Genomic DNA, 72,089 nt, shown 5'->3' with positions numbered 1-72,089 from the left:
AGGTATCGCATCTCGTTTCCAAGGTGGGGTGTTGGAGGAGTCACTGTATGGGTATTCTCATGGCCCAATTGCCTGGAGGCTGAGGTAAATCTGAGGACACTCCCTCTGTTCCTCCTGGTGACTCCCCAGATTAACCTCAGCTTTAGGCCCAACAGGAGCTGTACGGTGACTCTCTGAGTTTAGTTTAATTTCTGTTAGATATTTTTAACCTAGTTTTTTTCCCATTGACTTACTGGCTTCAGACTTTTGGCCTTTAGCTGATTTTTCTGCAAATTTCGTCTTTTTTTTTTTTTTTGGCATCAATGGCCTCCTCCTGCCTCCTCCTGCTGCGCCCGGTCCTGCCTGAAGCACTAGCCATGCTCTCTGCGGGCTTGCAGGCCATGATCCACCAGCTCCTGGTGGAGGGAAGGCCTCCAGACCTCGTGCACCATAGCTGTTTTAAAACAGCAAGGAAAAAAGGCTCCAGGAGGACTGCCGACCATAGAGAGGGAGGAAGGAGCAGCCCCGCCAGATCTTCCTTAAGCAATCGGGCCACGTATCGGCGGTCACCATTTTGGACTTGTGGGCGCATGTGCGAAGCAGGGAGGAATCCTAGCCAGTCGCCATTTTGCCTCAGCACCAATCGGTGGCGGCAGCAGCAGCAGCAGCAGCAGTGGAAGATTTCCTTGGGCCGCAACTCTGCCAGCGATCCAAGGAGATTTTAGCCCAGATCGGTGCCCAGGTCTCTTTTGGCCCACGAATCAGCAGGTGAGGAAGAGCTCAACAGATCCAAAGGAGTGTCGGATCTGTGAGCAGAGAGACCACTGCTGAGAGAGAGAGGAGGTAGAGAGAGAGTGAGAAATCACCTAATCATGAGTACTGCGATTGCGGAGGCCACCTGGAGCAAGGGAGCGGTTGCCCCAAGCACTCCAGGGGGTGCAGACCCAGGAGAGGAAACCTCTGGAGAGGTAGGCCCTCAGTCTAGGGGGGGGATCACTTCATAGGAAGTGCTCCTCCAAGTCATCCAGGAGGGACAGGCCCAGGCAGGAGGCCCCCTGAACCAGAGCGGCTGAGCGAGGAATAGAGAGACCATCAGCCCCTCCCCAGCCAGGTCGCATTCTTCTCGCAGGCCCCCTTCCCTAGCTGAGGAGCCTGGTTCTCCAGGTCCAGGAGAGATTCCAGGGAGGGTAGCCCTTTCTCTCGCCCCTTGTCACCTCCCACTCACACACAGAGAGAGGGAATCCCTTTGGGCGCAGGGCTGAGCCACCCAGACTGCGGCTGGCTCCCTCATTCTCTGGATCCAGGCACAATAGGGAGCCTCCAGCCTATCCAGAGCTCCCTGAGAGTTTCCAGCTTGTGTTAGCCAAGGCCATCACAGATGGCATCTCTTTGGGCATGCAGCACCAGTTGGGCATGCAGCACCAGAGCTGGGCACTGGTCTACTCGGGGGAACCCTCGAGAACACACAGCCCATCCTGAGGTCTCAGTTTCCAGGGACATCAGGGAATACTCACCCTCCTCTGCCAGCGAGGGTTCAGAATCTGAGGGGGAGGTACAGAAAGATGTGGGGTTTTCAGATGATGAGGAGGCCACAGCCCCAGAGGCACCTAGTTTTGCTGGCCTATTCCCTCCAACTCAATTCAGTTCCTTACTGCATAAGGCCAAAGCCACCGCCAAGTAGGCCATGCCCACTCATTCACATGCCTCTCCATCTAGCCACAGCCACAGAACCAGTAGTAAAAATTTTAGAATCCACCACCTGGCGGATAAAGCATATGTTCAATGATTTCCACAATGTTAACATCATGTAGTCTGTTGGTTGTCAAGAGAAAGGTTTGTAGGGCAGGGCCTGTTGTGGAACAGCCCCTCTATGTGGCAACATTTAAGTAATTGGTCATACAGAATGACATCTTAACCCAATTTAATCGAATGTGCAGATACTCCAAGAAAGTTCTGAAAATAATCTTACTCTGTGCAAGTTTGGGCTTTAAAATTTATAACCAGCCCTTGAATTATACAAAGAAATATGCTGGGAGGCAATGCAGCTCTTATAACAGTGGTTTAACATAGGGAAACTGAGTTGAATGCATCACAAAAAGACTGCAAAGCTGAATGCTTTGATTATTTTGAGTTTCACATCCTAAATCCTCTGGTGGTCCATTTTTAGGAGTTTTCCCCCCTCTCCCTCCCCCAATTCCCATCATTGGAATCCCCCCCAAAATTGCCACCATTTCAGTAAGTGTGGCTTGAGAGGTAATGTGAATGAATGTGAATCCCCACTCACTCCACCACCTGCTCGCTGCTTGCCTTAACTGCCCAATCACCTCCCACATCACCCACCCACTTGCTCTGCCCACCCTGTCTAACTCCCTCCAATCCCACCCTACATATGTTGCTTTCACAATGCTGCCCATGTGTACCCGGTGCAAAGAACAGGGCAGAGACAGCAGTGATGGGACTTCTTCAGGCCTTCTTTTCAAACTGTATTTTTGTTTGATGTCAGCTCAAGAAGCCTCCAGCTTCCTATTTGGCATGAAAATCCTCCAGCTACCACATTTTTGCCAATTGGAACTGAACTCGCATTGAACAAGAGCGATGGCTGCAGTCTTCTTTTGCTGAAAACTACTGAAAACTATAGGCCAAAAAAGAGAGCTGAAAAAGTCTTGTTGCTGCTCTGTTCTTCACGCCAGCCATACACGTGCACCCTATTGCCTTCCTGTGTGTGACCAGGACAACAGCCTACTGTGCCAGAGGGATGGTGTTACAATGGAGTTTCTTGGAAGGGAAACAGACTGCAGTGTCCCTTTAAGGTATTTTGATGCAAAGGAAGGGGGAACCATAAAGGGACAGGCTGCAGGTGGTTCTGTGGGCATAGCTGAGTGAGCATGACTTGTTGGAGGGTCATGTGATTGAGTCACCATGGCCAACTCAATGTCACTCACAGCAGGGTGCCCCCCCCACCTTTAGAAACTGAAAGGTGGTAGTAAAAATATGTGAAAACACTATGAAATAATGAAAATGAAATGTAATAACTATGAGTAATAATGTTATGTTTATTTGTATTAAAATGTATGATAAGCAAGTATCACACCATTCACGGATTGGAAAATGTAAAAAGTATAAAACATTTAAAAACTTTATGGAAAAAAGATACTTTAAAGAGAAGAAAAGAGAAGACAAGACAAGACTAGTTGAAAGGGATCTTGGAGTTCTCCTAGTCCAAGCTCCCACTCGGACAGGAAACCCTATACCACTTCAGACAAATGGTTGTCCAATCTCTTCTTAAAAACTTCCATTGTTGTAGCATTCACAACTTCTGGAGACAAGTTGTTCCACTGATTCATTGTTCTAAAAGTCATGTAATTCTTCTTACTTCTAGGTTGCCCTGCTGTCAGCAATGGACTATTGCAATTTGCTCTGAATGGAGCTTCCCTTGAATCCTTCTTATAATCTTCTAATTGGACTGAAGCCTCAATTCAGTTGCTTTAGGTGTCACCAAAAATGACTCAGGACAGTTGATAGCCTTTGCTTTTCTTCCTATAATTTGCCCTCAAACCAGAGGTGGGTTGCCCCTGGTTTAGCCTGCTTCAGCTGAACAATTTTCATTCAACTGCATATGCGCAAGCAACACGTGGCGGGCGCATGTGCAAAGTGAACCGGTACCAACCGACACAGGGATCCATCCCTGCCTCAAACATATTGGAATGCAGCAGTTATCTAATTGATTGGTGGCTCGGACATGATAATGTGTCCTGTCACCTACCTGTTTCTTTATCATTAACAATTTAGGAGATGAGAAAATATTGGCTTAGTTTTACTATAGGAGGCAATGAGACAGAAGTCAGCATGGAGGGTTGAGGAAGCAGGGCGGCAGATGCAGGAGGATCCAGATCTGACAACACAGCAGAGAGACATATTATTGATTTTAAGAGATGCTGGGGACATTGGGACCCTGAAATTCTTGGACATGCAAAACATTCTCCATCATAATATAATGAGATCCCTATACTATTTTGACACAAATACGGTCCTTTTTCACTAATTATGGAGCAAATATATATAAAGTAGTTTAGGGAAATGGGGATGTTATGAACAAAACAGAGGGGGTAAACTCTGTAAATATTGTAGTTAAAATAGATATAAGGTTTCTGTGCTGTTATTGCGGATACCTGGTATTTAGTCATTCCACATGGAATACAGGTTTTAATTCCAAAATGATCAGAATAAATCTACATGCAAAATCATTTCTGAATAAATATTAAAACTGCTGTAGGAGATTCTCACAATAACTCAGGGAATGGGAGAACACGGGTATCTAGCTTTGCAGGACATATTTGAATTCACAATATTGACATTAATATTTCTGTTTCTTCTGTTTCCTCACTCAATAAGCCAAACTCAGGTTGCTAAATGTAGGGTATGGCATTCCTCACCAAGAGTTCACAGTTATTCACAGTCGGCAGATTTCATGTAGGGAGGTATTTTTCTTTGTCTGTTGTCAGTGGTAATAAACTGTACTTTAATTAACTTCCACTTGAACCTGACTTATCTGAGACGTTAGTATTCCTTCCTTATTTTTACTCTTCCCTACTTATATTTCATACTTGGTTGGGCCAAACATACAGAAAACATATCTGGCACTTTTTGCATAATAATTCCATCTAACCAGGCAAAGGAGAACTGCCTGGGAGAGTTACTTTCGGTGAGAAGCAGATAGTGAATTCAAGCAGTAACCTTAATTTTGGGTCCAGGTGACTGCCTGCAGAAAGCTATGAAGTTTTCTTATCAAGATTTTCATTAGTTGCTTTCCACTGTCTTCTTGCTAGAGTCAGAGGACTATGCCTAGTCCAAAGTCAATCACATCATTAATGGCTAAGGATAAACTAGAATCATGGTCTCTCCATTTCACAGTTTACTTATTTTCCTTTTTGGTTATATTAATAAATAACTGAATACAATGAATATATACTCTGTCCCCCTATTTTCCAATGGATGCCAATGTTTTATTATTTTTACAATTTCAGTTTTCATATTAAATAATTAATTTTGTATGAAATGATTTGAACATGTGGACCTGTGAACAAAAATATTTAAATGTAGATGTTTGTCGCAATTCTACTGCTATTCACATAATTTGCTATTTGGAAATGTCTGTTATCAACATCTAAAAAACCTAATGGATAGTTGAATTTCACAAATATATTAGATAATTTCTACCCATGCCTCCCTGAAAATAAGACATGTTCTTTATTTCATTTGACCCTCAAAATAAGCACTTGGCTTTATTTTTGTGGAGGTCCAATGGTGGGTTTCAGCCGGTTAGCAATGGCTCAGGAGAACCGGTTTGTGAAATTTACCAATCTGATGAGAGGTGGTTGGACCGGTGGACCCAGAGTTAACTTCCAGAATGACTGCCCCAGCCTCTTTGCTCCCTCGCTATGGCCAACCTGTTGCAGCTCGCTCACTCCACTATCCGTCCACACTAAATTAGCCCAAACTGGCGCTCAATGATTGGCTGGAGTCCAGCCAAGCAGTGAGCAGGCTGGAGGCGACATATTTAAAATTGTGACATCTATGCCCAACATTCCTCTTTTTTTCATTCCTGAGCAGCTGTCACTTTGAGCTTGCTGATCAGTTTTCCCTTCACTTTGATTCACCTTTCAGCAGCTTGCTGCTTCCCTCAGGTAAGCAAATAAACATGAGAGTCTAACTGTCATGGCTTTTGCAAAATCCACAAGCTGGAGTACACCATGTGGCTGAAAGCGGGTGGGTGGTCGTGGTGGCAGGCTACATTTCGCGAGGGAAAGCCTTCAGGTCTTCTCTAGTGAAAGCCGCAAGCTGACATGTGCCACGTGGTTGAAAGCAGGTGGGCAGCAGTGTTGGGCTAACTTTTGTGTGGAAAGGCATTCAAGACTTCCCTAGTGAAAGCTGTGAGCTGGCATATGCCATGCAGTCAAAAGCGGGTGGACCGCGGCGGCAGTTTAGCTTTTATGGCTTTTGAGAAAGCTGTGAGCTGGTTTACACCACATGGCCAGTAGCGGATTTGCAGCAAGAGCAGTCATGCTTTCACGGCTTTCATGAAAGTTGCGAGATGACATATGCCATGCGGCCGAAAGCGGGTGGGCAGTGGCGGTGGCTGCAGTCTATCTTTCATGGCTTTAGTTAGGGAAGGCCTGAAGGTCTTCACTCGTGAAAGCTAACCCGATGCCGCCCACCTGTTTTCAGCCATGTGGGCAGGTCTTCTCTCATGATAGCCATGAGCTGGTATATGCCACGCATCCGAAAGCCTCCCACCCCTCCTCTCCAGCCTTGCCTGACTGGCTAAGCTTGCAGGTGACATGCCTAGCTAACTGACAACCCTTTTCCCTCCAGTTTGGTAACCTGTCCTTAACTACTAAGACTAAATACTTCCAGCTATCTTTATCAAGGCTAAACCTTTCCATTTCATTTATTTCTCTTGAAGGGGCAAGATATGATCTCTTTCACTTATTTTTTTTCTTTTATTCATCTCCCAACATTTCTCAAAAATAATGAGCAAGGTCGCGCAGTGCTTAGAGTGCAGTACTGCAGCCACTTCAGCTGACTGCTAGTTGCAGTTCGGCGGTTCAAATCTCACTGGCTCAAGGTTGACTCAGCCTTCCATCCTTCCGAGGTGGGTGAAATGAGGACCCAGATTGTTGTTGGGGGCAATATGCTGATTCTGTAAACCACTTAGAGAGGGCTGAAAGCCCTATGAAGCAGTATATAAGTCTAACTGCTATTGCTATAATGCATAAAGGGCATCAAGGTGGCACAGTGGTTAAAGTGCAGTACTTCAGGATTCTTCTGCTGCCTGCGGGCTGCCTGCAATTTAGTATTCAAATCTTACCAGTCTCAAGGTCATCTCAGTCTTCCATCCATCTGAACAGGGTAAAATGAGACCCAAATTGTTGGGGCAATATACTGACTCTGTAAACTGCTTAGAGAATGCTGTAAAGCACTGTAAAGTGGTGTATAAGTCTAACTAGCTATTGCTATCACCTGGCCCCAGAGATTTAAATGGATTAAGAATATAAAATCATTCCCATATCATTGTTCTATTAATTTCAAGAAAGAGGATTGACTCTTCAAGACACAAGCATTCTCTTCAGAGGACATATTCACCTAATTCGAACCAGTTTGGGTCAACTGTTCGGGGAAATTTGGCTTCGTCTGCCAAACTGGTAGTGACTACTGGCTGGCCCTGCCCCCTTCCCAGTTGCTACTTGCTCACCTTGCCCTCTCTACTTCTACTTATCTAGCTGCACTTCTGCATATTTCTCCGCACCACTGATGGCAAAGGTAAGTCCGTAGGTAACGGGACAGGCATGGACAGGAAAGGGCAAGCTGGCAGAGGGTTGATATCTACAGCAGATGCACTGATGCCCATGGGGGGGGAAGGATGCAGGAGATTGCAGCAACAAAGACTTTCCCATGTGTTTTCCCAAACCAGCCTGGCCTTCAAGGGAAGCACACAGGAGATCCTAGCTGCAGTTTATTCATGAGCACCATTGCCCAGGAGAGGCAGGGAGAAAGGCCAGTGGTGCTCCTGAGTAAACTGCAGATTAGAGACACCCATCAGATTGCTCGCTTTCTTGCTCAACTGCTCACCGCTCAGACCTACCACCTCTTGCCTTGGCACATCAAAGAGGCTAACCAGTAGTGAGCATAGACCTCTTGAACTTCAGGAAGCAGCTGCCAGCAATGCCCTCAGGCAAAGATGCTGTGAACAGGGAGGTTTGATCTCTCCTTAGGAGCCACAAACCTCTTTGTCATCCACCAAGGATCCTCCCAACTCACTTCTCCTCCTCACGAGAAGTGCTCACAAGTGACAAGAGATATGTTGTCTTTGGGGAAACTGCGGCATTGCTCTCATCTGGTCTTCAGTATATGGTTCATCAGCCTCTGGACATTAAGCTCCCACCACCCAGCACCACAGAAGGTTCTAAGGTTCCCCCCCAGGATGGACAGAGAGAGAGAGAAAGGGAAGGAGGGAGGGAGAGAAAGGGAGGGAAGGAAAGAGGGAGAGACAAGAGACACAGAGACTGTGTGGGGGGAGAGAATGCGGAAGGGACAGAAAAAGAGAAGAGACACAGAGACAAGAGATAAAGAGAGAGAGAACATAGAGAGAGAAAGAGAGAGGGAAGAGAGAGGTGAGAGAGAGAGAGGAGTGGGAAGAGATGAGAGATAGAAACCAAGATAAAATGAAACAGAAAGGGATGAGAGAGATGAAAATGAGCGAAATAGTGAGGAAAGAGAAAGAGATAAGAAATAAATGAGAGAAAAAGAGATGAGATGAGAGAGAGAGAGAGAGAAAGAGATAAGAGTGAGAAGGATAAAGAGAGAGATGAGAGAGGGAATAAAGAGAGAGATAGAGAAATAACCCTGTTTAAAAGAAAATAGAAAAATTGCTCTTTGAGTGTTTAAGGTTGTAGACCACTGCATTAGAGAAAAACCATGGCCATTAAGTAAACCTTGCGGTCATTAAATGAACAACTATGGTTGTTAAACTACCCCTTTTTCCTCAATGGGAATTTATAACTGGAAACTAGAAGGAATTGTTGGAAAAACCTCAGAAATAGAAAATCTCAGTCACATGACTGTGTGGGATGTTGTTACTACTCAAATGTGTGTGTGTGTGTGTGTCTGTCTGTCTGTCTGTCTGTCAAAACTCCAAAAATAGATCAACTAGCTCTGGGGAGGTCAGTCATAAATTATTACACTTGCTAAGCAAGTTGAGGACCACTTGTATTTGGTTTGCCTTAAGGGTTCAGAGCTCTGTATGGAGTCTGATGTCCTTTGACCATTTGGGGGATTGCCAAAGGTCCAGATGGTGGAATCCTCATAGGGTGGGGCTAGGATTGTGATCACCTAGCCATACCCACCCAATCACATGGCCACCTAATCAAATCCACCAGTCACATGGGAGGTCATAAAATATATGTTTAGCTTTACTATAGGAGGCAGTGAGGAAGCAGGCAGCTGGGAGGGAGGCAAGGAAGTAGGAAGGAAGGTCAGGGAGGATCCAGAGCTGACAGCACAACAGGGAGGGAGGTTAATGATTGAAAAAGATGTTGGGGACATTGGACCCTGGAATTCTAAGCACACAAAAGTTCTCCCTCATAGTACACTGAAATCCCTATACTACATTGACATAAATATGGTGCTTTTTCTCTCCACTAATTATATATCAGAATAAATAAAGTAGAAAAGGGAAATTGGGATGTTATGAACAGATAAAATAGACGTAAGGTTTGATGCTGTTATTACTGATACCTGCTATTTAGTCATTCCACATGGAATACAGGTTTTAATTCCAAAATGATCAGAATAAATATGAATGCAAAATCCTTTCTAGCTATATTATAACAAAACTGCTGCAAGAAAGTCTCGCAATAATTCAAGGAATGATAGAACACACGAAACAATCTTTGAAGGACATATTTGAATTCACAATATTGATATTAATATTTCTGTTGCTTCTGTTTCCTCACACAGTAAGCCAAACTCGGGTTGCTAAATGTAGGGTATGGCATTCCTCACCAAGAGTTCACAGATATTCACAGTCAGGAGATTTCATCTATGGAGGTATCATTTCCTTGTCTATCGTCAGTGGTAAAAAAATGGACTTCAATCAACTTCCACTCGAACCTGACTTATCTGAGACGTTCGTATTCCTTCTTTATATTTTCTCTTCCCTTCTTATATTTCATACTTGGTAAAACAAACTTCTTACACAATTATGCCATTAAACCAGGCAAAGGGGAACAGTCTGGAATAGTTGTCTTCTGTGAGAAGCAGTTAGTGAATCCAAGCAGTGACTTATTTTTTTTCCCCCTGAAAGGAACTTTGAATCCAGTTGACTGCCTACTTAAATCCTTGAAATTTTCTTAGCAAGATTTTCACTAGTTGCTTCCCAGTGTATTCTTGCTAGTGCCAAAAGAGTATGACTAGCTCAAAGTCAACTACTTGATTCATGCCTAATAATACACTAAAATCATGGTCTCCCTATTTCAAAGTTCTGCAAACACCACATCAAACTGGTTCTCTGAATATATATGCTTGAGATTACTGTCAATTTATTTGCCTTCTGAAGGAAGTTAATATATACTTTGTCCCCCTCTTATTTTCCCAAGTGATGCCAATGTTTTCTTATATTTACAATGTCTGTTTTGAAATTAAATGATTAATTTAGTATGAAATGGTTTTAATTGTGGACTTGTGAACAAACATATTTAGATGCAGATCTTGTCATGATTCTATTGCTATTCACAAAATTTCCAATGGGATGAGATGCCTTGATGTGTTTAGATGAACATTTTGCATTTATCAAATACATTTTGACAATATTGTAAGAAATTGACTGCGTGCATTATTTTCATTTAAAATTTCCCTCCCCAAATACCTTAGCTTAGAAAGGCAGTTTGTGAGAGTCTCACTTAATGTTCCCAAAATGATACTTTTGCATTTTTTACCCTTATAATTTGAGTGGTAATAAAGAAAAAATGTTGTTGAAGCAAACCTGGGCTACCCCACTACGCTTACTGGGAGAGATAATTGGTCAAACGTTAGGAAATTAAAGAGAATATTTGTAGCTCAGATTTCAAATGTGGGTTGCTTGTTGCTCTCTAAACTTGCTTATTTTCTTGCAGACAATTTGTTTCTCAAGCATCTGAGTAATATGTACAAAAGAGCAAGCAAGCTCAGAAAGTTCAAATACCAAAACATTTGGAAATTTTATTCTTAAATACACTGGATATTGAAGAACAATGATCTTTTTAATCAATATCCAACAATTCTTTAATGAACCAAAAAATGTTATAATGAAAAATACTAATAAAATACGACATAATACAATTATGAACTCTCAAATGCTGAAAACATTTAATGATTTTTTTTCAGAATAGTGACAGAGAATTACCAGCAAATCTTAGCTTTGGCCTTTGCTGTAAAGGAAATCAATGACAACCCTAGGATGTTAGTAAACATTACACTAGGATTCAATATTTATGACAGCTATTTAAGTTCCAAATGGACCTATCATGCTGCAATACAATTTCTCTCTTTGAAAAACAACCTTGTGCCCAACTATAAATGTGGCATCCAGGATACTCTCTTGGCAGTAACTGAAGATCTGAGTTCTGAACGCTCCTATCAGAAACCCAATATTTTGGGCATCTACAAGATTCCACAGGTGGGATATTTCTATGTAGAGAAGGAGATAGAAAATGCATGAGAGATTTTTCATGCCTACAGATTTTCCTCATAGATGCTATTGACAGAAGAGGAAGATGTCATAGAAGAGGATGGGGAAATGATTTTATTCTTGCCCAATCAAATTGATCTCTAAGAGTTTAAAGTCCGTTAGAGGTCTAAATGTATATGGTGTACGGCCCATCAAAGCCAAATTCTCAGCATTTGAGGAATGTTCAAAAAGGTAGTTCTTGATTTTTATGTAATTTCATTACCAGTTACGTGACAACTATGTGACATTTCATTGCTGATCATCAATGTTTGGAAGAGGTGAAATAACATACAGACTGAAATATATTTTAATGATCTGCAACTGCATTCCTAATTAATACTTTAAAATGGTAAAATGCAGTGATTTCTAATCCCAGAAATAGATGTTTTACTTTGCTTTCTTTTATTTTGCTTTGCTTTACTATATCTAGGATACTTCTACCCTAGTAGAAAGATATTTTGCTCAAAATCACTAACTGCTATTTTATTTCAAAATAGGAATGAATTTCATTTTTTCCACTTAAAAAGTGATTTGTTAAAATTTGTAAATTTTATATGAATAGTAATATTAACATTGGAAGTGTTAAATAGAAGTGTTAGACAAGATTCAGAAATAAAAGGTATGGAAATCAAAAGAGAAAAAATACAAATTACAGGATTTTGCAGATGACCTGGTGTTCATTCTAGAAGAAGCATTGGAAACTGGCTCCAGGCTAATGGAATAAATAGAGGAATTTGGAAAAGTGGCAGGACTGAAAATAAATAAATAAAGAAGAAATAAAAATATAGTTTCAGGTAGTTAAGAAAGTAAAATATTTGGGAATTTACTTAACAGCCTGAGGTAAAACAATTAAAAAAAATAAATATACAATCTTAATACGAAAAATAAAAGTGGACTTGGAGAATTGAAAAAAAACTTCCAGCTGTTAAAACTAAGAAGAATAGCAACTATAAAAATAAATGTCCTGCCAAAGCTATTCTTTCTGCTTCAAACCATTCTTGTCAAACTAGATGATGCATTTGATGAACTAAATGCAACAATTTTGAAATATATCTGGCAAGGAAGAAGAGTAAGAATAAGACTGATAATGGTCCAGGAATCCAAAACAATGGATTGGGAGCTTTATTACCAGGCCTTGGCACTGACTTAGGTGAATAATTGATAAATCCCAGAAATAGAAGATGGCTACAGTTGGAGGGACATGATCTTCAATAGGGATGGCATGCCTTTTTGTGGCATGGAATTAATAAAATATATAGATACTTTCATTATGAAAGGAATGCTCTACTTCTAATATAAGAAAAAGGTAAAGCAAAGAATTATATGAAAATACCAGCCTGGCTTTCCACAATGGAAGCACTGATACATCCAAATGTTGTAAATTTGGAAAAAAAAAAGTAACGTATAAAGATATTTTAAATGAGAAATGGGAACTTAAAATCGAACAGGAATGACAAAATTAAGGGGTTGACGTTGAATGGTGGCCACAATACAATTGAGATACGAAAAGATGTAAAGACATATTATCACTATAAGGAGCCAACAACACTTAGCAATAGCAATAGCAGTTAGACTTATATATTGCTTCATAGGGCTTTCAGCCCTCTCTAAGCAATTTACAGAGTCAGCATATTGCCCCCAACAATCTGGGTCCTCATTTCACCCACCTCGGAAGGATGGAAGGCAAAAGTGAAAGAAACCATGCTACCATAGGCAAAAAAAATTGAATACAGTAGAGAACTAGATAAATGGGAAAAATTTGGGATAGAAATTATAAATTGACAATGGCAACCACCTACAAGGGAAATCTGTATAAAAATTTTATAGGTGGCATCTGCCTCCAGCAAGGCTAGCAAAGATGTTTAAAGCCATGTCCACCAAATGTTGGAAATGCAAGCAGATATAGGGTTCATATTCCCATAAGTGGGGGAAATGCTCAATTTATCATCAGGGAAGAGGATATTGTATGGCATCCTGGATTTAACCATGTAAATAACATCTTACTATCACATATAGAATGACTTCAGCTACTTGATTTTGTTTTTTTACGGATCCTCATGCCATTAATATCAGTGAACTAAGTTTGAAATACAATCTCTTCCTTGCAGGGTTCCAATCTCAGTTCTTCCAGATAATGTTTGTGTTCTTGATCAGAGTTCTCTGGATTTCGCTCAAGGTTCCACCTGTTGAAGAAACCGAAGAAAAGGCTTCAGAAAATTGAATAAATTTTTCTTAAGTTCTTCCTTGGTCAATATTGGCCATAAATAATATGATATATTATACAATACTAAGTTGGAGATGCTAATAATATTTTACTGGGTATTTTGAGAAAAGATTATCGTTCTCTCAAAAGATTGACACTTTTTCCTTATAGTAATCTCAGCTAAAGCAATTATTAAATGTTAAGGAATATTTTATTTTATCTGAAATAATGTTCTAGTAAGATACATTCTACTAACAACTTGAAAATGTTACTATTCTATACCTAAGCATTAATATTTCTGAGACCAAATCTTTGAGGATGATTCTCTTCATCTTGTCTTGCCAACAGACACAACCTATCTCTGTGTGTAATGCCAATTGTCAGCCTGGCTATCAGAAAGAAACAAAGGAGGGAGAACTATTTTGTTGCTACAATTGTGTGCCTTGTCCAAAAGGGTGGATTTCTAACAAAATGGGTGAGTTGGTAGCTAAAATAAAAGATCAAACAACAACTACAAGAAAGGGCTGTGACATGTTTTTCTATAGCTGTTTCCTACTTTTCTTGTAATATGAATAACCACTGTCTATACAGAGTCCTACATGTGTGTTGAGGAAATGAGATGTAAAACCTGTCAGAATTGTTCCTGTCAGGTCACTTAGGAAAGAAAGACCCTTGACTCCATTGTTTTAGTAAGGCTAGAATTAAGTTTTCCACATGAAAGATTATATGCTTTCCCCCTTATTCCAGCCCTCTCACCAAGACTAGTTTGTCTTCAGCCAATGAAGAGACACACAGGGTCTTTTTGAGAATCAGTGAGATTTTTGAGGCAATCCACCATCCATTCTCAGGTTGCAGGGCCTTTGAGTATTGGCAAAAAGTGTGGTTCCATTTTTCCCTGGCTTTCCTCAAGTTGTCATCACCTCTCCACATTTTCCATGTCATCACTGCATATGTTTATTGTCCATTTGCCCCCCCCCCCCACCCACACAGTGATCCCTCCACCCAGGATGCCCACAAAGTGTGAAGCCAAATATGGCAGAAATGACAGTGCCAAAGAGTTTTTTAACATGTTTGGGCCATCTCTAAATTAGGATAATTAGAGAATGATTTATATTAACTGGTAATGTTAGTTCCAGAGATGTTTTCTCCACCTAGATTGAAGCAAAATGGGGGAGCTTTGATCAGCAAACTTTCATCCACCTTCAGTTTGTATCCCACTTTTGCATCTCCTGGAACCATACTGCCCAGGATGCATCACTCATTCTTTTCATTCTGCTTGGCCACTTGATATCGTTCACAATATTATTCATGAACATCATCATTTGCTTTGTTGTCCGTGTACTTTAGAATAGTTTCTTTTTAAAAAAGAAAAAGTGACTCAGCACTGTATGCAACAATTTATAGGCTTTAATGTGAAGTCAGAGCAACCAGAAACAACTTGTCACATCACTAGATACATTATTATGTTTTTTCTTTTAATTTGACGACCTTTTGCAGATATAGACAATTGTTTCAAATGTCCACCAGACCAACATGCGAACAAGCAACAGAATGGATGCATTCCAAAGGTCATTAGCTATTTGTCCTATGAAGAACCTCTGGTTATGAGCATAGCTACTTGTACAGTCTTGTTGTCTGCTACTACTGTTCAGATTTTGAAGACATTTTGGAAGCATCACAACACTCACATTGTGAAAGCAAATAATCGAGACCTTTCTTACATTCTTCTCATCTCACTTTTGCTCTGTTTTCTTTGCTCATTGCTGTTCCTTGGCAGACCACTAACAATAACATGTCTCATCCGCCAAACTACCTTTGGGGTCATTTTCACCATGGCAGTTTCTTGTGTGTTGGCAAAAACCCTTATTGTAGTTCTGGCTTTCATGGCCACAAAGCCAGGATCCCAGATGAAGAAGTGGACAGGGAAATGACTGGCCAGCTTAATTGTTGTTTCTTGCACTTTTCCTCAAGTAGGCATCTGTGTTGTGTGGCTTGCAACATTCCCTCCTTTCCCAGATAGTGATATGCTTTTGATAAGTGAAGAAGTTGTCCTTCAGTGTAATGAGTCATCACCCATCATGTTCTATCTTGTTTTGAGTTACCTGGGATTACTAGCCATTGCCAGCTTCACTGTAGCCTTCTTTGCCCGGAAGTTGCCAGACACTTTTAATGAAGCCAAATTCATCACTTTCAGCATGTTGGTGTTTTGCAGTGTGTGGCTGACTTTTGTTCCAACTTACCTGAGCACCAAAGGAAAATACATGGTCACTGTGGAGATCTTCCCCATCTTAACCTCTAGTGCTGGATTGCTGGGGTGCATCTTTGCTCCCAAATGCTACATTATTCTGTTGAGACCTGAGCTGAACAAAAGAGAGCATTTAATCAGCAAAAAAACCCAGAAGATGTCAAATTTGCAGTGGCAGCATCCTCAATAGTACCAGAAGAGGGTTGGAGTGACATTTTAGTGACATAGCTTTGTATAAGCTCTCTCTCTCTCTCTCTCTCTCTCTCTCTCTCTCTCTCTCTCTCTCTCTCTCTCTCTCTCTTCCTCAACTTATCTGTCTCCCTCTCTCCATGTGTATGTATTTCTCTCTGTTTTCTCTCTGCCAATTCCTTCCTTCCTTCCTTCCTTCCTTCCTTCCTTCCTTCCTTCCTTCCTTTCATTTTACATGTTGTGTATTTTATATACAGTGCTCATTTTCTGGAACCCACATATAGTGGCCATAATCTGACATCAAAATCAACAAAATCCCTTTCAAAGTGTAACATAATTTTAAAGCAGTATACTGAATGTCCAACAAAGTGGAGCATCCCTGGGAAAAAGCAGAAGCACAATCCATATACACTTTGCCTGTTATATATGAAAGACATGAGCTCAAATCAAATAATAACTAAAAAAATAAAGATCTGAAAGCTTCCGGTTACAGCCTCTGCGAGAACAGCTTGAAAATGGCAGTCTCGAGTGAGACCCACAAAATTCAGGTGGTAACTGCTGCCGGGAAACCCTTCAGGGTCGTATCCACCCAGAAAGGGAGGTGAAGGAAGGTGGAACATTTTGCTGACCATGAGAAATCTGCAAATTCCTCATTTAGTCTGAAGCAAGCTCACCAGAATGTCAGCAGGCAGAACTGCCATTGCTGGCAGTCAAGAAAGATGAGACAATGGGGAACCAAGATTGTGCAGAAGCAGTGTAATGACAGAGCATTGAAACTGGGTGAGATAATTACAACTTTTACCATAATGGCTTGCAGTAACAAAAGCTTAGCTTAAATTAGCTGCACACAAAACACCCAGAGAAAAAGAAAAAAGAACCAGAACAGAAAAAGTGGAAAAGAAACTATAAAATCAGAAAAAAGGGGGGTGGGACTCAAATATTTTGAAAGTGACTTCAATGAGAAATTATTTGTTATTTGCTTATTTGCATTTTTATATTTTTACATTTTTTAGACTTACAGACAATCAGCTGTCTTAAACAGACTATTATTGGGTTTCAGAATAAGAGAGGCATCTATGGTTGAAAGAAAAGTATTGCCACACTAATATAGAAATATTCAAGGGAAGTTAACCTAATACATACAAAGATTAATACAGAGAATAGAAGCAGCAACCTCTGGAGAATGGCCTGACCTTGACTCTATTGTGAGAAGAAGACTGGGAAAATCTGAGAACATTTAATGGTCTTTCTTTATCCCCTTTAAGACTTATAAAATAATTAATTTGAAAACAGTGAAAATAGAAATGAGAAGAAAGAAGACCCCCAGTTTATCACAGTACCAAGAGAAAAGATAAAAACCTTGCTAAACCAACAACAAAAGACATTGGTATTTAAATAATGCAACAAAAAGAAATAAAAGGCACTCAGAAGAAAAAGATTAGTAGATACAAAAAATTTAAAATGAGGTATCAGAACTCAAGAGAGAGATATATAAGGTTGACCAAAAAAATCAATAATGATCGAATTCTAGAAAGATTCAGGGATGATGGATAATGAGAATATATATTAATAAAATGGGAAAATACCATAAGCCCAATAAATCAGATTAGTAGATGGTAACCTAAAATGTATGTAATTAATTTTAAAAGTTTTTTAAAATATATTGTAATCCCATGATGGATTGAATATTGTTAATAATTGTTGATATTAGTAATTCCACACATTTGGAACATTGAAACTGAGTGATTTTCATAATATTGAAGGACAATACCTAGGAAGGCATAATAAATATCAGGCACAAATATATGTTATTTATGTTTAAATAAATTAATGGGGAAACATGAAAGGAATATGAAATGAGATAAATATTGTTCAAGTTAGAAGAAAAGAATTTCACATACTATTTGTATAATTATTGTTAATTTTGTCTAAAAAAGATTTTACCCTGTCAATGCAATGCCCACAAACTATGTATGATTAGAACTAGAAAATAAAATAAAAATAAAGATATATTGGAAACTGCAGTGCGATGTTAACATCCTTTAGTATTTATTATTTATTGCTTTCTACTAGGTCAGCATTCTAGTTGTGCTATAGTTGATATATACTCAACTGAAAAAAGTAATATGGTTTATTAGGCCACATGTTCCTGTTCTATTGTTTTCTTGTTGCAACATAGAATCGTTTCAGTTTGTTAGGAATATTTTCTTAAAAAGACAAAATCAGCAATTAATATCCTTTTGTGTGGGGATGTGTGCAGATCACAGAGGTATGGGAGTTAATATAGTTGACATGTATATAAAGCTTTAATATTTCTGGCCAAATAACAACAAGCCATGTTTCCTAGAAGGAATTGAATCATTCAACTTTGCAGCCCAGGGATGGGAGATAGGAAAAAATGCAGGTGTTAATGCAGGTGCCTGTGTTTATAAATCAGGTGGACCAGTGGGGTGGGAGAGAGAACAATGGGAAGGAAAAGGTGTGAGATAGAAAAAAACGCAGGTGGGGGCACTGGATTGTGCAAGCAGGGCACGTGGGAAGGAGGAAAGTTCACCCAATTCTGGCTCAGGACAGGGGCGGAGGAGGAACTAGCTGCAACCGCAACAACATCCTTTTTTTGTTCTATTGTAACTTTACAAATGAGGAAAGAGGCTCGCTGGTAACTGTAACCATTTTAATATAACAAGTAACATTGTAACAATAACAAAAGAGTAGACCGCACAGGCTTGTTGCTCTGCGCGGTAGATAGGGACGTCTGAACAGTAGACAGGGATGTCAGAACAGTAGACCGGTAGCTTCCGCGGCTATGAAGTAGATCGGGTAGCCGTTGGAAATAATCTGCCTTTTATACTCGGCTGACTCGCGCTTGACAGCTCGGCAACTGACAGGCGCGTCTGATTGGCTAAGACGCGCCTGGCTGCTACCGAGCTGTCATTCGCAAGTGCGAGGACTTGCGAAGGCTATATAACACTTCTTCCCTCCCAGCTGCACGCATGCTTTAGACTTGCGCACGCGTAATCATCGAGATACGCTGGAGAACGGCGGACACACCCCAACTGCCGCAATTGTATTGCAGGCGGATCTCCTGAAGGATGTCCCTGTCTGAGCTCCTCCCTTCGGGGAGTAGAGCTCCAGGTGACATTGGAAGGCCCTGGATTTGTGACTGGATGACTTCTATTGTGCGGTAAGCTGGGCGAAGGGGGCGCGGCCAAGGATGGCAGTGGATTGCAATTAGGCCGGTAGGCGGCCTGAGAGTGGGGCGGGTTGGGTCTAAATTGACCTACACTAACTGGGTGGGGAATTGCGAGTGCGGCCTGAGGAACAGTGGCTGCAACATCAGGATTCTGTACCCTTGATGGGAGGTTAGGCTGGCCTGAGTTTGGGAAGGCTGGAGGATTCAGAACATTGGAGCGAAGTTGCGGGTTCAGGGCTGGCTGAGCGGCGCCTATGTCAGACCCTTGCATGTCGGCTTGAGAAGGAATTTCGGATGTCTGTCGTTGCCTTAGCTGATCCAAGTGCCTCCTCCAGATGGTTCCATCGGGTATTCTTGCCCTGTAGGAAACGGGTCCTGTTACTTCTGTTATGATGGCAGGGACCCATCTAGTCTCCCCTCCATAATTCCGAGCCCAAACCAAATCCCCAGGGTTGAAAGATCGGGAGGGAGTTGGAGGCCCCAGGTTGCCAGACTGAATTCCTGAATAGATGGGATGCAATCTATCCAGGGTGGTCCGCAGGCACCTGCCCATCAGCAGCTCCGCGGGGCTTTTCTGTGTCAGGGGGCAAGGTGTGGAGTGCTGTGCCAATAAGTACGCATCCACCCTTGCCTGCCAGTCCTCTCGGTTCAAACGACCCAAAGCCTCCTTGGCCGATCGAACCGCCCTTTCCGCCCGGCCATTGCTGGCCGGATGGTAAGGGGCAACCAGCGCGTGGCGGACTCCTTGCTCGGCCAGGAAGGTCTGGAAAGTTGTGGAAGTGAATTGCAGGCCGTTGTCGGAGACTACTGTGTCCGGCAACCCATGGGTTGCGAACAAACGTCGCAAGGCTCACACAGTACTGTCAGATGTGGTGGAGTGCATGAGCAATACTTCCACCCATCGAGAGTACACGTCCACAACTATGAAGAAGACTTGTCCGTGGAAAGGACCCGCAAAATCTACGTGAATTCTTGACCATGGTCGATGGGGCATTTCCCATTCCTGGGAGGGAGAGGAAGGGGGAGATGGCCAGGACTGCTGGCAGGTTTCGCATTTGGCGACCCAGGCTTCGATTTCCGCATCTAATCCTGGCCACCAAACGAAACTGCGAGCTAGAGCTTTCATTCGGCTTATTCCAGGGTGGTTTTCATGAAGACGCTGTAAGATTTGTTGCCAGAGGACCGATGGGATGACCACACGGTCACCCCACAACAGGCAGCCTGAATGAAGTGACTGCTCTATTTGTCTAGATTTAAATGGACTGAATTGTGGAGGTAGGGAAGCGGAAGGCCATCCTCTCAGGACCCAATTCATCAACTGTGATAGTACTGGGTCAGACCGAGAGTGAGCGGCCACATCAGTTGCAGTCAGGGGCAATTCCAACTGTGCAATAGCCAGGACAGAACGGCAAGGGACCGGTTAGACTTCCTTGTCCGGAAGTGGGCAGCGACTAAGGGCATCTGCATGCCCTAGTTGCTTGCCTGGGCGGTAGCACAGGGCATACAAGTACGCTGCTAAGAACTCCGTCCAGTGGGTCATCCTTAGGGACAGGATAGGAGGGGTCGGCCTATCGTAAGGGTAGAGTAAAATGCCACCCATGTAGATAATCGTGGAACTTTTTAACCCCTGACACTGCAGCCAGAGCCTCCTTGTCTATCTGGCTGTAGTTCCTCTCAGCAGAGGACAGTGTCCGGGAGTAAAAAGCTATGGGAGCTTCTGAGCCATTTGGGAGGATGTGGCTCAGAACAGCCCCCAAGCCCACGAGGGAGGCATCATACGCCAGAGTCAGGGGCATCTTGTCGCTGTATTGCACTAAGACTGCCTCTGACGTCAGCAGGGATTTGACAGCCGCGAACGCATGTGCTTTGCAGCTGCCCCATTGCCAGGCCGCGGATTGGTTGAGCAACCGATGCAGCAGCTCGGCTAGTGATGCCTTGTGGGGAATGAATGGCGCGTAGAAATTCAAAAGCCCCAGGAACGATTGCAGCTGCGCCTTTGAAGTAGGAGTGGGAGCATTCCTGATGGCTGCTAGTTTTGAAGAGGTGGGGTGTATTCCCTGGGCATCAATTGTGAAGCCCAGGAAATCCACTTGTGGCACAGCAAAGAAACACTTGCTGCGTTTTAATTTTAGTCCCGCGCCCCTGAAACGGTCGAGGACCTTCCGTAAGACTTTGATGAGGTCTGAGCGGCTGTTTGCAGCAATCAGGACGTCATCAAAGTACGGGACAACACCAGGGAGCCCATGGAGCAATCGCTCCATGAGGCTCTGGAAGATCCCCGGGGCAACGGAAACGCCGAATTGAAGGCGGCGACAACGGAAAGCCCCCCGGTGGGTGACGATGGTTTGGGCAGCCGCCGCATCGTCATCCACAGGAAGCTGCTGGTAGGCCTGCGCCATATCCAGTTTGGCGAAAATACGGCCCTGCCCCAATGAATGGAGCAGGTGCTGTACTACAGGGACTGGATAGGGGTTTGCCTGGAGGCCAAGGTTGATCGTCGACTTATAGTCGGCGCAGATCCTAATGGAGCCACCGGCCTTCACCGGAATCACTATGGGGGTTTCCCAACGTGAGTGGTCGATGGGCTCCAGTATGCCCTGCACCACGAGCTTATCAAGCTCGGCCTCAACCTTTGGCGTCAAGGCAAAAGGCACCCTGCGGGCCTTCAGTCTGATTGGGGCAACCTGGGGATCCAAGTTAAGGGGAATGGGGCTGCCCTTGTAATGGCCTAGCTGGCCATCAAATATGTTAGCGTAGTCTGATAAGACTGCTGCCACATAGGAAGGGGGTATGTCCGCTGTAAAATGGATTCCCTGCAGGGATAGCCCCAATGGGGCAAACCACTCTAAACCTAAAATGGAAGGTAAAGGTTTAAGCACAATTAAGGCTGGTAATACAGCAGCGTGAGTGCCATAGGCAACCCTCAAATTGTAAGCACCCAGAATAGGAATATGAGAGCCTTGGTAATCTTTCAGGATGGTGTCAGGGGGAGACAGGTGGCCACGTTTGACATTAGGGCACAAAGTGGAAAATTTGTCCCAAGATAAGAGAGATTTTGAAGATCCAGAGTCAACCTCCATCTTGCAAGGAGTTCCTTCAATCTGCAAGGTAATGTTAATTTTGTCCGTACCCTCTGAGGTTAGATTGACCGTAATCTCTGGAAGAGGAGAGGATGCTTGACTGATGTTGTAGCATTCATCTTGGCGCTGTGGAGGCTTGCGGGGCTGAGAGTTCTTCGGCGGTGGAGGTGGTCCATAAGGAGGAGGTGGTCCATAAGGAGCGGCAGGAACAGGCAGGGAGGCTCGGCAGACCTGGGCGAGGTGACCCTTCTTCCCGCAGCGGCGGCAAACCGCTGCCTTGAAGGGACAGGTAGAACAGGAATGCACGCCGCCACAGCCTAGGCAAACGGAGGAATTTGCAGGAGGCCGGCTGATAGCTTGTGCTTGCTGAGGCTGCTGCCGGCGTGGAATCGCACCCAGCCTGTCCACTTGAAATTGTCTTAGATGGTCTGGCAGAGGAGCTAATTCGTCGATGAGATTAGTTATGTATGAGGGCTGTTGAAGAGGAGGTGGCTCAAGGGCTGTTGAGGCGTGAGCGTTGTGAGTGGCGGGTAAACTGCCGCTAATGGTCATCTGGGAGAGGTAGCGTTCGATCTCTGATGAAGAGGAATCGGCTAGCTCAGCGGCTCAAGCTTCGTCAATTGCGTACACAAGGGCGACTTTAGGTTTCCCTAATAACCTTCACCTTAAGAAAATGTCCTTAAGCCCACATACGAACTGCTCCGCCAGATTCGCTTCTAAGTTGTGGAACTCACATTGTGCCGCAGTGACTCGCAAAGCCTGCAGGAACTGATTTACCATTTCTGCGGGCTTCTGCACTCACCTGCGGTACGCGAAACGCCTGGCGATTTGCGAGGGGGTCGGGGCATAATAAGCTTGCAGGCCATCTGTTAACTCTTGCCAGGAGAGGTCGTATACTGCTCTTGGGGCGGCAAAAGATCTTGCAGTGGTGAACATCTCCGGCCCACAAGCTGTCAAAAAGAACCCGCACTTCCTCGCTTGCGAGTATCCTTGGCGATTGTTTGCAATTAAGAAGCACTCGAATCTCTCGAGAAATGCTTCCCATGTCTCCCCGCCAACCCCAAAAGGGGCAAAAATTGGCATGCCAGCCATTAAGTTATATATAGCGCTGTATGAAAAATCGCAGAGAACTTGAACGTTGAAACGGTTGTAACGTCGCTTGTCTTCTGGTTACAGATTTCCCCAGTCCTCGTCGCCAGTATTGTAACTTTACAAATGAGGAAAGAGGCTCGCTGGTAACTGTAACCACTTTAATATAACAAGTAATGTTATAACAATAACAAAAGAGTAGACCAGACAGGCTTGTTGCTGTGCGCGGTAGATAGGGACATCTGAACAGTAGACAGGGATGTCAGAACAGTAGACCGGTAGCTTCCGCGGCTATGAAGTAGATCGGGTAGCCGTTGGAAATAATCTGCCTTTTATACTCGGCTGACTCGCGCTTGACAGCTCGGCAACTGACAGGCGCGTCTGATTGGCTAAGACACGCCTGGCTGCTACCGAGCTGTCATTTGCAAGTGCGAGGACTTGCAAAGGCTATATAACATGTTCCATTTTCATGCCTTTGGGTCAAGGGAAGCTAGCCCTGTGCAGCATTCTGGCTCTCTGCTCCACAGACTGCCCGGGTTCTGCTTGGCTGGGCACCTCCCAATTCTCAACTTACCCATTGCAGGAATTTGATGAAGGCGAGTGGCTCCTCTGCTTCACCCGAAGGCACAAAAACAGAATGCAAAAGGGGGAATCTGGGGCAGTGGGTGGGTGCCATAACCCTCTGCATGCAGCTGAGGGGAGCTGTTGGTAGCCAAGGTATGAGCCCCGCAGCTTTCCCCATCCCTTGCCATGCTGCGCCTGCCAATTTTTCACCCCTCAGCTTAGACGTGCCATGGAGAGGTGAGGAGAAGCACAGAGAGCATTTCAATCAAAAAGCAGAGACAACAAACAGCCGCAAAAACCAGCAAAAGCTCAGCCTGATGAAGGCGAACAAAAGAAGAGGTACCTGCTCAAAAAGGAGAGGTGGTGTTTGAATCGGCTGGGGCATAGTGGAGGCTACCTTGAACTTCTGGAGGAAAGAGATAATATAAATCTAATAAAGAAATATTTAGTACTTTGTGTTGTTAGGATTGCTGCAGGATCTGTTGATACAAACTAGATTTGTCTTTCTGCGGTCCTTTGGGCCACAGTATTACAACCACAGGGCACAAGCGCAAACATGGAATCTGGCTCTGTGATTTCCCATGGCCCCTTCTGCACCTGGAGGTGTTTTGGGTGGTTGCAGCCAGTTCCTCCTCCCCCCCACTTGTCCGAAGCCAGAATTGGCTGAACTTTCTCCCCTCCCTCCTGCTCTATTTCACATTTCAGCATCTCCATCTACATTTTTTCTATCTCACACTCTTTCCTAGATATAGTTGTCTCCCACCCCCACTTGCCCTCTGATTTATAAACACAGGCATGGCCTCCAGGCTGCAAAGTTGAATGCTTCGATTCTTTTGACTAACACATCCTAAATCCTCCAGCGGTCTATATTTGGGAGTTTCCCCCTCTCTCCCCCCCCCCAATTCCCATCATTGGAATCCCCCCCAAAATTGCCACCATTTCGGTAAGTGTGGCTTGCTGGGTAATGTGAATGAGTGTCCGTGAGTGATGTCAAGTTGGCCATGACCACTCATTCACATGCCCCCCACCTAGCCGCAGCCACAGAATTAGTAGTAAAAAAATTAGAATCAGTATCTTAATGCTTGGCAAACAAAGCATATTTTCAAGGATTTCCACAATGTTAAGACCATTCAGCCTGTTGATTGTCAAGAGGAAAGTTTTATAGGACAGGGGCTGTTGTGGAAAAGCTCCTCTATGTGGCAACATTTAGGTAAATGGTCATACAGAATTCCCTCTTAACCCAATTTAATCAAATGTGCAGATACTCCAAGAAAGTTCTGAAAATAACCTTGCTCTGTGCTAGTTTGGGCTTTAAAATTGATAACCAGCCCTTGAATTATGTAAAGAGATAAGCTGGGAGGCAATGCAGCTGTTACATCAGTGGTTTAACATGAGAGATGAGTTGAATGCATCACAAAAAGTTGGCAACTGGACCAAAGTGATAATTTAACATTTTTTATTTATTTTTGGCCTAGATGATCACCAAAATGAAAAATAACATGCAAAGTTTGGTCCAATTGCCATGATTTTAACCTTTTTCGATACAGAGAAGAGTCCCAATCACAATTATTTAAACATTTACAGTACATCTATTCATGTTCTTTCCAATCTTCCAATCCCTGTGATTCTACTGTTAATACGCATAGTTACATTAAGGTATATTATTTTATTATCTAATAGCCCATTATTTAATTTTACCATTTTACTGCTAATCATATTTTTATACATATATAATAAAAACATCATTACATCTCTAATTTTCTAATTAATTCTTAATTCTTATTCATAAATCTACTATTTCACTGTTCATATCTGTTTATAATAGAATATTATCCTAATGTCTGTCACAATACATAAAAATAATTATTCAGCCTATATATAATATTAATACACATGTTTTTATTGACATATATTTTCCTTTCTCTCTTTTTTCTTTAACCATCATCTCTTCCCCGCATCTAAACTTTTAGTCTTATTCTTTTGGCTTGCCTTCCATATTCTTCTCTTTTACTCCATCTACTTCTAGATCTATATTCAGACTGTGCAAACTAAGTTTTTCTCCCTCTTTTACCCTTTCCCACTGTCTAATTTTATAGCTATGTTTTCTAGCCCACATCTCATTTCCAGAGGAGGTATTCAGTCGATTCTGACCATTTTGGGCAAACTGCTCAAGAAGCCTGCAGCTTCCTTTTCGGCATGAGAATCCTCCAGCTACCACATTTTTGCCAACTGGAACTGAACTGGCAGTGGTGGCTGAAGGCTTCTCACATTGAACAAGAGTGATGACTGCAGTCTTCTTTTGCTGAAAACTACAGGCTACAAAAGAGAACTGAAAAAGTCTTGTTGCTGCTCTGTTCTTCACGCCAGCCATACACATGCACCCTATTGCCTTCCTTTGTGTGGCCACACCCTATTGCTAGACCTGGCCAGGAGAACAGCCTACTGTGGCAGAGGGATGGTGTCACAGTGGAGTTACTTGGCAACAAATTGTGATGAAAAAACTGAGGATGTTCATCAAATACAAAATAAGAAGATGGAAAGTCAAAAAATTGAAATGGAAAATGGAGATAAAGAGTTTGAGTTGTGGATATTCATGGCAATTGGTTTATTTCTGAGGGAGGAAAGAATGGAATATTTGAAGAGGAATTAAATGGAGAGAAAATTTATTTCAAAGGACAGGACATAGAAGGAGAAGAAAGCATTAAAGAACTTAAAGAACTTATGCACTATGAAATACTATTTGCAAAATATTTGATAACACTGCTGAGAATTAAAGACAAGCTGATAAAGGAAACAAAAGGAGGGCATCAACATTATATGAGAGATACTACAAACAAAAAGGTGCAAAGATCATTTCCTACAAACTTGTTTAAAAAGATGTTTGGAGAATTGGATCCACAAATGGCAGTAGATATAAGATTGTTTTGTTATTGGAGAGATACAGGTTGATAGATGGAAGAGTATAATTCAAAATTAGCTAAACTTAGTTAAATCCAGTGGTAATAGGTATAGTTAAATAAAAATTGATAATGATAGTAATGTATACAACGTTGAGCTGTTATGATAAGTAATAATTGGATAGGAGAAGGGAAGGTTAGCAATATTTTTGGACTATATATAAAGATTATTAATAACAATAATAATTATAATATAAAAACAAAACTAGATACAGATAAATTTTAACTAATAGGGGGAAAATGTTATGATATAGGATATAGTTAAATAAAGAAAGGATAATGATAATAAATTATATACATGGGGGATTAGAAAAATTTGGTATTAAATATTATGGATGTTTAGCTAAAATAGGATATAAGGATTTAATGTTAATGGAGGATTTTACAAATAAGTAAATGAAAATGCCAGTATGTGGTTATGTATTGAATCTTGGTATATTTAAGGATGAAGGATGTTAAAATAACTATAGTTAAATAAAAGTGGAGGTATGATGATGTTAATATAATAAATATTTGAGTTAAGATATTTGAATTAATATGAATTATATTTGAGGATGGTGGAAGAGATGCACAAAAACCTTTTGTAACCAGCTGATACACTTTCTACAATATGTAAAGAAGGAAGAGTTGTTTGTGATGATGTTTTTTGTGTGTTTTTTGTTTTTTTTTATTATGATTTTTTTTTATTTTAACACACACAAAAATCATCCTTCATTACATCTTGTAGAAAGCATGTCGATTGGTTACAGATAACCTTCATGCATTTCTTCAACAGTCATTACTTATAGTTCATATTATATTATATAAATCAAAAATCTTTGTACATCTTACTATCAATGTATCACAATTCCCATTTCACTACCATTATTTGAACATGTTTTTACCTCAAATCATTCATACTTTTTTTTATTAATTTTTTTTTTATTTTGTTACTTAAACAACACATGCCCACACCAGTGGGAAAAGAAAAAATCAAAAAGTCAAAAACACAGAGAAGACAAAAAGAACAAAAAACAAGGCGGGGGGGGGGGGGAAGGAAAAACAAAAGAAGAAAAAAGAAAGAAAACACAGGTATATATTATAAAAAAAGTATATCAGCTGGTTATAACATGTTTTGGTGCATCTCTTCCATTAATTCATATTAATTCATATATCTTAACTCAAATGTTTACCATATTGACATCATTATACCTCCACTCCATAATATTTAGTACCAAAAATTCCATCTTCCATGCATATAGTTTATTATCATTCTCCCTTCTTTATGTAATTATATTGTATATCGTAACATTTTCCCCATATTAGTTAACATCTAACTGTATATAGTTTTATTTTATTTTTAATAGTGATAATTATTGTGATTAACAACCTTTGTATATGGTCCAAAAATATTTCCAACCTTCCCTTCTCATATCCAATTATTATTTATCATATCAACTCCACATTATATACATTACTATCAATATCAATTATTATTCAGCTATGTCTATTACAAATAAGAATAATTAGGTTTAGCTAATTTTGAATTGTATTCTTCCATCTATCAGCCTGTGTCTCTCCAATAACAAAGCCTCCTTAATCCAATTACCATTCGTGGATCAAATTCTGCAAACGTCTTTATAAGCAAGTCCAAACAGGAATATCTTCGCACCTTTTTGCTTATGATGCCTCTTGTATAATGTCCTAGGCATTGTCCTACGCTTGTTGCACTTTTCAGCTTGTCTTTAATTCTCAGTGGTGGTATCGGAAATTTTGCAAATGATGTTTCATAAAGTATAAATTCTTTAATGCTTCTCATTCCTCCTGCGCTCTGTCTTTTGAAATAAATCTTCTATATGGCTGCCCCCCTTCAAACGTTGCATCTCTTTCTCTCTCCGAAGTAATCCAGATGCCCGAGGTGTCAGCAAGTTGAGAATCTTTAAACCAGATGCCCGGAATGTCAGCAAATTGAGAAACTTCATTTCTAACAATCTTCATTTGTATTTCAGGAATATTCAAACATTCAACATTCTCACTTTTTTCTTCATATTTTGATGTTAAAACCAACAAATAGTCCAGCTTTTTTTCAAATCTATCATACGTATCAGACAACTTTTGTAAGGCGGGGAAAATCATTTGAAATGAATCATTTGAAGCTTGTATAGACGCCATGTTGTGATGCAGCTAGAAGCTTTAAGATATTTGCAAGTAAGAACACGCTGGGAGCTTTGCAATCTTATCTGATCTTAGACCAACACAGCCAAGCAATAAAAGTGTCAAATTGTGGAAGAAAGCAGGGCTTAGAGGTGAGAAGACGGAGTTTCAGGCTACTCCTGAAATTCCCCTATTCCAAAGGAATTTTGTACGGGTCATCGGACCCTAGCTGTCCTGGAGAAGACAGTGAAAGGTGAGGGGAGATCCAGTGTCCTCACAGACGTTCGCAAAGTCTCTGGGGGGGCTTGGAATTAACCCCTCCTGCCAACTCCTTTCTGGATTAGCTGTATGCTAACGGAAACTGCAGGTTGCCCCTAAGAATGGTGTAAGTGGATTCAACTGGTAAGCTGATTTTATTACTCAAAGAGAGACGGTCCGCACTAAAATTTAAGCTAATTGAAACCAAAGAACAGAAGAATCTAGCAGCGAATTGGTTTTTTTTAAATGGGTTTATGGCCGGTGGTTACCCTATTTCTTAAACGCTTTAAGGAATTCTTCAACATTCCTCCCTGACTCTTTCTAAGTGGGTTGTAAAACCAACCTACTACTAATTGGCCCTTCATGATCTGACACTTTTATTGCTTGGCTGTGTTGGTCTAAGATCAGATAAGATCGCACAGCTCCCAGCGTGTTTTCTGGACCTTTAGCAATCTCCCAATGGGTCAAAGGACATCAGACTCCATATACAGCTCTGAATCCTTAAGGCAAACCAAATACAAGTGGTCCTCACCTAATGGCCAGTTGCTTAGCAAGTGTAATAATTTATGACTGACCTCGCCAGAGCTAGTTGATCTGTTTTTGGAGTTTTGACAGACAGACAGACAGACAGACAGACAAACACACACACACACACACACACACATTTGAGCAGCAACAACATCCCACACAGTCATGTGACTGAGATTTTCTATTTCTGAGGTTTTTCCAACAATTCCTTCTAGTTTCCAGTTATAAATTTCCATTGGGGAAAAAGGGGTAGTTTAACAACCACAGTTGTTCATTTAATGACCGCAAGGTTTACTTAATGGCCATGGTTTTTCTCTAATGCAGTGGTCTACAAACTTAAACATTCAAAGAGCAATTTTTCTATTTTCTTTTAAACAGGGTTATCTCTCTATCTTTCTCTTTATTCCCTCTCTCATCTCTCTCTTAATCCTTCTCACTCTTATCTCTTTCTCTCTCTCTCTCTCATCTCATCTCTTTTTCTCTCATTTATTTCTTATCTCTTTGTCTTTCCTCATTATTTTGCTCATTTTCATCTCTCTCGTCCCTTTCTGTTTCATTTTATCTTGGTTTCTATCTCTCATCTCTTCCCACTCCTCTCTCTCTCTCACCTCTCTCTTCCCTCTCTCTTTCTTTCTCTCTCTATGTTCTCTCTCTCTTTATCTCTTGTCTCTGTGTCTCTTCTCTTTTTCTGTCCCTTCCACATTCTCTCCCCCCACACACTCTCTGTGTCTCTTGTCTCTCCCTCTTTCCGTCCCTCCCTTTCTCTCCCTCCCTCCTTCCCTTTCTCTCTCTCTCTGTCCATCCTGGGGGGGAACCTTAGAACCTTCTGTGGTGCTGGGTGGTGGGAGCTTAATGTCCAGAGGCTGATGAACCATATACTGAAGACCAGATGAGAGCAATGCCGCAGTTTCCCCAAAGACAACATATCTCTTGTCACTTGTGAGCACTTCTCGTGAGGAGGAGAAGTGAGTTGGGAGGATCCTTGGTGGATGACAAAGAGGTTTGTGGCTCCTAAGGAGAGATCAAACCTCCCTGTTCACAGCATCTTTGCCTGAGGGCATTGCTGGCAGCTGCTTCCTGAAGTTCAAGAGGTCTATGCTCACTGCTGCTTAGCCTCTTTGATGTGCCAAGGCAAGAGGTGGTAGGTCTGAGTGGTGAGCAGTTGAGCAAGAAAGCGAGCAATCTGATGGGTGTCTCTAATCTGCAGTTTACTCAGGAGCACCACTGGCCTTTCTCCCTGCCTCTCCTGGGCAATGGTGCTCATGAATAAACTGCAGCTAGGATCTCCTGTGTGCTTCCCTTGCAGGCCAGGCTGGTTTGGGAAAACACATGGGAAAGTCTTTGTTGCTGCAATCTCTGCAGCAATCTCCTGCATCCTTTCCCCCCCCCCATGGGCATCATCAGGACCGTTACCCCGCCCGAATATTGAATGTATGGTGTTGATTTTATTATATGTTGTCGTCTTAATGTCGTATTCCCCCTCCCTTGGTTTACTGTGAGCCGCCCTGAGTCCCCTCAGGGAAAAGGGCGGCCTACAAATTTCAATAAAACCTATAAAAACCTATAAACCATCAGTGCATCTGCTGTAGATATCAACCCTCTGCCAGCTTGCCCTTTCCTGTCCATGCCTGTCCCGTTACCTACGGACTTACCTTTGCCATCAGTGGTGCGGAGAAATATGCAGAAGTGCAGCTAGATAAGTAGAGGTAGAGAGGGCAAGGTGAGCAAGTAGCAACTGGGAAGGGGGCAGGGCCAGCCAGTAGTCACTACCAGTTTGGCAGACGAAGCCAAATTTCCCCGAACAGTTGACCCAAACTGGTTCGAATTAGGTGAATATGTCCTCTGAAGAGAATGCTTGTGTCTTGAAGAGTCAATCCTCATTCTTGAAATTAATAGAACAATGATATGGGAATGATTTTATATTCTTAATCCATTTAAATCTCTGGGGCCAGGTGATAGCAATAGCTAGTTAGACTTATACACCACTTTACAGTGCTTTACAGCATTCTCTAAGCAGTTTACAGAGTCAGTATATTGCCCCAACAATTTGGGTCTCATTTTACCCTGTTCAGATGGATGGAAGACTGAGATGACCTTGAGACTGGTAAGATTTGAATACTAAATTGCAGGCAGCCCGCAGGCAGCAGAAGAATCCTGAAGTACTGCACTTTAACCACTGTGCCACCTTGATGCCCTTTATGCATTATAGCAATAGCAGTTAGACTTATATACTGCTTCATAGGGCTTTCAGCCCTCTCTAAGTGGTTTACAGAATCAGCATATTGCCCCCAACAACAATCTGGGTCCTCATTTCACCCACCTCGGAAGGATGGAAGGCTGAGTCAACCTTGAGCCAGTGAGATTTGAACCGCCGAACTGCAACTAGCAGTCAGCTGAAGTGGCTGCAGTACTGCACTCTAAGCACTGCGCGACCTTGCTCATTATTTTTGAGAAATGTTGGGAGATGAATAAAAGAAAAAAAATAAGTGAAAGAGATCATATCTTGCCCCTTCAAGAGAAATAAATGAAATGGAAAGGTTTAGCCTTGATAAAGATAGCTGGAAGTATTTAGTCTTAGTAGTTAAGGACAGGTTACCAAACTGGAGGGAAAAGGGTTGTCAGTTAGCTAGGCATGTCACCTGCAAGCTTAGCCAGCCAGGCAAGGCTGGAGAGGAGGGGTGGGAGGCTTTCGGATGCGTGGCATATACCAGCTCATGGCTATCATGAGAGAAGACCTGCCCACATGGCTGAAAACAGGTGGGCGGCATCGGGTTAGCTTTCACGAGTGAAGACCTTCAGGCCTTCCCTAACTAAAGCCATGAAAGATAGACTGCAGCCACCGCCACTGCCCACCCGCTTTCGGCCGCATGGCATATGTCATCTCGCAACTTTCATGAAAGCCGTGAAAGCATGACTGCTCTTGCTGCAAATCCGCTACTGGCCATGTGGTGTAAACCAGCTCACAGCTTTCTCAAAAGCCATAAAAGCTAAACTGCCGCCGCGGTCCACCCGCTTTTGACTGCATGGCATATGCCAGCTCACAGCTTTCACTAGGGAAGTCTTGAATGCCTTTCCTCACAAAAGCTAGCCCAACGCTGCTGCCCACCTGCTTTCAACCACGTGGCACATGTCAGCTTGCGGCTTTCACTAGAGAAGACCTGAAGGCTTTCCCTCGCGAAATGTAGCCTGCCACCATGACCACCCACCCGCTTTCAGCCACATGGTGTACTCCAGCTTGTGGATTTTGCAAAAGCCATGACAGTTAGACTCCCGCCCTTTCATGTTTATTTGCTTACCTGAGGGAAGCAGCAAGCTGCTGAAAGGTGAATCAAAGTGAAGGGAAAACTGATCAGCAAGCTCAAAGTGACAGCTGCTCAGGAATGAAAAAAAGAGGAATGTTGGGCATAGATGTCACACTTTTAAATAGGTCGCCTCCAGCCTGCTCACTGCTTGGCTGGACTCCAGCCAATCATTGAGCGGCAGTTTGGGCTAGTTTAGTGTGGACGGATAGTGGAGTGAGCGAGCTGCAACAGGTTGGCCATAGCGAGGGAGCAAAGAGGCTGGGGCAGTCATTCTGGAAGTTACTTTCGGGTCCACCGGTCCAACCACCTCTCATCAGATTGGTAAATTTCACAAACCGGTTCTCCTGAGCCATTGCTAACCAGCTGAAACCCACCATTGGACCTCCCCAAAAATAAAGCCAAGTGCTTATTTTGAGGATCAAATGAAATAAAAAACATGTCTTATTTTCAGGGAGGCATGGGTAGAAATTATCTAATATATTTGTGAAATTCAACTATCCATTAGGTTTTTTAGATGTGGATAACAGACATTTCCAAATAGCAAATTATGTGAATAGCAGTAGAATTGCGACAAACATCTACATTTAAATATTTTTGTTCACAGGTCCACATGTTCAAATCATTTCATACAAAATTAATTATTTAATATGAAAACTGAAATTGTAAAAATAATAAAACATTGGCATCCATTGGAAAATAGGGGGACAGAGTATATATTCATTGTATTCAGTTATTTATTAATATAACAAAAAAGGAAAATAAGTAAACTGTGAAATGGAGAGACCATGATTCTAGTTTATCCTTAGCCATTAATGATGTGATTGACTTTGGACTAGGCATAGTCCTCTGACTCTAGCAAGAAGACAGTGGAAAGCAACTAATGAAAATCTTGATAAGAAAACTTCATAGCTTTCTGCAGGCAGTCACCTGGACCCAAAATTAAGGTTACTGCTTGAATTCACTATCTGCTTCTCACAGAAAGTAACTCTCCCAGGCAGTTCTCCTTTGCCTGGTTAGATGGAATTATTATGCAAAAAGTGCCAGATATGTTTTCTGTATGTTTGGCCCAACCAAGTATGAAATATAAGTAGGGAAGAGTAAAAATAAGGAAGGAATACTAACGTCTCAGATAAGTCAGGTTCAAGTGGAAGTTAATTAAAGTACAGTTTATTACCACTGACAACAGACAAAGAAAAATACCTCCCTACATGAAATCTGCCGACTGTGAATAACTGTGAACTCTTGGTGAGGAATGCCATACCCTACATTTAGCAACCTGAGTTTGGCTTACTGAGTGAGGAAACAGAAGAAACAGAAATATTAATGTCAATATTGTGAATTCAAATATGTCCTGCAAAGCTAGATACCCGTGTGCTCCCATTCCCTGAGTTATTGTGAGAATCTCCTACAGCAGTTTTAATATTTATTCAGAAATGATTTTGCATGTAGATTTATTCTGATCATTTTGGAATTAAAACCTGTATTCCATGTGGAATGACTAAATACCAGGTATCCGCAATAACAGCACAGAAACCTTATATCTATTTTAACTACAATATTTACAGTTTGCCCCCTCTGCTTTCTTCATAACATCCCCATTTCCCTAAACTACTTTATATATATTTGCTCCATAATTAGTGAAAAAGGACCGTATTCGTGTCAAAATAGTAAAGGGATCTCATTATATTATGATGCAGAATGTTTTGCATGTCCAAGAATTTCAGGGTCCCAATGTCCCCAGCATCTCTTAAAATCAATAATATGTCTCTCTGCTGTGTTGTCAGATCTGGATCCTCCTGCATCTGCCGCCCTGCTTCCTCAACCCTCCATGCTGACTTCTGTCTCATTGCCTCCTATAGTAAAACTAAGCCAATATTTTCTCATCTCCTAAATTGTTAATGATAAAGAAACAGGTAGGTGACAGGACACATTATCCTGTCCGGGCCACCAATCAATTAGATAACTGTTGCATTCCAATATGTTTGAGGCAGGGATGGATCCCTGTGTCGGTTGGTACCGGTTCACTTTGCACATGTGCCCGCCACGTGTTGCTTGAATGAAAATTGTTCAGCTGAACCAGGCTAAACCAGGGGCAACCCACCTCTGGTTTGAGGGCAAATTATAGGAAGAAAAGCAAAGGCTATCAACTGTCCTGAGTCATTTTTGGTGACACCTAAAGCAACTGAATTGAGGCTTCAGTCCAATTAGAAGATTATAAGAAGGATTCAAGGGAAGCCCCATTCAGAGCAAATTGCAATAGTCCATTGCTGACAGCAGGGCAACCTAGAAGTAAGAAGAATTACATGACTTTTAGAACAATGAATCAGTGGAACAACTTGTCTCCAGAAGTTGTGAATGCTACAACAATGGAAGTTTTTAAGAAGAGATTGGACAACCATTTGTCTGAAGTGGTATAGGGTTTCCTGTCCGAGTGGGAGCTTGGACTAGGAGAACTCCAAGATCCCTTTCAACTAGTCTTGTCTTGTCTTCTCTTTTCTTCTCTTTAAAGTATCTTTTTTCCATAAAGCTTTTAAATGTTTTATACTTTTTAAATTTTGCAATCCGTGAATGGTGTGATACTTGCTTATCATACATTTTAATACAAATAAACATAACATTATTACTCATAGTTATTACATTTCATTTTCATTATTTCATAGTGTTTACACATACTTTTTACTACCACCTTTCAGTTTCTAAAGGTGGGGGGGCACCCTGCTGTGAGTGACATTGAGTTGGCCATGGTGACTCAATCACATGACCCTCCAACAAGTCATGCTCACTCAGCTATGCCCACAGAACCACCTGCAGCCTGTCCCTTTATGGTTCCCCCTCCCCTTGCATCAAAATACCTTAAAGGGACACTGCAGTCTGTTTCCCTTCCAAGAAACTCCATTGTAACGCCATCCCTCTGGCACAGTAGGCTGTTGTCCTGGTCACACACAGGAAGGCAATAGGGTGCACGTGTATGGCTGGCGTGAAGAACAGAGCAGCAACAAGACTTTTTCAGCTCTCTTTTTTGGCCTATAGTTTTCAGTAGTTTTCAGCAAAAGAAGACTGCAGCCATCGCTCTTGTTCAATGCGAGTTCAGTTCCAGTTGGCAAAAATGTGGTAGCTGGAGGATTTTCATGCCAAATAGGAAGCTGGAGGCTTCTTGAGCTGACATCAAACAAAAAGACAGTTTGAAAAGAAGGCCTGAAGAAGTCCCATCACTGCTGTCTCTGCCCTGTTCTTTGCACCGGGTACACATGGGCAGCATTGTGAAAGCAACATATGTAGGGTGGGATTGGAGGGGGTTAGACAGGGTGGGCAGAACAAGTGGGTGGGTGATGTGGGAGGTGATTGGGCAGTTAAGGCAAGCAGCGAGCAGGTGGTGGAGTGAGTGGGGATTCACATTCATTCACATTACCTCTCAAGCCACACTTACTGAAATGGTGGCAATTTTGGGGGGGATTCCAATGATGGGAATTGGGGGGGGGAGAGGGGGGGAAACTCCTAAAAATGGACCACCAGAGGATTTAGGATGTGAAACTCAAAATAATCAAAGCATTCAGCTTTGCAGTCTTTTTGTGATGCATTCAACTCAGTTTCCCTATTTTAAACCACTGTTATAAGAGCTGCATTGCCTCCCAGCATATCTCTTTGTATAATTCAAGGGCTGGTTATAAATTTTAAAGACCAATCTTGCACAGAGTAAGATTATTTTCAGAACTTTCTTGGAGTATCTGCACATTCGATTAAATTGGGTGAAGATGTCATTCTGTATGACCAATTACTTAAATGTTGCCACATAGAGGGGCTGTTCCACAACAGGCCCTGCCCTACAAACCTTCCTCTTGACAACCAACAGGCTACATGATGTTAACATTGTGGAAATCATTGAACATATGCTTTATCCGCCAGATGGTGGATTCTAAAATTTTTACTACTGGTTCTGTGGCTGTGGCTAGATGGAGAGGCATGTGAATGAGTGGGCATGGCCTACTTGGCGGTGGCTTTGGCCTTATGCAGTAAGGAACTGAATTGAGTCGGAGTAAATAGGCCAGCGAAACTAGGTGCCTCTGGGGCTGTGGCCTCCTCATCATCTGAAAACCCCACATCTTTCTGCACCTCCCCCTCAGATTCTGAACCCTCGCTGGCAGAGGAGGGTGAGGATTCCCTGGTGTCCCTGGAAACTGAGACCTCAGGATGGGCTGTGTGTTCTCGAGGGTTCCCCCGAGTAGACCAGTGCCCAGCTCTGGTGCTGCATGCCCAACTGGTGCTGCATGCCCAAAGAGATGCCATCTGTGATGGCCTTGGCTAACACAAGCTGGAAACTCTCAGGGAGCTCTGGATAGGCTGGAGGCTTCCTATTGTGCCTGGATCCAGAGAATGAGGGAGCCAGCCACAGTCTGGGTGGCTCAGCCATGCGCCCAAAGGGATCCCCTCTCTCTCTGGGCGAGTAGGAGGGCGACAAGGGGCGAGAAAAAGGGCTACCCTCCCTGGAATCTCTCCCTGGACCTGGAGAACCAGGCTCCTCAGCTAGGAAAGGGGGCCTGCGAGGAGAATGCGACCTGGCTGGGGAGGGGCTGATGGTCTCTCTATTCCTCCTCTCAGCCGCTCTGGTTCAGGGGGCCTCCTGCCTGGGCCTGTCCCTCCTGGATGACTTGGAGGAGCACTTCCTATGAAGTGATCTCCCCCTAGACCGAGGGCCTACCTCTCCAGAGGTTTCCTCTCCTGGGTCTGCACCCCCTGGAGTGCTTGGGGCAACCGCTCCCTTGCTCCAGATGGCCTCCGCCATCGCAGTACTCATGATTAGGTGATTTCTCACTCTCTCTCTACCTCCTCTCTCTCTCAGCAGTGGTCTCTCTGCTCACAGATCCGGCACTCCTTCAGATCTGCTTAGCTCTTCCTCACCCGCTGATTCGTGGGCCAAAAGAGACCTGGGCACTGATCTGGGCTAAAATCTCCTTGGATCACTGGCAGAGTTGGGGCCCAAGTAAATCTTCCACTGCTGCTGCTGCTGCTGCTGCTGCCGCCACCGATTGGTGCTGAGGCAAAATGGCGACTGGCTAGGATTCCTCCCTGCCTCGCACATGCGCCCACAAGTCCAAAATGGTGACCGCCGATACGTGGCCCGATTGCTTAAGGAAGATCTGGCGGGGCCGCTCCTTCCTCCCTCTCTATGGTCGGCAGTCCTCCTGGAGACTTTTTTCCTTGCTGTTTTAAAACAGCTATGGTGCACGAGGTCTGGAGGCCTTCCCTCCACCAGGAGCTGGTGGATCATGGCCTGCAAGCCCGCAGAGAGCATGGCTAGTGCTTCAGGCAGGACCGGGCGCAGCAGGAGGTGGCAGGAGATCCATTGATGCCCCCAAAAAAAGATGAAATTTGCAGAAAAATCAGCTAAAGGCCAAAGGCCTGAAGCCAGTAAGTCAATGGGAAAAAAACTAGGTTAAAAATATCTAACAGAAATTAAACTAAACTCAGAGAGTCACCGTACAGCTCCTGTTGGGCCGAAGGCTGAGGTTAATCTGGGGAGTCACCAGGAGGAACAGAGGGAGTGTCCTCAGATTTACCTCAGCCTCCAGGCAATTGGGCCAGGGACGTGCAGTCACTAGAGGCAAGGGAGGCGGAGCCTCACCACTCTCCTCAGGAAAAGAAAAGAAATTTAAATATTTTTTTTAAAATAATTAAAGCCAAGATAGTTGCTACCAGATTCCAGGTCACAGTGGCTTGGTGTCTGCATAGTGTTAACCAAAGCAGGAGGCGAGAGAACTCGGGGCCTCTTTTCCATAAGGAATTTTTCGCCTTCTAAAAGTTAAGAAAGAGTTAAAAGGCAAAGAAGTTCAGATGGAAAAGAGGCACTAATTCTCCCGCCTCCTGATCTGGAAGCAGCGAATCATGTCTTCTTGAGCACGCTTACGTTGGGCAGGTTATTTCGGAGGGCGCACTTCAGAGGAGAGAGGAGTGGGGGAGAAGGAGGAGGCTCGCTCTTCACCCCTCCCCAACCTTCCCAGGGTCCAGATTCCCTTCGCTGCAAGCCTTGCTGTCTCTTGCATCCCAAAGGTGGGTGGGTGTGGGAGCTTTGGTGGCCCCAATTCTTCTCTGGGGGGCAGGGGGTGTCTCCTGGGGCTGCTGGCTAGATAGACTCCCGAGGAGCGACTCCTTCCCTCCTAGTCCCCCTGTGGGTGGCTGGAAATGTCCGCGCATTTCAGCCAGCCACAAAACGCTTAGCTGGGGGTTTCCTTACAAGAGCCAGATGGGAGAAGCCCTCGCTTCTTTCTTGTGGAGACGGGCACTTTGCATCATGGGAGCTGCCAAGCGCCTTTACTGCAGACCTGGAAAAAAACTAGGTTAAAAATATCTAACAGAAACTAAACTCAGAGAGTCACCGTACAGCTCCTGTTGGGCCGAAAGCTGAGGTTAATCTGGGGAATCACCAGGAGGAACAGAGGGAGTGTCCTCAGATTTACCTCAGCCTCCAGGCAATTGGGCCATGAGAATACCCATACAGTGACTCCTCCCACACCCCACCTTGGAAACGAGATGCGATACCTCCTTATTTGCACACTCATATTGTTATGGAAAACTGGCCATTATTTCCTGTAGTGATGGGAATTGTGTGCTATTGGGCTGTGACAAGTACCTTTGGAAAAGTAGCAGCTTTTCAGCCAAACAGGATCAGATAGCTCTGGTATCAATTGTCCCTTTTTTGCCAAGAATAATCTGATTTCCTCCCTAAGAGAGTAGAAGCTCTGCAGTGCAGATCTCGACTGAGCCATTTTACTTTATTGTGATACACAAGATCTCCGTATTCAGCCTGGATGTTGAGTAGAAACTGCTGAAACTGGCTGTGGCACAGGACTTTGGAGTGAATATAATTAATAGCCTTCATCACCAGTTTTATAACATGGTCATATTTCAGATGTTTGGAACAGAGAACTTGTTAATGAATAATACAGTGAAGTTTTGTAGCTTTGCCTCTTCTTCACTGACTTTATTATAGACTAGGGTTGATCCTCTTCACTCGCCAGCCATGGCAGTTGCTCCATCTGTAATAATCCCAGTGACTTTATTCCATGGTAGTTTCATGTAATCTAAAATGCAACAAACAGAAACAAATAAATCTGTTCTTCTTGTTTGGTCTTTAAGGCTCTGGAGGTCAAGTAGCTCTTCACTCACATTCATGTCATTGTCCACTCCTCTAAAAAAAAATCAATAACTCGGTGGTGTCAGATGCATCCATGCTTTCATCACAGGCTAACAAAAAAAGTCAAACTTCACTCCTTTTGCCTCTAACTGCCTAATATCAGATTAAACATCTGCAATTCTCTGTACCACAGTGTTACTAGCCAGGCATTTACATTGGCAAACTCTTGCTTCTTCTCAAGGCAAATTTTCTCCATAATTTTTATCACACAGTCTTTAATAAATTCATCCTCGATAAAAAGTTTGCCGTGCTTGGCAATCAGCATTACGACCTCATAGCTCGCCATTGTGACACCTTCATTTGACTCATGGGCTCTTGTGAAAAAGTGCTGCTGTGCTGTTAAAGCAGCTGCTAGTTCCTTCAATTTTTCACTATGTTAGTTCCCAATTTTTGTAGTTAGCATGTTTCATCTGGTAATGCCTCTTGATATTAAATTCCTTGAAAATAGCCACAGTCTCCTGGCAAATTAGGCAGACACAGTTGTTTCATATTTCAATGAAAAAAATACTCAAATTTCCACTTGTCCTGGAAGCGGCAGCCCTCACTCTCAACTTTTCATTTTTTAGTTACAGTTGCCATTTTAGAAATAGGCACACAAGTCTTGTGTCACAAGAGTCAAGCAACGAGACTGCTGACTCACGTCTACTTCCATCTTCTGGTGAAATATAACCACCAGCCTTGAAGGTAGTGCTCAGCCATCTGTGGATGGGCAGCAGAGGACAGCTGGGAAACAGTACTGGTCCAAATGATATCTTGAAGGCAGTGATGTGTGATGAGGTTTATGGCTGGTGAGGCACTAACACAGTGGTGGGTTTCAAATTTTTTTAGACTTGTGGACATCAACTCCCAGAATTCCACAGCCAGGCATGCTCAGTTACGATTTAAAGCGACAGCATTTGTTTTTCTCCTTTGCAAAATAAGTTTCCTTCTTTCTTTTTCTTCTCCCTTCCCCTCCTTCCTACCTCTCTCCCTCCCTCCCTCCCTCTCAAACACGCACACACACACAAGTTGGATTAGACTATCTCTCCTACCCCCTTCCCGCTCTCAGTCAAACAAACTCTCTCTCAAACACACACACACACACACACACACACACACACACACACAAAGTTGGATTGGAGGGAGACCACAGGAGGAGGCAGGAAGCCAGTCAAAGAGCCATACTGGAGCACACACACTTTCCCCCAGCCCCAGAAGGATTCAGCCCACCTTCACTGATTACAGGTTTGAAAAGGCAACGTGGCTCTGCCTGCAATCAAACTACACTTGGGGAGAGAGAGCACAAGTGAGCCAGAGTCCTTCCCTCCAGCCTTTGCCCAAAGCCCTGCACCAGGAGGATGAAGTTTGAATTCTTCCCCCTCCCTCTGACCCACACGTACCTTTTCCAGCTGTTTCAGAGAGGATTTCAACTCTGCTCTTGCCTGTCATCATGAAAAGAAAAAAATGTAAAAAGAAAAAAGCAAGAGCTAAGGTCAGGCTGAGCTAGTTGCTACCAGAGTCACCATGGATGACTCTGCTTAACTATTTAAAAAAGCCTCTAAAAAGCAACCTCTACAGGAGGAGGCATGAGAACGATGTGCTTCACCTACGTCAGGAATTTTTAGACTTTTAACCCTTGCTTAACTCTGCTTGAGTGTTCATAAAATGCCTAAAGTCAGACTAGATGAGGCACGTTGTTCTCCTGCCTCCTCCTATAGAGGGTGCTTTTTAGAGGCTTTTTTAAACAGTTAAGCAGAGTCATCCATGGTGACTCTGGTAGCAACTAGCTCAGCCTGACCTCAGCTCTTGCCTTTTTCCTTTTACATTTTTTTTCTTTTTATGATGACAGTAGTGAGGCTCTGACTTCCCTGACTGCACATACCTGCTTAAAGGAGTCAGATCCAGTGAAGGGGGAAGTCAGGCTAGATAAATATTTGAGAACCAGAACAACCAGCTGAAAATTTTGTATCAGAAGATGGGTTAAAGATATTGGCATTAATATTGCCACACTCTCATATTTATACATTGCCCATGTAATTTAATTTAAAATCTTTATTATTATCTTATCTATACTATCTCTGTATGAATTAGAAGGGATGGAGGGAGGGAGGGAGGGAGGAAGGAAGGAAGAAAGGAAGGAAGGAAAGGAAGGAAGAAAGAAAGAAGAAAGAAAGAAAGAAAGAAAGAAAGAAAGAAAGAAAGAAAGAAAGAAAGAAAGAAAGAAAGAAAGGCACTTCCAGAAATTTAATCAACTGACTCTCTATAGGCCTTAGAAACCCACAAACATTGATTTGTGGGTATATGTGCAATATATTGATATATTGCATCCCTTGTTCTTCCTTCATTTTTTCCACTAATTAGATATGTATAACAAATGAAGAAAATAAGAGAATTAAGGACTTTTATGGACAAAAAGGAAAAAGATGGGAACAATTCCCATAACATTGCTGTTGTTAATATGAACATTATTACTGATACCTGCTATTTAGCCATATCAAAGGACACAAGATTTTCAATCTAAAGGGACCAGAATAATTATAATTGCAAAATTCTTCCTGAGGTTGTAGTGACCTATAATAAAACTATAAAGTGTAGTAATCAGATATTCTCATGATAATTCAAGAAATGGAGGAAAGAAAAAGGAATGCAACTTTGCAAGGTGGATTTGATTTTAGTATGTTGATACTAATATTGCTGCTTTTTCTGTTTCCTCTCACAGTGAGCCAAACTCATTTTGCTAAATGTAGGGTATGGCAATTCCCACCAAGAGTTCACAGGTATTCACAATCAGGAGATTTCCTATACGGAGGTATTGTTTTATTGACCAGCTTCAATAACAGGCAAATTGTCTTCAACCAAATTCCTCCTGAACCTGACCTATCTGAAATGTTGGTATTCTTATTTTTGCTTGTCCCCTGCTTATATTTTATATTTAGTAGGATCCAACATATAGGAAATATATCTAGCTATGACTATACAGCATTCCCCTTCCCTGCAGTCTGGAAAAAGGGAGCCGCTGGGGATAAAAATATGCTTTACAAAAAAGATTCTGCATTCAAGCTGTGACCTGTTTCTTTGGAAGGCAATTTTAACAACTCAAGCAAAATTTGTTTTTTTAAAAAACTTTTTTTTAAAAAAAACTTTTTAAAAAATAAAATACCACTATATAAAATTTTTCAAGGAGTGATCTTTGTAAATCTGGTTTGGAATGTTATTGTTGGTATTATGATTGTGATATATGTAAACTGTCAATTCAAATTAACATTAAGGATTAGAGAAAGTCCTAACATCTTACTGCGACATAACTTTCCCTTTACTGTACCCTTTTCTCACAGACTTTAGTAGTAAGTGGTTACATTAACTGACCATCATCACTAGAAGGTATAATATTTGATTCACATGTAATCCCCCAAATATGTCATTACTGTAAGGAAGCTCACTAAGGCAGTCATTTATATTCTCACTTCCATTCCACAAGAATGCATAGAAAGTTCTCTTTTCCTCACTTCATTTGTACTCGGATCTTTAAAAGGTGTCTGTTTTTCCATTTAATTAAATTAGTCACACTGCTCAGATAAAGATGGTCTCTTATCAGGAAAGGTTCAGTTTCAAGTATTACACAAAAAAAGAAAGAGTGCCTTCTTTATCAAAATCTTACAGTATTTTGATAAACAAGAAAAAGCTTACTCTAAAACACTATAATGCTGACACTATAATAATAAAGACAAAGTCTGTTGCATGCTGACACATGAATATATTATGAAATCTTTTTGCAGTGTAGTGACAGAGAATTATCAACACATCTTAGCTTTGGCCTTTGCTGTAAAGGAAATCAATGACAACCCTAGAATGCTACCCAACATTACATTGGGGTTCAATATTTTTGACAACTATTTGACTTCCAAGTGGACCTATCATGCTGCATTACAATTTCTCTCTTCAAAAAATGATCTTGTACCCAACTACAAGTGTGGCATCCAAGGTACTCTATTGGCAGTTACTGAGGATCTGACCTCTGAACGTTCCTATCTGAAACCCAATGTTTTGGGTATCTACAAAATTCCACAGGTAGGATGCAAATATGTAGAGAATAAGGTAGAAACTGTGTTAAAGATTTAATGCTAAGAAATACTAACAATTATGAAGGATAATAAACTTTAGAATATGTTTCCAATAATTAGGGGAGGATGAAGATGAGTATTAGGATGAGAAGAAGAAGAAGAAGAAGAAGAAGAAGAAGAAGAAGAAGAAGAAGAAGAAGAAGAAGAAGAAGAAGAAGAAGATAGATGATAGATGATACAAGATAGAAGATAGAAGATAGAAGATAGAAGATAGAAGATAGAAGATAGAAGAAAGAAGAAAGAATATAAATGAATGCAGTAAAAGCTGAAGCCCCCAAGTCATCTACAGGGTTTCTGAACTCAATCACAATTAGAGGAGAAAGAGAAACTCTATCTACATACTGTATATCATATGTCTCCATCATGCCATAGCCACCAGCTTTGTTTTATATTAAAGATACTCCTATGTTATGGATTGAAATACTCTATTAGCTCAAAACTATCTTTTTCTGAGTGAAAACAGGAATTATTTCATTGTTGTTTTTTTTACTTAAAACAATCCACTAAAATTTAGAAATTGGAAACTAAGATATCATATACTATTAAACTGCAATGATTGGAACAACTGAAAAAGTATTCAATCAGAAAAAGATCTGGATTGTTTAAGTAGTAAAATTCCATTATTTTTGAAAAACATTTTTTATCTCTGTCTTTTCAGTTCATTTATGGCTCTGGAATGGTGGTAACAGAAAAGAACAATCTGCTTTACTATTATCAGATGATTCCAAATGTACTTTTTCAGTACAGAGGAATTATGAAATTACTCCAGCATTTCAACTGGAATTGGATTGCATTCTTTATTGCCAATGGGATGCATTTAGAGGGTGTCACAAATGTCATCATTCCAGAATTTTCAAAAAATGGTATCTGTACTGCAGAGGTATTTACATTTATCTTATGTTCTGATGTAAACTTCAGAAAATGTGCAGCAAAATTTTATTATCAAGTCATGAACAGCAAAGCCAATGTACTGGTTTTCAGTGGAGACATGGCATCCACAATCTTCTTAAGATGGTTGTTATCTTCTGTAGTTCAACGCATGATCAAGATCTCATCAGGAAAACCTAAAGGCCATGTTTGGGTTCTGACTGCTGGGATGGAGTTAAAGAGCATCAGTGGACATACTGATTGGCATATATTAGAATTCCATGGTACTTTTTCCTTTACAACTCAGTCCAATGAAATCCAAGGATTCCAGCAATTTATCCAGGACAGAAATCCTTTGAATTCAAAAGGGGATGGTTTCATCAGAGATTTCTGGGCTAAGGCCTTTGACTGTCCATTCAAGGACTCTAGGTTTCATCATAAGAATGGGGATGCCTGCACAGGGATGGAAAAGCTAGAGAACCTCCCTGAGCATGTCTTTCCAATGAGGATCTCTAGTGAAAGCTATAGCATTTACAATGCTGTTCATGCTGTGGCTCATGCCTTACATGCCATCTGTCTATCAGTTTCTAGATATAAGTCAATGGACAAAAGAGAGAAAATGAATCAGCAGCTCTGGCAGGTATGGTAATTAATTTCAATAGAGTTAATGTTTTAAATACTTTTGCTGTTGGTTTTAGCCAGATTTCAAGATTCATTAATTCTTTGAACCCAAAAAATTATTAAAAATCTGCAGTTGTGTCCTTGTGTGTCTTATGTTGGTTCATTCCACTCTTTCATATAAATTTAGAGAGGTTTTTAGAGAGGTTTTATTTGCATTTGTAGGCCGCCCTTTTCCCTGAGGGGACTCAGGGCGGCTCACAGAAAACCAGGGAGGGGGGAATACAACATTGAGACAACAACATATAATAAAATAGTAAACAACATGCATACATCATTCGGGCGGGGTAGCGATCCTTATCCCCAGGCCTGACGGGCGAGCCAGTTCTTCAAGGCTATGCGGAAGGCTTGGACGGTGGAGAGGGTACGAATCTCCACGGGGAGCTCGTTCCAAAGGGTCGGGGCTACTGCTGAGAAGGCCCTCCTCCTTGTAGTTGCCAGCCGACATTGGCTGGCCGATGGGATACGGAGGAGGCCTAGTCTATGAGATCTTATAGGTCGTAGGGAGGTAATCGGCAGAAGGCGGTCTCTCAGGTATCCAGATCCACTGCCATGTAGGGCTTTATGGGTGATTAATAGCACCTTGAAGCGCATCCGGAGATCGACAGGTAGCCAGCGCAGCTCGCGGAGGATAGGTGTTATGCGGGTGAATCGGGGTGCACCCGCAATCACTCGCGCGGCTGCGTTCTGCACTAACTGAAGTCGCCGGATGCTCCTCAAGGGCAGCCCCATGTAGAGCACATTGCAGTATTCCAGCCTAGAGGTCACAAGGGCCCGAGTGACTGTTGTGAGGGCCTCCCGATTCAGGTAGGGTCGCAACTGGCGCACCAGGCGTACCTGGGCGAATGCCCCCCTGGTCACAGCCGTTAAATGGTGGTCGAATGACAGCTGTGGATCCAGGAGGACTCCCAAGTTGCGGACCCTCTCTGAGGGGTGTAAAATTTGACCCCCCAGCCTGAGTGTTGGAATATTGGCCAAATCTTTGGGAGGAAAACACAACAGCCACTCGGTCTTTTCTGGGTTGAGCACAAGCTTGTTAATCCTCATCCAGTCCATGACGGCCTCAAGACCCCGGCCCATCACGTCAACCGCTTCATTGATTTGGCACGGGGCGGACAGATACAGTTGAGTATCGTCCGCATATTGATGGTATCTAATCCCGTGCCTGCGGATGATCTCTCCCAGCGGTTTCATGTAGATGTTAAATAGTAGGGGGGATAAGACCGAACCCTGCGGCACCCCATAATTTAGGGGCCTTGGGGACGATCTCTGCCCTCCCACTAACACCGACTGCGACCTGTCCGAGAGGTAGGAGGAGAACCACCGTAACACGGTGCCTCCCACTCCCACCTCCCGCAGTCGTCGCAGAAGGATACCATGGTCGATGGTATCGAAAGCCGCTGAGAGGTCAAGGAGAACCAGGATGGAGGAGTGTCCTTCATCTCTGGCCCTCCAGAGATCATCCATCAATGCGACCAAAGCGGTTTCTGTGCTGTAACCGGGTCTGAAGCCTGACTGGAAGGGGTCTAGATAGTTTGCTTCCTCCAAGGACCGTTGGAGCTGGAAGGCCACCACCTTCTCAACAACCTTCCCCAGAAAGGGGAGGTTGGAGACCGGGCGATAGCTGTTAAGAACAGCTGGATCCAAAGATGGTTTCTTCAGGAGGGGTCTCACCACCGCCGCTTTCAGTGCGGCGGGGAAGTTCCCCTCCCGAAGGGAGGCGGTTACAACCGCCTGGATCCAGCCTCGTGTCACCTCACTGCAGTTAGCAACCAGCCATGAGGGACACGGATCCAGAACACAGGTGGAGGAACTTACAGCTCTCATGGCCTTGTCCACATCCCCGGGGGTAACGTCCTGAAACTCAACCCAGCGCTGTTCTACTTGGTCCCCCTGTGCCTCGGCTGGAACTGCAGGTGTGGAGTCCAAGTCCGACCGAAACCGAGCAATTTTATCCGCTAAGAATTGGGCATATTCTTCAGCTCTGCCCTGCAGGGGTTCCCCCGTCTCCCTTTTATTCAATAGGGAGCGGGTTATCCTGAACAGGGCGGCTGGACGGGACTCAGCGGATGCAACCAGGGTGGCTATATGTGATCTCTTAGCTGTCCTAAGTGCCCTAGTATATTCCCTGGTGCAGGTGGTTACCATTGCTCGGTTCGATTCGGACTTATCGGACCTCCAACGGTGCTCTAGGCATCTCCTCCGGCGCTTCATCTCCCGGAGCTCCTCGGTGAACCAAGGTGGTCTCCGGGATCCGCCGCCACGGAGGAGCCGCAGTGGCGCAATCCGGTCGAGGGCCTCTGACGCTGCCGAGTGCCACGCAGCAGCCAGAGTCTATCTATAACTTCTGTTATACCTAAGGACATAAATCTATGTCCTTAGGTATAACAGAAGTGTTGGACAAGTTGGAGACTAATCAGCTTTGTTTCTTGCTAGCTAACCAGAAAGCAGAAATCTCACACTATGTGGCCAGATCTGTGTCTAAGCTATTTTTGAACTTAAATAACTCTTGAAATTTTGATGATGTTGAGCTTTAACCAGGCTTCAATCTCTCGATATATTTTCTCTCCCATTTCTTTTCTACCCAATTCCCTCAATATTTCCAAACTTCTCCTTTTAAATACAGAAAAAAACATTCTATTTTTATATTTTTGTTATTTCTATTTTGTATTTGGTTGGACCGAATCCCAAGAAAGTCATGAGAGTTAGTCTAAGTAAGTGTTGTGTTAGATTACAATGCCTCTTTTAAAATGTTTACTACTTATGCCCTTTTATGGTTACTTGTCCTAGTTATCTGTAGATTTATATTGTTCATTGTAAAATTAATTGCAGTTATATAAGATTGTTTTGCATTTTAGTCCTGTTCTGTAATTTTAGGTTAATAATTTTATTGTTCCTTATTTTATTCTATCCATATGACTTTGCATTTTTATTTCTATTTTAGATATAATTGTTATATATTAGCTATTTGTTCTATGCTGGTCTATGACCAAATATTTTAATTTTATTATAGTGTTTTTGTTATCAATAATTCTGAAATAAAATTGATTGCAGTCCTGCCATGTATGTATTTCCATAAGATGACTAATATTTCAATTAACAAAGAAGAAAATCTATGATGTGATTTTCTTAAGTAATACTTAAAGGAAAAACTCTGAGTGTAGGAGGGGTAAACCTAAATCATGTTATTTTTAAAACATATCTTTCTAGAATTTGGAAACAGATATAGCAAACACAAAAGACGCAAGGAGAAAAGTAGTAGCATGAATCACCATCTCTCAGCAAAGGGAGGAATGCAATGACAAGTCATTATTGCAGGAACAGTTGTGTTTCACCATGACTTTAAGACCAAAAAATAACTATACAGAAATTCACAGAAAGAATGGAGTGGAGAGGAATGGTGATATAAAAACAACTGGAGAATAAAGATTGTAGTATACATAAATACTTTAATATTAAAGATAGTCACCATTTCTTCTTTTTTGTTGTTGTAAAATTTTCATATTATAGTTTCAAAGACAAATTAATCTCAAGAAAAAGCAACCTTCAAACGTTCAGAAAATTAAGATACAAGAACATTTAAGAAAGAAAAGAAGTTAGTTGTGGTACTAAATGACAGCTTCTGAATTGTCCTTCAGGGCAAAATTGAAGTCAGTGGAATCTCAATCATTTTTTTTTCTGTCTCTTTACAATACAGCTATCTTATTTCCTAAAATCATTATCATTTAACAACAGTGCTGGAGATAAAATTTCCTTTGACCAGAAGGGCTCTCTGGTTGCAGGATTTGACATCATAAATTGGGTCACATTCCCAAACCAATCTTTCACTGGAGTGAAAGTTGGAAGGTTGGATCCTTGGGCACCCCCACACAAACAACTTATCATTAAGGAAGAGAAAATAACATGGCACCGAGGATATAACCAAGTAAATAAAATACATTTTTATTATTATTTGTGGGGGGGGGAATTGTTATGTGATTCCTTGATTATATTTACATCATTATTTTCAGAGAGTATAGCTTGAAATGCAAATGCTTCTTCATATTATTCCAGTTGAAATTGTTCATCCATCCATTCTTCATTCAATTTATATTGTTCCCCATGTCATGACTCTGGGTGTTATAAAATAAATATCAACTAACGTGGGGGAAATCACATATTATAATTGGTAATTTAACCACTAAATGGTTTCCTCAATGCACATAGTGCTCAAGGACTGGACACATAGAGCTAGTTCTTTAAGCCCTTATGTAAGCATCCTGATTTTTGTAAGAGTGGTTCATATAAAGCTATAGCTGTATTTAAAAGATACATTTTCTGGGCCCTGCCAATCATCATTACGTGACCCAAACATGCCAATCTTGCACAATGAAAACATCCAAATGCTATTTATTCCACATCTTGTTACAATAACACAGAGATTGTTTAATGATCCTGGGTGTCAGTGAAGAAAACCACTCTGTCCATGAACAATTGTCACATAATCTAAATGTGTACAAATACTCTTCTAACCATAGCCGCCATCTGTTATTTCAGCAGAAACCAAGAGTCTAAATGGATCCCTAGATTGTGTAGCAAGACTTTCTGGGGTAATGCAATACCAGCTTATCTCCGAAGTAAAAATGGAACAACCTTGACACCAAAATAGCCAAAGCTGCTCAGTTTTATTTGGGTAGAGCTGAAGCCTGCTGTGCCCTATCCTGGATTTGACCAGGATGTCCACTCAGGAAGCTTGAGGTAGAGATATACAGCTGGATATTATTAGCATACTAATGATATCTCACTGCAAACCAATGCAGTATGGATACCTCACCCAGTAACCTGATTAAGATTGATTGGAACTGATATGGAAGAACTCCAACTCCAGAATCTGCTCCAAATGTATATTGTGTACTCCAAATGTATACTGTGATTGTCAGTGTCAAAAACTGTTGAAATATTAAGAAGAGATAGGATGGATGCATTTATCAACCCTCTCTTACCAGAGATCATTAAAAAATATGATCATCCTAAACCCTGGCCTCAGTCCTGATTAAAATGAACAGTGAAACTTTGCAATCTTTCAGGTTACAATGCAACTATTTTGTTCACAATCTTTCCTAAATGCTGGCAGAGCCACACTTTCCTTTAAAGAAAATTAACCACTGCCCAGAGCTGATGACATGTTCCCTCCAGGTAGTTTTTTCTTGTGGATGGGATTGGAGTGAGTAGTGCATCTCTTCAACTGCTTTATCTTGCTCAGCTGTTCTGTTAATCGTGTAGAGTTATATCATCCAGAGGCTTCTGATGCGTCAGTCTCAACTACCCACCCATTGCAGGCAGCCATCGGGGCTTAGTCAAACCATAACAAAGGTCTCTCTAGAAATCAAGTGGGTCCATCCCACAACTTGTGTGGATTAAACTAGTAGATCCAGCCTAACTTTGGAGGGAGCGGTGGTGTCAGTAAATTCAGTAGGGAATGGTCTGACAGGGGAGAATTCAATATCTCTTCTGAATCCAGAATACCTTCAACATTAAAACTAGATCAATTATATGTCAGCTATTATGTGCTAGTTCTTGGACAACCTAGGAACTACCATTGCTCTCATGGCAGCCATTGAGTCTACAGCTATCTCAGACCCACTCTTAGGGAAGGTAAATTAAAAGTTTCTAAATCCATAAGCCTTTAGAATTCCCAGTGCCAACCTGGATGCCAAATCAGTAGCAACAATTTAAATTAGTGATGGCTAAACTTTTTTGGCTTGGGTACTTAAAGCATGCACATTTGTGCCCATACCCATAATTCAATCCCCCATGGATGTGTGCATGATCACTGCTGCCCCACCCCCATATATGCACACATGACCCCACCCCCACTGCCCTGCCCTTTGCATGACCCCCCATTCACGATCCCCCCACACTCCTGAAGCAGGAAATGCCCCATTTCCAAATGTCCGGTAGACCTGGTAAGCTCGGTAGGCATAGTAGGTGCATTTTTCACCCTCTTCAGCCTTTGGAGGCTTTCCTGAAGCTTGGGGAGGGTGACAATGTCCTCCCTCAGAGCCCTGGAGGCCTCTGGAAGCTGAAAACGGCCCATTTCCAAACTTCTAGTAGGCCCAGTAGGCCAGGTTTTTGCCCTCCCCAGGCTTTGGAAGCTTTCCTGAAGCCTGAAGAGGGCAAAAACAGCTTCCCCCTGGCCTTCCAAAGGCCTTTTGAAGGCTGAAAATCACTGGCCGGCATGCACATGGGCGCTGCAGCTGACCTAGGGCAATGGCTCGCATGTCTTCAGAGGTTTGCCATTATGGATCTATGTGGTCTTTAGGGGACAATATAATAAATGGGTACAACTTTGATACCCTCAAGTCTATCAGATGATCACTTGATTGTCAGATGGAAGGCTAAGTCAACTTTGATTCTGGTGAGATTTAAACTGCAAAACTGCAGCTAGCAGTCAGCTAAAGTAGTTTGCAGTACTGCACTCTAAGCAATGCACAACCTTGGCTCATAATAGTAATAACTATTATATTTAGTAATTAAAAAACCCTCACTGCATGTCATATTCCAAGCATTAATAATTACAAGAAGATATAAATGCTTTAAATAAATTAATATCTTTGTAGATGATCTTATTTACCTTATACTGCCAACAGACAATACCTATCGCTTTGTGTAATGCCAATTGTCAGCCTGGTTATCACAAGGAAACAAAGGAAGGAGAACCGTTTTGTTGTTACAATTGTGTGCCTTGCCCAAATGGGTGGATTGCTAACAAAACAGGTAAGGTGGTATGTAAAATATATATACAAAACTAAACTAAAAAACAATTCAATGTAACATGAAGATTTTTCCTATTATGATGTGAATAATCACATCCTGGTTCTATGTATAGTATTTATGAGAATGCAGAAACAATACAATGGGAAGTAATGGGAAACATTTTTGCTTAATCAATTTAAATCTCCTCTTAATGGAGATTAAAGGAAAACTATTAATCTGAGTAATTCTATAGTAATGGTCCCAGGTTGTGTTCCCAACCTAGACTTTGGGCCCCACTTCAAGCAAAATGTAGTAGGGAAACTTCACTCAGTTTCACATAGTGTTCCATTTCCACACTTATTTCAATCTTAATGCCCAGAAATGCTAACTTATTCTTTTACTGCCAATTAGGGGATTCAAAATCTCATTACAGGTTCTGCCACAACTACTACACCCATAGAACTTATATATAAATGGCACTTTAAAAATATTATTTTTTTCTTATTAATTTTCTAAACATTTCCAGATATGGCTGACTGTTTCAAATGCCCAGAAAATCAATATGCAAACCAGGAACAAAACATATGCATTCCAAAGATTTTAAGCTGCTTGTATTATGAAGAACCATTAGGTATCAGCATAGCAAGTTGCACAATCTTCCTGTCTGCTATCACAGTCCTGATCTTGAAGACATTTTGGAAGCATCACAACACTCACATTGTGAAAGCAAATAATCGAGACCTTTCTTACATTCTTCTCATCTCACTTTTGCTCTGTTTTCTTTGCTCATTGCTCTTCCTTGGCAGACCACTAACAGTAACATGTCTCCTCCGCCAAACTACCTTTGGGGTCATTTTCACCATGGCAATTTCTTGTGTGTTGGCAAAAACCCTTATTGTAGTTTTGGCTTTCATGGCCACAAAGCCAGGATCCAAGATGAAGAAGTGGACAGGGAAACGACTGGCCAGCTTCATTGTTGTTTCTTGCACTTTTCCTCAAGTAGGCATCTGTGTTGTGTGGCTCACAACATCTCCCCCCTTCCCAGATAGTGATATGCTTTCGATGAGTGAAGAAGTTGTCCTTCAGTGTAATGAGTCATCACCCATCATGTTCTATCTTGTTTTGAGCTACCTGGGATTACTAGCCATTGCCAGCTTCACTGTAGCTTTCTTTGCCCGGAAGTTGCCAGACACTTTTAATGAAGCCAAATTCATCACTTTCAGCATGTTGGTGTTTTGCAGTGTGTGGCTGACTTTTGTTCCAACTTACCTGAGCACCAAAGGAAAATATATGGTCACTGTGGAGATCTTCTCCATCTTAACTTCCAGTGCCGGATTGCTGGGTTGCATCTTTGTTCCCAAATGCTACATTATTCTGTTGAGACCTGAGCTGAACAAAAGAGAGCATTTAGTCAGCAGGAAAACATGAAGATGTCAGTTTTGCAGTGGAACTTTGTAGAAGTTGAATCATGTCTCTTTCCAGAAGTGATATGAAAGATACTTAAGTGATTTAGTTAAAGATTTCCATGATCAAAGTTCTTCTTTTTTAAAATTTCACTCTTTACTCTTTTTATTAAATTTCCCTAGTTATAATTGTAATCTTTCTCCTTTACAGTACCTGTTTTATTTTGATATAATCACTATAAAATCTGGTTGTGATAGCTATGTTTACAAAGTAACAAACAGTCCTGGAATTTCAATCATTTTCCTATATAATTAAATATTAGATCTTGGATTCCACTGTAGCATTCTAATCACTGTACATGGTTATGCCTTGTTTAATATCCCCTACTTAATAAAAATAAAATAGTAGTCAAACTTGGCTTATCTTATCTCAATGTCTTTGTCAGAGTTCTGACCAATGATCTAATAAAATTGAGAGCCGCAAATCATTTAGCAAGAAAAATCCAGTTGTTTCTTAGGAGCGCCATGTTGGCAATAGCTAGGTGAAGCTATCTCTGCTCCTGTTTCTCCCTCCCCCCAAAGTGTGTCATTAGTCACATTCCCTAATGAAGCAATTTTGTGGGTCTAGAAGTCATACTTTCAGCCATTGTGGGCTCTCTGTGGAGATGGCCTTGACTTTGGCTGGCTAGGGTGTCTTATTTTGACTTAGGAGTGAATTCCTTGGTGCAGCTGCAAGACAAAATTCCCATCCCCCTGCCTATGGCAACTTGGGAGCAAGTGAATCCTATGATCATGGACTCATGGAGTGGTGGTCTCAGGGTCAACCCAACCACATATTTTAAGAGGCTGCTGTGGAATACTGGGTGTATTCTCCCAGCAGTCAGGGCAGTTTCAGTTGCACCATGACCATCTTGATAGTCTTTACTATGGAGAATGGCCCCATGAACTTAGGTTCCAGCTTCTTTTTGAGAAGCTTTAGCCTTAAGTATTTTGTAGGTAAATAGACCTTCTTGCCCACTTGGAACAGGTATTGTGGGGCTTGGGACTCGTTGTTTATAGGTCTGTATTGCTTTAGCTAGCATTTTCTTGAAATTTTCCCATGCCACGTTTAGCATTGACAGCCAGTAAGTCAAACTGACTGAGGTGGGGGATTCCCAGCATTGGGATGAAGTCCAAACTGTTTAGTACCTTGAAAGGGGTTAACCCCATGCTACTATGAACTGCATTATTGTAAGCAACCTCTGTGAATGCAGAAAGTCTGCCCAATTGGACTGTTAATAATTCACATAGCACTTCAGGTACTGTTCTACCATGGCATTTAATATCTCTGCCCTGCTATTGGTGCTCCGATGAAAAGCTGAGCTAGGCCTCAGGGAGACCAAATAGACCACAAGAACTCCCTCCAGAACTTAGTCATGAATTGGATTCCTCTTTCCAAGATGATTCCATGCAGTACTCCATGAAAGTGGTAGATATGCTTCTTGAAGAGTTTGGCAAGCTGGTGGCTGAGTATAGTCTGCTGTAGGGTATGAAGTGCACCTGCTTGGAGAATAAGTCAATCACAATCCAAATCACTGTGTTTCTCTACTGTTTGGCAACTCAAGTATAAAGTCCATTGCAATTTCCTCCCATGGTCTCATTGTTCTGGCATCTGTTGTAGAAAACTTGGTGGCTCTTCCTGGTCTCCTTTTCTTTTCTTTCTTTCTTTCTTTTTTTTAATGTAGTAATTCCATTTTCCATTAAACAGTGTGTCAACTGAGCACAAATATCTTTGTGCAGTAATAATCAACCTGTATAACAATATTAATTACATTGATATTAATTCTTTAACCTTACGATACTAATATTGAATATAATAAACTTATTTACTTCTTCCTCTTAACATATTTTCCCATTAGAATATAATAGTAATATTAAGCATAATAATCCTAACACTTATCATCATCATCATCATCATCATCATCATCATCATCATCATCATCATCATCATCATCATCATCATCATCATCTTGTTTACATCTCTCTTTTAGACTATTTTCTATATTTCACTGATCTCCTTTTATTTCTATCTTCCATTTTTATTCTCCAACCATTGATAAAATAATTCCCATGTCATTTGTTGAAAATTCTCTATTTTATCCTCTTCTTTCCCTATTCTTTCCTTTAAATCACCATGCAGGGCTTGGATCATAACTTTCAACTCTGTCTGCATCATGCTCATTTTCTCTTGCTGTAACATGGTATTCAATGTCCTCTGACCTGATGGACTAGATGTTGCTGCTTCTGATGCTGAAGATGGTGCAGATCATGTTTTCCTCATTTTGAAGTACTTTGATATTAATAATCCACAAAAAGTAGAGGGTAAATTTATTAATTGTAATCCAAGGGAAAGACAAAAATGTAAGTTGTAATCCAAAGGTTGACAGAATTTTGGTCCAAACCTTCTTGTTGTATTTTTCAGGTTCTTCAAACCCTAATCTTTTCTTATTATAAAAAAAATGATAAATTGGTTAATAAAAATCCTTATAGATCCACCAAACCTCAGAATTCAACCATCAATTGTTCTGTATTCACAGAGTTCAAAAAAACAAAAAAAGGCATTTTGTTGTTCTCCACTTCCATTTTGCTTTATCACTTGCGTTCCAAGAGCTGCACTGTTTAAAAATAGAAAATCTCAGTGTCTTTCTACTTATAGAACAAAGGATGTTTATCTAGCAGTCCATTTTTATGTTCAGTTTCTCAAGATTATGCATTTCCCCCCTTTCTCACTTACACCTCCCAGCTTTCACTTCTGCCTTTAGGCGGCACTGTGGCTCTACTTCTTTCTTTTTCTTCCTACTTTGGTATAATATACTCCAAGTTTTATAAAAATTAAAAAAAAAGATTTGTAAGTCCAAGTTTTATAGTATCCAATAGCTTCTAAATTAATCAATATTATACTTTGTGGTACCCAGTCCAACTTCCTAGTTGCAAAGTTTTTTTTCCACTTTTTTTAAAAAAAACGTTATTTGATTTTATTACCTGTTCTAGAAATGGCTCTTAGGCTTTCCTTGCTGCTTTTCTTGGGAGGTGGAATAAAAATAGCTCCACCTCTTCCTTTTTAGGTCCCACTTTCACCCAGATGTTTTCCAAGGGTGCTCTTTCTTCTGTGAAAGTTAAAAAAGTTAAAAATTAAACATCTCTCACCCAAATACTCACTCTATTCTTCAACTTTCCATGCTTCTTTTCCATTTGGCTGTTTCAGCTTTGGTCTGGCATGCAATGATTGTCTTTATCTTCCTGTCAAGTTTGAGAGCCTTCACCAGATCAATCCGGGAGATTGCAGGCTCCTGAGATCAGTGGTGTGCTCTCTTCATTCATCATCCCTTTGAGGTGTTTTAGGCCTGGCAGTTTGGATTTTGGCAGGATCCTATGGAGCCCTATGAGACATGTTGTGTCACTGTAATGTCAGCTCTGCCATTTCTCCTGGTCTCCTTTTCATAGTGGCACAGATGGTGCAGCTTTTTACATAACTGTCTACATATGTCTTCTTTCATTCTGGGCCACCAGAATTGTCTCCTCACTAGGTGTAAGTTTTTAAGGAACCCAAAGTGGCCTGTCAATTGACACCATGGCTTCTCCAGAGGGTTGAGGTCCATAGGGCCTCAGGGATGTAGAGTTTCACACCTTTCCATGCTAGTCTCTCCATTTTTGTCAAAATGTGTTGGTTATCATGAAACCAGGTGTCTTCTTCAGTTCAGATTGAGTTTCACAGTTAAATCACGTGCACATCAGTCTTGACAGTTACAGCATTGTTGGTGGATGATCACTTGGACTGTGGTTTGGGTAAAGGGGATGATGACACCTACTACCTGTCAGGGTTCCACATAATACTCCTAACAAAAGAAGGCTCTGAAGTTGAGTTTCCTCAAAGTTCCATTTTATTAGATATGTCATATTGGCACATCTGGAAAAACCTAAATCTGAAAGTTTCCAGGTTATCCCTACCCAAACAAAGTCCTTGACCATCACCCACATGTCCATCACATGATCCAATCAAGCACCATTCCAATTGGAGATGCCTCCCAGTTATGCCACTCCAGGTGCAGGACAAGATGTCCTTGACTCTCTGAGAAAGGAAACTTATTTTGACTATATCTACCCTATTCCATAAAATCCTCGTTCACAGTTTCCTACAATAAATGTACCAGGCCTGAAAGCCCAATGCAAAATATGGATTCCATGCCTAACACTACCTCCTCCTGCTCACATTTGAATTTATTGAAGTATTGAGCCCAACAGATTTGTTTTCGCTGGGTCCTTAGGGCTCCAAACTCTTACGGTCAGTCCAGACCTCAAATGGTTTCTCCCCCCTTCCAAAAGGTTGTGATAGTTTAGTAGTGCCCATCTTACCACACTATCCACTGTCTTCTTTTCCAACACTGTCCACTGTCTTTCCATGTCATTGAGTTTGCAGGAGGTATAGGCACAAGGCTGTAGTTTTCCCTGGCAATTTCTTTGGTGTAAAATGGCTCCTACCGCCACATTGCTGGCATCAGCTTGGATGATGAAGGGTTATTCAGGATTGGGATGTTTCAGTACAGATTTGGACTAGGAGCTGCTCCAGCCAGGGCTATAGCTTTCCCATGATTCTTCTGAATTCAAGGATGTGTTCTTTAATGCTTTAAATTCTGAAACTCATCCTCTACATATTGATCCTCCTCCATGTTCTCGAATTAACAGCAGGGAGGCTCTTCTCCTATGGAGGGCTGCTAGCCATTCATTTGCTTCTCCCTCTAATCCCATGGCTATGGAATTCACCATGGCTCTATGTGATAGGTAAAGGTGCCCATAATGATCAAAATAGACTTCTCCAGAGACAAGGAATTATTCATTGATTTATATGACTGTTCCAAGAGATTAATTCAGAGTATAACATTGGGCAGCATAAGCATGCATAAATTCTTTTCAATTTAAGAATGTCATCCAGTGGGACCTAGGCATACTCCTATGCTAAAGCAACTGACAGAGGGAAGAGTTAAGGTGGCTGCTGAATCTCTATCAGTTCTCCTTGCTTTATTGCATTGTTCTAAATCGGGGGGTGGGGGATCAAACTCAACGCCCATGGGCCAGATCCAGATGGCAGGGTGCTTAGTTCTGGCCAAAGGGCCAGGCTGGAAACAGCAAAGGACTGACCCAGAGTGCCTCTGCTATCAAAAATCGAACTTGCCCCCCTAGGCCCTGTTTTCAGCTATGATGGCCTCCTGCAACCCTCTTCTAGCAAAAACAGAGCTGGGGGGACATGTGTTGCCTCCCTGGACTCTGTTTTTACTGGCAGAGGGCTGTAGGAGGCAATCCAGGCCAGAAATGGGGCTTGGGTTCTGTTTTTGCTGCCAGAGAGCTATCAAAAGAAACTAAAAATGAATCAAACAGAGAAATGTTTTCCTTTTGCATTTGAGCATGCAGAAAGGAGCAGGAAAGGAGAAAGTGAATGAGGAAAGACAAAGAAAAAGAAAGGAAGATGGGAAGAGAGCAAGGAAGGAAAAATAAAGAAAGAAGGGAAGAAGATTATAAGGAGAGGGATATCTGAGGAAAGTCCTGTCTTAGCCCTAGGTCACCTGACATGAGACCTATGTCATTGCCATGACCACAGCCAGACCCACCATGGCCACACACCTGGCCACACCCCATTCCACCTTAGCCCCCATGCCCTCCCAGGTCAAACATGTCCCCCAGGTCAAACACAGTCCTAATGTGGTCTCAATGAAACCAAGTTTGACACCCCTGTTCTAGATGCAAATTACACATGTTTATTTTAGCTGATTCTGCTTTCAGGAGCAAATAATTAATGGGGAGTGATGGAGTTACCCATAACATTTTTTTAAAAATATTATGCTGAAAATCACCATAGTATTAATAGAAGAAATTATTTTTATCTCAGGCTTGAACTTCGGCATCTTTGAATTACTTACTTGGATAACAAAACATGGAACACCCTACAAGGAAACCATGAAGTTGAGAGAGTACTAAGGATACCTAAAATTAATATGATAATGCATCTCAAGCACCAGTAATGATCATTCAAAACAATGTTTGTACTCTGGGACACAGGCATTAAACTAGAAAAATATCATCTCCCCTTTCATATAGTCAAGTTCATATTTTCAAAACATATCGAACTAATTATTGCCAATGGAATGATTTCTGAAACAAACTGCTCTGTCATCTACATGATTCCTTTGTTATGGTCATGTTTATTCAGAATGTTTTTAAAATATAACTTAGCTTCCACTTTAAATTACTACATTTTACATAGTGGCATAAAAATCATAATGATGGTGGAGGAACATATTTCCTTTTCATTGATTATTAGAGTAGTTGATTTAGAAGGAATGTGATCCCTGATTATTTTTTTCAAATTCTTTCAATCCATTGCCTATTCCTAGATCTTATAAAATACATTTTCCTTCTTTTATAAGGTCAGCTTACAAACATGCAATCAGGAAGTGCAGTCAATAATTCTTTGGTAAAATGGACAAGTATCATTTATAGTTTGGAGGAAATATACGTTTAATTTTACTATAGGAGGCAATGAGACAGCAGGTAGCAGGTAAGGAAGCAAGGAAGCAGGAAGGCAGGTAGTGAGAGTATTCACTAGGGAGGCAGGTTAATGATGTAAAAAGATGCTGGGGACATTGGAATTCTTGGGCATGCAAAAGTTCTCCATCATTTTTTACTGAAATCCCTAAATTGCATTGACACAAATATGGTACTTTTCCTTGCCACTAATTATATATCAAAGATAAATAAAGTAGAAAATTGAAATTGGGATGTTATGAATGGTTAAAATAGATATAAGGTTTCTATACTGTTATTACTGATACCTGCTATTCAGTCATGCCACAGGGAATACAAGTTTCAATTCCAAAATGACCAGAATAATTTCTACATGCAAAATCATCTCTAGATAATATTAAAACTGCTGTAAGAGACTCTTACAATAATTCAAGGAATGGGAGAAAACAGGAATCTAGCTTTGCAGGACATATTTGAGTTCACAATATTGACATTAATATTTCTGTTGCTTCTGTTTCCTCACACAGTAAGCCAAATTCAAGTTGCAAAATGTAGGGTATGGCATTCCCCACCAAGAGTTCATAGATATTCACAGTCAGGAGAGTTCATTTATGGAGGTATCACTTCCTTGTCTATCGTCCGTGGCAATAAACTGGATTTCAACCAACTTCCACTTGAACCTGACTTATCTGAGGTGTTGGTATTCCTTCCTTACTTTTACTCTTCTCCACTTATATTTCATACTTGGTAAAACAAACTTCTTACACAATTATGCCATTAAACCAGGCAAAGGAGAACAGTCTGGAATAGTTGTCTTCTGTGAGAAGCAGTTAGTGAATCCAAGCAGTGACTTATTTTTTTTTCCTGAAGGGAACTTTGAGTCCAGTTGACTGCCTACTTAAATCCTTGAAATTTTCTTAGCAAGATTTTCACTAGTTGCTTCCCACTGTATTCTTGCTAGTGCCAAAAGAGTATGACTAGTTCAAAGTCAACTACTTGATTCATTCACTAATAATACACTAAAATCATGGTCTCCCTATTTCAAAGTTCTGCAAACACCACATCAAACTGGCTCTCTGAATATATATGCTTGAGATTACTGTCAATTTATTTGCCTTCTGAAGGAAGTTAATATATACTCTGTCCCCCTCCTATTTTCCCAACTGATGCCAATGTTTTATTACATTTACAATGTCTGTTTTGAAATTAAATGATTAATTTAGTATGAAATGGTTTTAAATTGTGGACTTGTGAACAAACATATTTAGATGCAGATCTTGTCATGATTCTATTGTTATTCACAAAATTTCCAATGGGATGAGATACCTTGATGTGTGTTAATGAACATTTTGCATTTATCAAATACATTTTGACAATATTGTAAGAAATTGACTGCTTGCATTAATTTCATTTAAAATTTCCATGACTTTATAGCTATCTCTCAAATAGTTTTAACTCTCTTTTAGTTTTTTCTTATTATAAAGATCAAAAGAATCTGCCTACCATCACTAAAAAGTGATCTATTCAACTCAAAGAAAAATCCCACCCCAAATACCTTAGCTTAGAAAGGCAGTCTGTGAGAGTCTCACTTATATTCCCAAAATGATACTTTTGCATCTTTTACCCTTATAATTTGAAGAGTTGTAATAAAGAAAAAATGTTATTGAAGCAAACCTGGGCTACCCCACTACGCTTACTAGGAGAGATAGTTGGTCAAACATTAGGAAATAAACGAGAATATTTGTAGCCCAGATTTCAAATGTGGGTTGCTTGGTGCTCTCTAAACTTGCTTATTTTCTTGCAGACATTTTATTACCCAAGCATTGATGATGTAGCTAGTCTGAGTAATGAAATATCTACAAAAAAGCAATCAAGCTCAGAATGTTGAAATACCAACATATTTGGAAATTTTATTCTCAAATACACTGCATATTGAAGAACAATGATCTTTTTAATCAATATCCAACAATTCTTTAATGAACCAGAAAATGTTATAATGAAAAATATTTAAAAAATGACAATACAATAATGAACTCTCAGATGCTAAAAACATTTAATGAAAACTTTTTTTCAGAATAATGACAGAGAATTACCAGCAAACTTAGCTTTGGCCTTTGCTGTAAAGGAAATCAATGAAAATCCTAAGATGTTATTAAACATTACACTTGGATTCAATATTTATGATATATATTTAAGTTCCAAATGGACCTATCATGCTGCACTACAATTTCTCTCTACGAAAAATAACCTTGTGCCCAACTACAAATGTGGCATCCAGGATACTCTCTTGGCAGTAACTGAAGATCTCACTTCTGAACGCTCCTATCGGAAACCCAATATTTTGGGCATATACAAGATTCCACAGGTGGGATATTTATCACAGATAGATAATGCATGAGGGCTTTTTAAAAAGATTTTTATTAACAAACATGTAAAATACACACACACAAAAATTAGACGTACACCACATTTATACAATACAATACGAATAGGAACTTCCTGTTCTTTATAATAGCAATCATCAATCGATACCGCTCACCTTATATTATTTCCCCTTCTATTGTATTTCATTTGGATTTCACTATTCTTAACCCTCTTATTTTACTCATAACTATTATTTTTTGAGTTTTGTTATATTCCTTCATTGATTTTTGTTTCTTTCCTCCATCCACCTATACCATTTATCCCATATCTGGTAGAATTCTGATTCTTCTTTTCCCTGGATTTCTTTAGTTAGTTTGTCCATTTCGGCACAATCCATAACCTTTCTTATTGTTTCATCTTCGCTTGGAATTAATTTGTTTTTTCATTTCTGGGCAAAGGCAATCCTTGCCGCCGTAATTATATGTAGTATTAAATACTGGATTTTTTTTTTGTATTTCGCAGACATAATTCCTAATTAAAAAAACTTCAGGTTTCCATTCTATTTTAACCCCTGTTATTGCCTCCAGCCAATTTTTGATCCTTTTCCAAAAAAATTTAGCCTCCTCACAGGTCCACCATAAATGGTAATATGTTCCGTGTATTTATTTGCATTCCCAACATTTTGGGAAGGTATTTGTTAAGATTTTAGCTAACATTGTTGGTGCCAGGTGCCATCTGTAAAACATTATGTACTGGTTTTCCTTGTATGTAACTGATAGTGTCATTTTTTAATTTATTCCCCCAAAATTTTCCCATTTGTCTAACTCAATATTATAGCCAAAGTTCTGTGCCCATTTTATCATTTGTTCTTTCACAATTTCCTCTTCCATTTTATACTTCAGGAGGAATTTATATATTCTCCCTATCATTTTTCTATCTGAGCTTTGAATACTTTTATCCAATTCATGCGGTTCTGTTTCGATGTCATGCAATTTAGTATCTTTATTGTATTTAATTTTGATTTGGAGGTAAGTTAGCCAGTCAACTTTCATGTTCTGATCTGCCAATTCTTCAACTGTTTTTAAATTTCTATCAATTAAATCTCTGTATTTTAGGATTTTGTTCAAATCTGTAAAATTTGGGTGAGTCATCCTTTCTGTTTGTGATAGCCAATTTGGGATTTTGACATAGTGGAATTTTTTTTTTTGAGCCATTTTTGCAATAACGCTCTTCTGATTAAATGGTTTTGAAAGTATTTGTGCATTTTATTTTTATCATCCCATAGAAATGTATGCCAACCTGCTTGCAAATCATGGCCTTCTAAGGTCAAAATTCTTTTATTCTTTATCCAGTCCTTCACCAATGTTATTGTTACTGTTGATGCATATAAATCCCAATTTGGTAATGCTAAGACTCCCCTGCCAAATGAACCTAGAGGTTATTTTATTTAATTCTTGAAATTTTTTTTACATGGATTAATAGGTGCGGCTTGCAATAGGAATAGGATTCTTGGTAAGATATTAATTTTAATTGTCACTCTACATTCCATGAGTGATAACTGAATATTTTTCCAATTTACTAAATCTTTCTTTATTTGTATCACTAATTTACTATGATTATCGTCTTTAATTGTGGAACATTTTGCCGACACCCAGACCACCAAGTACTTCACTTTTTAGTATTTTCATTCTGGTTGCTACTTCCAGTTCCTCTTCTTGCTTTTTTGTCATGTTCTTGGTTATCATTTTTGTTTTGTTTTTATTGATCTTTAGTTCTGCCCTTCGCCATATTCTTCTAATTTTTGAATTAATTTCAAGCTGGATTCTAATGGGTCCTCTAGAACAAATACTAAATCATTGGCATAGGCTTGGGCCTTATATTCTTCATTTTTGAGTCTTACACCTTTCATTCCCTAGTCTTTCCAAATTTCATTTAGTAAAATTTCCAAAGTTAATATAAACAGCAAAGGAGAGAAGGGACATCCCTGTCTGACTCCTTGTTTTATTTCAATCTTTTCTGTTAGATCTCCATTCATCAGAACTTTGGCTGTCTGAGTGTTATAAAATCCTTCTATGATTTTTATAAATTTTTCTCCGAATTTCATCTCATCCAATAGTGCTATTATAAATTTCCAGATTATGTTGTCAAATTCTTTTTGTGCATCAAGGAAAACCAGTACTATTTGCTTTTCTGGATGCACCACGTAATACACTATTATGTCTAGGATGACTCTTGTATTATTTTTAATGTGTCTGTGGGGTAAAAATTTTGGTCCGGATGTATTCATTCATTTAAAATCTGTTTAATTCTTCCTGCCATAATTGCTGCAAATATTTTATAATCTGAGTTTAATAATGAAATTGGCCTGTAATTTTGAATTTCTTGTAGATTGGTTTCTTCTTTTGGGATTAGCGATATTATTGCTTCTGTCCATGATTCAGGTATCTTGGCTTTTCCTAAAACTTCATTAAACATTTCCACTCCTAGCTCTTCCAATATTATTTTGTTATATTTGTATAGCTCTACCGATATTCCATCTGGTCCTGAGGTTCTATTATTTTTCTGATTTTTCAGGGCTAATTCCACTTCAGCTTACGTTATTAGCCTGTTTATTGCCTCCCTTGTTCTTTTGAGATTGGTGTTACCTTTTCTGTGTTTAAATAATGTTTTATTTTATTTTCCTCCATACTATCTTGCACGTATAGTTTTGCAAAGTATTTATGAATAATATACTTCTTTTCTTCCACTTTGTATTGAATTCTTCCCTCATCATCTTTTAATTGATATATCATCCTTTTTTCTCTTCTTCATTCTTCAATCTGTATGCCAGCCATCGTCCAGGTTTGTTGGCTTGTTCAAAGTAATTCTGTCTGACTGCTTTAATTTTCTGTGTTAATTCCTTTTGTGTTATTAAGTTGATCTTATGTTTTATCATCTCTATTTTTTCTTTTTTAATTTTATTCTTTGAATCTTTCTGTAGTTCTTCTTCAGCTTTCCTAAGTTCTTTTGGCATGCCTCCTTGTTTGCTCTTTTTTTTTTTTTAGTTTTTCTCACCATGTAGGCAATCATAAGGCGTCTTGTGTATGCTTTCATAGTATCCCAGATATTTTGAATTGAGGTGTCTTCTTTTTTATTTATTGTAAAGAATAGTTTTAATTCTTTCTCCAGAATCTGAGTGTATTCTATTTCATTTACAATATTTGAATTCATCATCCATCTTTTTCTTCTTCTTTGACCTTTCCATCTTAATTTTATTGGATTATGCATGAGGGCTTTTTTATGCCTATAGATATTCATCATGACTGCTATTGAAAGAAAAAGAAGGAAGAGGAGGATGGAATGGAAGAGAAGGATAGGGAAATGGTTGTATTCATTGGACAATCAAAGTGATCCCCGAGAGTTTAAAGTCTACTACAGTTCTATCTGTACATTTTGTATGGCTCTATCAAAGCCATAGTCTCAGCATTTCAGAATGTTAAAAAAGGCAGTGCTTAGTTTTTATTTAATTTTATTACCAGTTGCAGGACACCTATGTCACATTGAAACAACAGAAGAGATGCAGATGAAATAACATGTGGACTCAAATATATTTTAATGATCTTAAACTGCATTCCTAAATCAGTAATCTTTAAAATGGAAAATTGCAGTGATTTTTAATCCCAGAAATAGTTGTTTTACTTTGCTTTGTTTCACTTTGCATTCCTTTATCTAAGATACTTATACACTAACAGAAAGATATTTTGCTCAAAATTGTATTTCACTGTCTGCTATTTTACTTAAAAATAGAAATGAATTTCATTTTTCCCACTTAAAAACCAATTTGTTAAAATTTGGAAATTAAACAACAGGAAAAAGTTTTTTAGTGGAAAGATAAAGATATCCTAGGGCAATAGGTTTCATTTAGGAGTTCATTTATTATTGAAATTCCATGATTGTAATAAATACAAAAAAAATCAATGAAAAATTATATAAATGAATAAATCCCACTTTCTATGCCTTATTGAAATAGTGGACCTTCATGACCTTTTGAAAAACAATATTTCTTATCTGAATGTCTTTTCAGTTCATCTATGGCTCTGCAATGGTGGTGACAGAAAAGGATAATCTTCCTCACTACTATCAGATGACTCCAAATCTACTTCATCAATATAGAGGGATTATGAAATTACTGCAGCATTTCAACTGGAATTGGATCACATTCTTTATTGCCAATGGGATGCATTTAGAGACTGTTATGAATGTCATCATTCCAGAATTTGTAAAAAATGGTATCTGTACTGCAAAGGTACATACATTCGTTTTGTGTCATGGTGAAAACCGCATGAAATGTATAAAAAAATGTTACTATGAAGTCATGAACAGCAAAGCCAAGGTGCTGATTTTCAGTGGAGACCTGAGTACCATGATGCTATTGAGATGGTTGCTATCTTTTAAATTTGGGCGAATTATAGAAAAAACTAAAGGCCATGTTTGGCTTCTAACCGTTGGGATGGAGCTGAAAAACATCATTGCACCTGCTGCGAGGCCAATACTTGAATTCCATGGTTCCTTTTCCTTTTCAGTCCATTCCGATGAAATCCAGGGATTCCAGCAATTTCTCCAGAACAGAAACCCTTTGAATTCAGAAGGGGATGGTTTTATCAGAAATTTCTGGGCTCGGACATTTCACTGTCCATTCCAGGGCTCTGGGTTCCATCCTAAGAATAGGGATACCTGCACAGGGATGGAAAGACTGGAGAACCTTCCTCAGCATGTCTTTCCCATGAGAATCACAGGCCAAAGCTATAGCAACTACAATGCTGTTTATGCTGCGGCTCATGCCTTACATGCCATCTATGCATCAATATCCAGACAAAAGGCAATGGATGAAAGGGAAAAAAGGAAGCATCTAAATCAGCAGCTCTGGCAGTTAATGACCCAAAAATTATATTTAAAAAAGAATGATATGTGGTACTTTTGATTTGGCAGAATTGCAGTATCTTTTCGTCCTAACCAGTAGAGTCAATGAGAACCTATTGTTCATTTTACAGGTAATCAATATTGTATTCTTGTTGGTTAATGTTTCATTACCATCATGAATTCATTTCCACAAAAAAGTTGAAATTGCAGTTTAAAAAGAATGAAGAACACCAAGCTATGCAACACAATAGTCATTATATAAGATATAAAGACTACTGTAGTTTAAAAGTTGTACGATGATCATGAATTTAAAAACCATAGTATTTCACTCATATTTGGTGTTTTATGAAAATTCTGATGTTTTGGTTTCAAACCAAAAGATAACAAATTTCAAGATAAAACAATTTAAAATGTGACCAGAATAATAATGATGAAAGAAAGTTTTACAAATAAAGGAATCCTATTTGATGCTGAAATGACTGTTTTGATGTCAGGTGACCTTCCTTTACATTGTCTCTAAATCCAGAACTGGATCCAGCAAAACCTCATTAACTTTTGCCTTTTTATTTCCCATTTCAGCTTTCTAATCTGCTAAAAACATTATCATTTAATAACAGTGCTGGAGATAAAATTTCCTTTGATCAGGAGGGCTCTCTACTTGCAGGAATCGACATCATTAATTGGATTACATTCCCAAATGAATCTTTTATTGGACTGAAAGTTGGAAGGGTGGATCCATGGGCACCTCCACACCAACAATTTATCATTAAGGAAGTGGAGATCGCATGGCATCATGGATTTAACCAGGTAAATAATATCTTATTATCATGAGTGGAAGGACTTCAGCAACTTGATTTTTTCCCCACTGACCTTCATGCCATTAATACCAGTGAACTTAGTCTGCAATACATTCCCTTCCTCGGAGGATTCCAATATGAGTTCTTCCAGAGAATGTCATGTATTCCTGATCAGAGTTCTCTGGATTTCCTTCAATGTGCAGCCTGTTGAGGGAACTCAAGAAGAGACTTCAGAAAATGTAATCATTTTTTTTAAGTCAGTATTGGCCATAAACAATGTGTTATGTTATACAACACTAAGAGATCTCTCTTGATTATTCAGATCTCCATGATCAGAATTTTCATTTTGTGAAAACACAATTTTGAAATGCTGATAATAATGTAGGGATTTGGGGATTGACACTTTTTCTGAAACTGTAGTAATCACAACTAAGCAATTATTAAACTATTAAGGAATATTTTGTTATTTTATCTGAAATAAAGTTTCAGTAAGAGTCCTAGTACATAAAATCTTGAAAATGTCTGTGCATGCCATTCTGTACTCAAACATTAATATTTCTGAGACCAAATCTTTGAGGATGATTCTCTTCATCTTGTCTTGCCAACAGACACAACCTATCTCTGTGTGTAATGCCAATTGTCAGCCTGGTTATCAGAAAGAAACAAAAGAGGGAGAACCATTTTGTTGTTACAATTGTGTGCCTTGTCCGAAAGGGTGGATATCTAACAAAACAGGTGAGATAGTAGCTAAAACAAAGGATCTAACAACACAACTACAACAAATTGCTTTTACTAGTTTTTACTAGCCTTTTAACCCTTGCTTAACTCTGCTCAAGTGCTCATAAAGATAGTCTAAAGGAGGCATGTGGTTCTCTCACCTCCCCCTGCAGTTAAGCACTAAGCAGAGTCATCCACTGTGACTCTGGCAGCAACTACCTCTGCCTTTTTCCTTTTAATTTTTTTTCTTTTCATCATGACGATGGTGAGGCCCTGCCTCCCCTGCCTCCCCTGACTGCACGTCCCTGAATAACCACAACTTATTTGTCTATACAGTGTTCAAAATGTGTGTTGAGAAAATGAGATATAAAACATGTCAGACCTGCTCCTCTCACGTCCATTAGGAAAAAAGTTCTCTTGACTCTGTTCTTTTACTAAGGCTTGCTGGTTGCAGAAAAGTCAGGCTAGAACTATATTTTCCTTATGAAAGATTATATGCTTTCCCCTCTTAGCAGCCTCCCACCAAGACCAGGTCTTTTTAGCCAATGAAGAGCCACATGGCCAATGAAGACTTTTCATCTTGTTTCCCAGTTTTGCATCTACTGGAATGTATTATTCATTCCTTCATTCTGCTTGGCCAATGGATATCGTTCACAGTATTATTCATAAATATCATGATATGCTTTATTGTCCTTGTACTTTAGAATCGTTTCATTTTTTTAAAGAAAAACATTCTTTACAGCTACATATCCATGCATATCTGAAATAACGTAAACACACAAAAAATTACTATATGATGCATAAAAGAATGCCTAAATTTGTCATTTTGCTGCATGCTACAATTTATAGGCTTTTATATTACGTCAGATCAATCAAATTGTCACATAAAAAGGGATGTTCTTTGTTCATTTTAAGGTGTCATTCATCCAGTAACAGGTCATCTGTTATATCCTTTCCAATTTGCCTATATTTTTAAAAATGTCATTAAAGATTCCACTGCTGGTACTATACAGCTAACCCAAATAATTAAAAACTGATACATTATTACTTTTTCCCCTTTTAATTTTGTAAACTTTTGCAGATATGGACAATTGTTTCAAATGCCCACAAGATCAATATGCAAACAAGCAACAGAATGGATGCATTCCTAAAGTCATTAGCTATTTGTCCTATGAAGAACCTCTGGTTATGATCATTGTTACTTGTACAGTCTTATTATCTGCTACTACTGTTCAGATTTTGAAGATATTTTGGAAGCATCACAATACTTACATAGTGAAAGCAAACAATCGTGACCTGTCTTACCTTCTTCTCATCTCACTTCTGCTCTGTTTTCTTTGCTCAATGATCTTTCTTGGCAAACCACTAACAACAACCTGTTTCCTCTCCCAAACTACTTTTGGGGTCATTTTCACCATGGCAGTTTCTTGTGTGTTGTCCAAAACCATTATTGTAGTTTTGGCATTCATGGCCACAAAACCAGGATCCAAGATGAAGAAGTGGACAGGGAAAAGACTGGCAAGCTTCATTGTTATTTCTTACACTTTTCCTCAAGTAGGCATCTGTGTTGTGTGGCTCACAACATCTCCCCCCTTCCCAGATCATGATATGCTTTCGATGAATGAAGAAGTTGTCCTTCAGTGTAATGAGTCATCACCCATCATGTTCTATCTTGTTTTGAGCTACCTGGGATTACTGGCCATTGCCAGCTTCACTGTAGCTTTCTTTGCCCGGAAGTTACCAGACAGTTTTAATGAAGCCAAATTCATCACTTTCAGCATGTTGGTGTTTTGCAGTGTGTGGCTGACTTTTGTTCCAACTTACCTGAGCACCAAAGGAAAATATATGGTCATTGTGGAGATCTTTTCTATTTTAACCTCCAGTGCTGGATTGTTGGGGTGCATCTTTGCTCCCAAATGCTACATTATTCTATTGCGACCTGAACTTAACAAAAAAGAGCATTTAATCAGCAAAACAAACTGAAGATGTCAGTTTTACATTAATATTACTAGAAGAGGGTTTGAGTGACATTTAAGTGATATAGATTTGTATATTCATGAGCTAAGTTCTCTTTCTCTCTCTCTCTTTGTCTCTCTTTTCTCTCTCTCTCTCTCTCTTTCCTCCCTCCCTCCCCTTCTCCTTCCCTCCTTTCCTGTTATATATCTTTTATATTTTAAACTCAGTGCTGATTTTCTGTAATACACATATAGTGGCCATCGTACAAATTCCTTTGAAAATGTAACATAGTTTCATTACATTTTATGGAGCACACAGTATACAGCATGTTCAATAAAGGGGAGCATTCCTGGGAAAAAGCAGAGCCAGGGTTCAAAGACATGGTCTTCAGAATGAATCTGTAAAGTGTGTTTTGCAATAGTCCAAATATGGGGTGTCCAAGGCATCTCAGAGTAATTAAAAATCTCTCCTTAACTTTTCCCTTTGATGAAAGAACACAATATGACCTGATACCATGTTTCCCCCCCCAAAAAACCTGGTCTTATATTAATTTTTGCTCCGAAAGATGCATTAGGGCTTATTTTCTGGTTAGGTTTCACTTTGTGACAAATACAGTACTGAAATGCATCAATCTTGGCAGACGATCTTAACTGGGGCTTATTTTTGAGAGTAGGGCTTATATTACTAGCATCATGAAAAACCATAGGAAGCTGTCTGGAAATAATTATGGTCATGTCATTCCCATGTGTCACTTGCTTCACTATGCCAATTCTCATTGCCCTCCCAAATTTAATTCCAGATGCTGTTTTTGTGTTTATCTATGTAATTTATATGATTGCTTTAATA

At 40.7% G+C, this 72,089-nt stretch overlaps 3 protein-coding genes across 3 annotated transcripts; all 3 read left to right on the top strand.

The window, feature by feature from the left end:
* Nucleotides 1-44,000: 44,000 nt before the first annotated feature.
* LOC148046070 (vomeronasal type-2 receptor 26-like) lies at nt 44,001-53,980 on the top strand. Its single transcript, XM_087714478.1, has 5 exons — nt 44,001-44,219; nt 44,931-45,779; nt 49,515-49,742; nt 52,447-52,573; nt 53,079-53,980. Exons 1-5 carry the CDS (start codon nt 44,001-44,003, stop codon nt 53,978-53,980), a joined length of 2,325 nt encoding a protein of 774 aa, XP_087570604.1.
* Nucleotides 53,981-60,525: 6,545 nt separating this feature from the next.
* Nucleotides 60,526-67,834, top strand: LOC148046069 (vomeronasal type-2 receptor 26-like). The gene is made up of 4 exons (XM_087714477.1): nt 60,526-60,544; nt 61,038-61,210; nt 62,585-62,875; nt 66,938-67,834. The coding sequence occupies exons 1-4, from the start codon at nt 60,526-60,528 to the stop codon at nt 67,832-67,834; spliced, it is 1,380 nt and encodes a 459-aa protein (XP_087570603.1).
* A 235-nt stretch (nt 67,835-68,069) lies between these two features.
* LOC148046068 (vomeronasal type-2 receptor 26-like) lies at nt 68,070-71,270 on the top strand. The gene is made up of 4 exons (XM_087714476.1): nt 68,070-68,093; nt 68,353-68,580; nt 69,179-69,305; nt 70,369-71,270. Exons 1-4 carry the CDS (start codon nt 68,070-68,072, stop codon nt 71,268-71,270), a joined length of 1,281 nt encoding a protein of 426 aa, XP_087570602.1.
* The last annotated feature ends 819 nt before the right edge of the window (nt 71,271-72,089 follow it).

The sequence above is a fragment of the Thamnophis sirtalis genome, unplaced genomic scaffold (genome assembly GCF_051295495.1).
Source record: "Thamnophis sirtalis isolate CommonGarterSnake01/CBP01778 unplaced genomic scaffold, rThaSir2_p1.2 scaffold_4, whole genome shotgun sequence".
Taxonomy (NCBI): domain Eukaryota; kingdom Metazoa; phylum Chordata; class Lepidosauria; order Squamata; family Natricidae; genus Thamnophis; species Thamnophis sirtalis.
Note: the sequence above shows the minus strand (reverse complement) of the source record. Positions and strands in the feature narration are given on the sequence as shown.

What these genes read in the sequence shown, in the direction of transcription:
- LOC148046069 (XM_087714477.1), top strand. An exon ending in CTGACTTATCTGAGGTGTTG is followed by an intron (nt 61,211 to 62,584) that starts GTATTCCTTCCT and finishes ACTTTTTTTCAG; the next exon opens with AATAATGACAGAGAATTACC. An exon ending in GCATATACAAGATTCCACAG is followed by an intron (nt 62,876 to 66,937) that starts GTGGGATATTTA and finishes ATGTCTTTTCAG; the next exon opens with TTCATCTATGGCTCTGCAAT.
- LOC148046070 (XM_087714478.1), top strand. Translation starts at nt 44,001, where the DNA reads ATGCTACCCAACATTACATTGGGGTTCAATATTTTTGACAACTATTTG. An exon ending in TGAATCAGCAGCTCTGGCAG is followed by an intron (nt 45,780 to 49,514) that starts GTATGGTAATTA and finishes TTTACAATACAG; the next exon opens with CTATCTTATTTCCTAAAATC. An exon ending in GTGGATTGCTAACAAAACAG is followed by an intron (nt 52,574 to 53,078) that starts GTAAGGTGGTAT and finishes AAACATTTCCAG; the next exon opens with ATATGGCTGACTGTTTCAAA.
- LOC148046068 (XM_087714476.1), top strand. Translation starts at nt 68,070, where the DNA reads ATGATCATGAATTTAAAAACCATA. An exon ending in GGCATCATGGATTTAACCAG is followed by an intron (nt 68,581 to 69,178) that starts GTAAATAATATC and finishes TCTTGCCAACAG; the next exon opens with ACACAACCTATCTCTGTGTG. An exon ending in GTGGATATCTAACAAAACAG is followed by an intron (nt 69,306 to 70,368) that starts GTGAGATAGTAG and finishes AAACTTTTGCAG; the next exon opens with ATATGGACAATTGTTTCAAA.